The following is a 68,891-nucleotide window of genomic DNA, read 5'->3' as shown; positions in this document are numbered from 1 at the left end:
CGACTATATTACAGTGCATTTACAAAGTTCACACAGCTAATATAACCCTCAAATGGATCTTTACAAGATGTTCGTCATGCATGCTGTATGCATGCGTCGGATTATGTGAGTATTGTATACTGTTATATTGTTTACGTTTGATTCTGAATGAATTTGAGGCTGTGATCCATGGCTAACGGCTAATGCTACACTGTTGGAGAGATTTACAAAGAATGAAGTTGTGTTTATGAATTATACAGATTGCAAGTGTTTAAAAATGAAAATAGCGATGGCTCTCCTGTCTCCGTGAATACAGTAAGAAACGATGGTAACTTTAACCACATTTAACAGCACATTAGCAACATGCTAACGAAACATTTAGAAAGACAATTTACAAATATCACTAAAAATATCATGCTATCATGGATCATGTCAGTTATTATTGCTCCATCTGCCATTTTTCGCTGTTGTTCTTGCTTGCTTACCTTGTCTGTGCACAGATCCAGACGTTAATACTGCCTTACCTTGTCTAATGCCTTGAACATGGGCTGGCATATGCAAATATTGGGGGCGTACATATTAATGATCCCGACTGTTACGTAACAGTCGGTGTTATGTTGAGATCCGCGTGTTTTCCGGAAGTCTTTTAAACAAATGAGATTTACATAAGAAGGAGGAAGCAATGGGGTTTGAAACTCAATGTATGTCTTTTCCATGTACTGAACTCTTGTTATTTAACTATTCTGAGGTAAATTCAAATTTTGATTCTAGGGCACCTTTAAAACAACAAAAAATAGCACATTCATAGTTGCATCACATTTCATCACCTAAATTGACATGCATTTGTCACAGAATACCCATGTTTCCAAATTTGGTGTTTCCCCCAACCTCATTCTCTCTTTTAGTGAAATGAATAATAAGGTCAGCTGTATCTTTCACATATTTTTATAATGTATTTACCATAATTTTCTGGTCAATTTCATTGTGATCAAATCATGTATTTGAGATTAAGTTTGAACTGACACTAACCTTTTCTTTTGTTGTATTGCACAGTGAGTGTCTTCTCTTCTTCACTTGTTCTTCGTGACAGATGGCATGCATAAATCTTGGTCTTGTTAAGGTAAATCCTGGCATGATTTTTGATAATGAGTCGGCATACTCCAGACATAGCATCTAAGTATGAAACATCGCTCTTTACTTTTTCCCATTCTGAGCTGCCAATTAGCTTTCTTGTGTTTCCCTCAACATCATAAATGTTGCACTCAAAGGGTGTGGAGTCACAAGATGGGTAAAAACAATCCACCGTTAGGCTTTGGTTTTTGTTGACACATGCTGTGAGTGTTCCAAATTCTGTTTTCTTTTGAGAATAGACAGCTGAGGAAGAAAATAAACAGTATTATATATAAGTAAATTTAAATGTGCAGTGAAGTAAATTGTGCTCTCCAGATAGCAAAATAATAGTTCCTTGAATGTGTTTGGTAAAATGATCCAGAAATTGATTACATTTTTTTTTTTTTTTTTTTTTATTCACCCTTGATTTTTAGTACTGATGTGAACATTTTTAAAATTCAACTGTTCAACTGATACGTTTGCAGTCTGGGATTTTTAGGGGGCTTCTCTGTGATTCTTACCCGAGAACAGGAGGACAGCGATGATCATTTCAATATTCAAATGGCTCTCTGTGACAATAAAAGACAATAAAAACAAACATTTCTTTTTCTTATTTATTATTTTGTCTTCAAAGTCATAAATGACACACAGCTAAAACTTAACAATAAAGATAATAACATCAAAGTCACCCGTTGACAAACACAGGAAACTGATATGTATAAAGCTGAGCTATTTTCATTTTTAGTTACCTTTATCTGTTCACAATTTTTAATAAAAAGTTCAACAGGTTGAAGACTAAAAGATTCATAACAGAAAACAATTCTTAAACTCTTACCTTTGGACATTGTTGCTTGAATATATTTGCGTTTTGGGTGAATAATCCTTGTATATCAGCTATTTGAGATTGAGAGAAACATTAACAACAACGTTGTGAGCAGGGTTCAAATGAGAGAAATCGATAGTAATGTGATTTCATAGGGCTTTATAGCATTCATTTGTGTGTGTGCTGGGCGTGGAATGCATTTCCAGATGCAGTCGATTACTTATGTTACAAGGAAACTATTACTCAGAAAGGGTAGTAGTAGAAAAAAAGAATAAACATATATTATAATATAATATAACAATTATAAATACACCCCAATCTTTCTGATGGTTCTTATTATTATTACTATAGCACAATACAATATATCCCTTTACTTTTTAAATAATAATAAAAATAATAATAATAAAAAAAATAAAAGGGATCCACGTCCTGTCTTCATAAAAGAACTGCGGCTTTCACAGTCCATCAGCGTGCCTCTTTCACATGTGCTAAAACATCCTGCATTATAAATGTGATGCACCATTAGAAAAATGAATCTCAAAATACCACAAGAGCTGTTTTCACAGCTTCCAGATGTTAAGTTGATGAAACATTGTATATCTTGTTTGCCCTATTTGGATGCTTAAGTAGATTAAGTAAATTATGCACAAATGCACATTTCAGTTGCCGCTGCAATTTTCCGGCTTCAGACCAGTTTTCAGATTAAATATCTCAAATACTTTTTAGGTTAGTAATTGCAGGATTGCACTATGTCATCAAATAGTGTGTTTTCTTACCATTATTTCACAGTACATGGTACACAATCAATCATCAGATTGCATGTTCAAGACTCTGGTGAATTGTTTATTTTGCCATGGCACTGTAGATTCAGGAGGCGTGGAACGAAGCTCCTGAGTAAAGGGAGAGATAAGTGTGCAAAGTTTGCTTGTTTGGCACTCAAAAGACTGGTTTTCACACTTAATTGCCAAGACTTTCTTTTTATTTCTTTTCCAGATTTTATGAGAGTTGCTACAGTTCAAAGTTTTTGTAGTTCTATCAAAATGCAGGACATGGCTGGTCATGTGATCTTAACATGGCCTTATGGTACATTCACGCTATAAATTTGAAATATTGTAAATATCATAATTACTAGATTCCCACTTCACATCCAAAGCATTCACATCCACTGTGCCGCGTCACCCCCTGGGTGGTTTCTACCGCAACCTCGTAATAGTATCTTGGTCACGAGCCACTTCCTCTATTCATACTCAACTCCTGTAAAAGGTTTACCTTGAAAGAGCTGGCTCTTCGCCCTCAGAGGACAGCTATGCCTGCTAATGCACTCCCACGGCCCACTCTGTTACGGCTGGTTGGCAACATTGATTGACTTTGTAAAGTCCATCGGGATATCTTTATAAAAATCTATCTTTTTTCAGACAGTCACTTCTGATACCCAAAATGGATTCTCACTCTACAACAATAAACAGACTGAGACAATACTATCAGAGTTTGAGGGCAGTCCTTATTCTCATTTTATTACTTCTTGCAATGGCAAAAGCTAAATACACCACTTTATGCCAGCTAAGCTGGAAGTTCCATCGGCCAGATAAATAATTACATTTTTACAAGCTTACCCTCTTCTCTACTCAGTATATGTTCTCTCTAAGAAAATCAGGTATCTTCTTTGATCTTCTGAGGGTTGTGGTCTGGCGATGGCTTCCACTTGCTGCTTGCTTGTGTGCTCTATCTTTCTTCAGCAAAACTACACAGCTACTCAGAGAGCCTGTTTTTATATTATCTTTTGACGCACTTTATCTCTTCCTTTCCTTAACTTTTTTTTTTTTTTTTTACTTGCGTCAATTCATTTCCTATTTGCGTAATTGGCTTAAGCAATACACACAATTTTTTTATTATACATTTTTAGTCAGATTTCTACCTTGCTAGACATTTCTTGCTAGAAATATCTTTATCAAAATCTTTATCAAATTGTTTGGAAGAGAACGCTCCATTTCTCTTGACACCACGTAGAACTCGTAATTACGACTTGTACCACATGACCGCTGTACTACCATCTCACCTCTGCAGATTCATTTTGTCATTTCATAAAAAGGTTAATTACAACATCAAGTTAGTGTTTTTACGCAATTTTACATTTTTATTTGTGAACTAATGTTCAGCTTTTGTTTTTAATAGTCGATTTATTTTCAGCAGTCATCAAGCGGACTCCCCGCTGTAACTTCACCTGCGGGTGTCGTTGTTGGACAGTTTTTCTTTAGAAAAATTAGTGACTTTTGCACTTTTTAATATCAATATTGGTATATTTGCATTGTTTTATTTTTGTATTATCGATTATTTTCTCATCCAGCTTTTTTGAGGAGGCACTGCCTCCCTTGCCTCCTCGGAGGAATCGCCCCTTGTATAATTATACTACACCAAACACTGATCCCTAATCCTACCCGTCACTGTAACCTTAACAAATGAAATTAGCTGCATTAGCTGGAAATTAGCTGGATTTCTGGTTTGTGGTTGAAAATCGCACTTATCCATATTAACTTTAAATATTGAGAAGACTCAACCCACACCCAATTCTTTATCATATACTTATTATATTTGTTTTTTTGACAGACTACACTGAAAGCCACCTAAAACCTACCTTTACACCTGAAACACACCTAAAACCTACCTGAAACACTCAAAACATTACTATTACACTGAAAAACTCTTTCAATCGGAAACCTACAAATAGGGGTTTCCAGGGCGTCACGGGATGGGGAGTCATCATAGAATAGATATTTCATGTCACGGGATGACAGCTGCAGCGAGCCTAGTCTCAGCCTCAGACGTCACGTCCACGGACCGTTGCCTGAACGTCTGATGCATATGGCATATTTAACTGGAAAAACTTCAGGAGTTTCGAAGTCATCACCTGATTAGTTGAATTCTACAGGATGTCCGGAAGACACGCATGTCATGTTCTTTAACGGTCCACCTGGAAACAAATGCCGTGACGCCAAACCCCCTCGTGGAAGAAGAGCACCGTCATGTTTACAACTGTGAGAATGAGCGCTTACCAGGATCAACGAAATGCTGGATTTTCAAGTATGTGAAGTTCGCCATTCCATTGTTGTAGTAAAATGTTCTTGAATGAATAATTAATTAGATGCACATCGGTCTGTTATTGTAGGGACATTGACTTTTTTCATGCCCCTAAACATGACGCAGAACAAAATGAACTGTGACTGGTTGCGTTACATGTCAGTCAAACATCCTCTTGGGTGGTCCTTGGCCAATGAAAGCTTGGAGTCTGCTTTGGACAGTCACAGAAACGTAGTGCATTGTACATAAACGGTAAATTCAGCATTTGTGAGGAGAAATGTCAAATGCTGACAGAAAACGCGACAATTTGAGTGAAGAAGAGACCGTTCTCTTTCATCATCTTGTGTTCGAGATCCACCTATGGGAAGGGCATCCGTACCTGACCTCTGCAGAAGCATCCAGTTGCATCAAGTCTGGCTAGACAGACAGAAGTACACAGCCAATGCTAGGTAAGGCCCCACCCCCTTACCTGAGAAGCCTATTCTCCAGTTGACATTCGCTTCTCGCGATCTCTGCACTACACAGCTCGGGTTGGATTTATCACTGCTCACTTTTTGTGTCTTCAGGAGGACATATCATCAAGATCAGCCTCCCCCTGACGTCTTTTATTCAGCTCAGAATAAGCTGTTTTTGCATCCTGAGCTGCCCAAACTCTGTGGTTATTTTCACATTCTTCCCTTTTTCACTGCTCCCCGCCACGGATTTTACTCAGTTTTTCGCCGGTATGTCGCTCTCTAAACCTGCTTCTCCCAGGGGCTGCGCATCACGGGCCTGCCCTGATCGCCGCTAAGGATCTGCAGCCCGTCTGTGTGGTCTGCTTGGGCCTCAAGCACGCTGAACTGCAGCCATTGCCTCATGTTGCCTAAAAAGCTCATTCGGCGCTGTCTCAAAGTTGCCGCATCCCAGTGCGTCGAGCTTGGCCTTTCATACTCAGATGGGGGGACACGGTGATGATGACGTGCTACCGGGGGCCCCCCGGGCTGCAACGTCTCTGAGCTGAGCTGACCAGTCCTGCTTTTCCCGAAGAGAACATCTTCGTGGGTAATCGCCGCGGCTGGTTCTGGTGACGATGACGACACAGGCATTCTTGAGGCCATCCCGCCCTTTAGCATTCCCCTGGCTAATGCCCCCGCTGCTTTACCCCAGTCCATCCTCCTGGACGTGTGTGAACAAGCGGCTACTCGCCTCAACATTGAGTGGCTGGCTCCACACCACCGACCAGGAAAGGGACATTTATGACAGGAAACTGCTGGAACCGTCTCTCGGCCTGAGGAAACAACTCTTTCTCGTCCTCCCACTGTGCACTAAGCACATGAGACACAATTGGGGCGAGTCGCTTGATCTCAAACTCGGTCTCACAGCCCTTGAGGTGAAGGATATGGCAGCTCTCGGCATGGGTGATCCCCCTGCCATTGAGCCCTCTATGCACCTTAATCCTGTCTACAACAGGCTTCTCGCTCCCCCAAAGCCGGTTTTGCCCAATAAAATGGACTGTTTTTCTGTGTGTGTGTCAGGGTTGCCAGGTGCATGATTATGGGATGTGTCAGTCTTTCTCTGGCTTACAAAACCTCACTGTGAGTGTATTGGGCAATCAGGGAGCTGGCCATGTCTCTCCTATAGGTAAATCTCAAACACGAGATGATGAAAGAGAACAATAGGTTACTGTCGTAACCCTGGTTCTCTGAAACATCGAGGGGAGATATCCACCAGCTTTGCCCCACTTGCCGCACGAGAAGCGAATATACTTACTGGAGAATAGCGACGAGTGCAGGCCTTATATGCTCTCAGGTGAGGGGGTGGGGCCTTACCTGGCATTGGCTGCGTGCTTCTGTCTGTCTGGCCAGACTTGGTGCAATTGGATGGTTCTGCAGAGGTCAGGTACGGATGCCCTTCCCATAGGTGGATCTCTCCACTCAATGTTTCAGAGAACCGGGGTTATGACAGTAACCTATTGTTTCATTCTTACCTTGATAGTCCGAAATGCCCGTTATATATATAAACTCGATAGTACAGTCGGCAATACAAGGATGCGGAATGCCAGAGCTATGTAAACAGGTCACGTGCTGCGTTTATCCAATCAATGACACTGACATTGCAAATAAGAAAAATGAAAATGCTACCCCAGGGTTTAGGCATGTACAATGTGAAACATCAGCTTATGAATACCCACAAATACAGTGGGTATGGAATGTATTCAGACCCCCTTAAATTTTTCACTCTTTGTTATATTGCAGCCATTTGCTAAAATCATTTAAGTTCATTTTTTTCCTCATTAATGTACACACAGCACCCCATATTGACAGAAAAACACAGAATTGTTGACATTTTTGCCGATTTATTAAAAAAGAAAAACTGAAATATCACATGGTCCTATGTATTCAGACCCTTTGCTGTGACACTCATATATTTAACTCAGGTGCTGTCCATTTCTTCTGATCATCCTTAAGATGGTTCTACACCTTCATTTGAGTCCAGCTGTGTTTGATTATACTGATTGGACTTGATTAGGAAAGCCACACACCTGTCTATATAAGACCTTACAGCTCACAGTGCATGTCAGAGCAAATGAGAATCATGAGGTCAAAGGAACTGCCTGAAGAGCTCAGAGACAGAATTGTGGCAAGGCACAGATCTGGCCAAGGTTACAAAAATAATTCTGCTGCACTTAAGGTTCCTAAGAGCACAGTGGCCTCCATAATCCTTAAATGGAAGACGTTTGGGATGACCAGAACCCTTCCTAGAGCTGGCCGTCCGGCCAAACTGAGCAATCGGGGGAGAAGAGCCTTGGTTAGAGAGGTAAAGAAGAACCCAAAGATCACTGTGGCTGAGCTCCAGAGATGCAGTCGGGAGATGGGAGAAAGTTGTAGAAAGTCAACCATCACTGCAGCCCTCCACCAGTCGGGGCTTTATGGCAGAGTGGCCCGACGGAAGCCTCTCCTCAGTGCAAGACACATGAAAGCCTGCATGGAGTTTGCTAAAAATCACCTGAAGGACTCCAAGATGGTGAGAAATAAGATTCTCTGGTCTGATGAGACCAAGATAGAACTTTTTGGCCTTAATTCTAAGCAGTATGTGTGGAGAAAACCAGGCACTGCTCATCACCTGTCCAATACAGTCCCAACAGTGAAGCATGGTGGTGGCAGCATCATGCTGTGGGGGGGTTTCAGCTGCAGGGACAGGACGACTGGTTGCAATCGAGGGAAAGATGAATGCGGCCAAGTACAGGGATATCCTGGACGAAAACCTTCTCCAGAGTGCTCAGGACCTCAGACTGGGCCGAAGGTTTACCTTCCAACAAGACAATGACCCTAAGCACACAGCTAAAATAACGAAGGAGTGGCTTCACAACAACTCTGTTACTGTTTTTGAATGGCCCAGCCAGTGCCCTGACTTAAACCCAATTGAGCATCTCTGGAGAGACCTAAAAATGGCTGTGCACCAACGTTTACCATCCAACCTGACAGAACTGGAGAGGATCTGCAAGGAGGAATGGCAGAGGATCCCCAAATCCAGGTGTGAAAAACTTGTTGCATCTTTCCCAAAAAGACTCATGGCTGTATTAGATGAAAAGGGTGCTTCTACTAAATACTGAGCAGAGGGTCTGAATACTTAGGACCATGTGATATTTCAGTTTTTCTTTTTTAATAAATCTGCAAAAATGTCAACAATTCTGTGTTTTTCTGTCAATATGGGGTGCTGTGTGTACATTAATGAGGGAAAAAAATGAACTTAAATGATTTTAACAAATGGCTGCAATATAACAAAGAGTGAAAAATTTAAGGGGGTCTGAATACTTTCCGTACCCACTGTAATTGTTAACCCCAGGTAAATTATGAGCAGTGCGAAACGTGAAGCAAGATAACCCATTTTTGACTCCATTTTCCCTGGATTTAGAATGACCCTGGGTTAACTATTTCAAGTATGAAAAGTCCTACTGGGACCAGCTGAGCAGTGTTTATTCCATTGCATTATATAGACTCACAGAGAATGACTGGATGTTTTTGTTTATCTGAAGATAGAAAATCATATTCATCGGGGATGGCCTAAGAGTGAGTAAATGATGAGATAATTTCCATTTTTGGGTGAACTATCCCTTTAAGCTGTAAAATTGTTTTTCTGAAAATTGCTTAAAATGCAAATTAAGGATTGTGAGTAAACTTTTCCTGACATTGTCAGCGCAATTTGTAAACAGTTAAGAAACACTGTTTGATTTATAATACAGAATGACCAGTAGCCTCTCTCACACATAAAAGTGGGTGTAAGTTAGCTACTATGTAAACAGTGCCAACAGGTCAGTGACCATGGTTTTTCACTGATTACATGAGCACGATGATGAAACAATATCATTAAAAACTAAATACAGATGCAATCTAATCTTTCTATACTTATAAGCTATGCATTTTATATTGTTTATATTTCACAGTATAAACAAACATGTAGGTATCAGATTAGCATCTGAATCAATGAAAAGTTATTGTGGATGACAACTAGTAGGCTATTTACTACTTATTTTCTATCTTACAGAATTTAAACAATTTGTACTGTGAATGATATCAGGAGGAGGAGTTATGCAATGTCTTATTTAGGACCTTGGCACAATATCTCAAAGCACCAACAAATTTAACTAATGTTTATCAAAAACTTATTAATCATTAATTTTAACACAAATAATTTCTCAATAGCTTGTTTGAGGCAATTGCCCTTTAAATAAAGACACAGTCAAAGTTGTGTTCATAGAGTGTTCTGCATCAGCTTCATCATGGCATTCAATGAGCTTTGTGATTGGAAAGGGCTCCTTTTAGTTTCTTCCCTCTTCCTCTCTGTCCATGGACAAACCTCAGGGCCGTAAGTAACTTTGAATGGTAATCGATCATTGAGAATATAGTGAATGGATTGAGCCACACGTATACTGGTTGAATAAGATGTTTTGCCCTTGAAAAACAAAAGTTGCAGAGCTTTGATATTTCTCGACAGATATTTCATGGTGACGTTTCCTGCAGTGATCGAGTCGGGATCTGAGGCCAAACTCTGTGCAAGTCTTCTCAAGCCCAATGAAAGCCTTGTCATGGACATTTATCTTGTTCATGGTGACCAGAGCACTTTACTGCTGCAGGAGAAAGCTGAGGAAGAGTTTCATCGCTGCTTTAACTTCACGGTTCGTCATCAAGAAATGTGCATTCATGCATAATTGAACTTTCTTGCTTAAGGTTTGATATAACTTGTCTCCCAACAGACACCTCAGGTAGAAGCAGAATCAGTGCAGAAAATGAAGGTAGAACTTCGGGGGAAAAACTTCAAAATGACCGAAGAGAGAAACGTCTTGTTCAAGCGTTACTACCCTTTGACTTTTATCCAGACTGATAAACCCATCTATATTCCAGGACAAACAGGTGAGTTATGTATGTTTGAGATTTAAATGTCCGTGAATAAATACTACGGTTTAATTTGTTTCACACTGTTACTGACATAGTGGTTTTAGGGGATGTCATTAATGAAAGAACATTAGTAATGTCCAGGACACAACAGACAAACAGTTTGGCATTTCTCAGAGCCTCTAATGTTACACTGTAGCTCAGAAATGACAAGTGGAAAGTTTTATAATCTCATGTTATCTCACATTTCTCATTTCACAGTGAATTTCAGAGTTGTCACCCTGGATAAAAAATTCATACCCTTTGATCAGAAGGTTTGTATCCTAAACAAAAGCAACAATTTTTTGTGTAATTATTTTATGTGCACCATACTCCAAATACTTTAAACCATGTGCCCAGTCTTGCTCCTGGAGGGCCACTCTTCTGCAGAGTTTAACTCCAACCCCAATTAAACACACCTGAACCAGCTATAATCAAGATCTTAGGCATACTAGAAACTTCCAGGTAGGAGTGTTGAGGCAAGTTGGAGCTAAACTCTGCAGGACACAGTTTTTACACCTCTGCTTTGAACAATAAATATATTACTTGTACAATAGATTGCATGAATTTTTGTATTGCATTCTGTTACATTATTAATATTTATTCTATTGTTTTTAGTACAGTGCAGTCGTGCTGGAGGTAAGCACAACCCATCTTTTGCATGACATATGCAACATTTGCTTTTAAAATTTCTGTTGTATTTAAATCTATGATTACTGATTGCTTAAAGTCGGCATGAAATGTAAGTTGCGATAGTTTTTTCTCCCCTATTGTGTGGTATATCCATTGAAACACCTTCTCGAACAAGAAAACATGTAGGGCGGGACTTGATTTTGTCCACTGGGAATTGATTGGTCCATTTTGCTATTGCTGTGATCTCATGGTTCACTTGTTGTCCTGCCCTCACGGCAGTAAAGAAAAGAGATGTTTTTGCTGTAAGGTTTTCTGGAAGTAAGGACCCAAAAGCAGACAGATTCTTAAAGAACAATACTGGGTCGAGCCACCTGGCTCCAAGCCAACTGTACAGCAACCAAATACAGACAGCAAGGGAGAGAGGAAAGTCAGACAGGCATGATGGTCATAACCAGGGATGGACAAAATTAACCTTAGAGGTTAACAGTGATGCCAGAGGATAATCCACAAACCAGAACCAGAGACAAGATTAGAGTCAACACTGGGATAAGCAGTCCGAGATTGGTGTGTTCTGCTGAAAAAAAACACAGCACTAACTGGGCAGAGGAGAGAAGATGTGAGCAAAACAAAAAACTAGACTAATGAACTTGATTGACAGACATGACTGAGAAATGAGCACAAAAGTACAAAACATACAAATCGCAATCAGCTGTGGGCTGGAAAGAATGACTAAATTAAGGCTAGAGCGAAGAGAAGGAGAGAACAAACCTGAGTCTTGACAGTTGCAGTAGGAAGCAGAAGTTGTTTTGATTAAATATTACAAAGGCACATAAATGTATATAAAAAAAAGATGTGTATGGATTAGGGCTGTCAAAATAACGCGTTAATTTCGATTAATTAATCTGAGAAAAAATAACGCGTTAAAAAAAAATAACGCAGATTAATCCATTCCGTATTGACCTTTGAACCTGGAGCCGTTCTCGTGCGCGCAAGCTCTCTCTGTCTTCAAAGTAAGCACCGTCTTTGCACTCTCTCTACCTCACACATAATGATCTAAATCAACTGACACAATGCTAAAAGTTCGTAAGACCGAATCCATATTTCACGAGGCGCATTCGGAGAATGTTTTTCCTGAATAACCGCTGGGTGTGAATAGTGCTCAAAAGAACGTCACCTCATCTTCTCTGACAGGGCGCACGTGCAGCTGACATAAACCACACTTTCAGTAAACAAAAAGAAAATCCTATCCAGTGGTGAAGTGTTTTCTGTGTTGAGAAATCTTTTGCGATGTCCTTATAACAGTCACGATTCGCACACAACGCGTCAACGTCCGCTAATGTCCAATTCGCGACCTAAAGACTCATTTGAACAGATTCATTTTAATGAATCATGACAACAACTGATCTGTCCACACGGTCTATAATGAATCATTTACTTGAACAACTCTGAAATGAGAACATTTGCTTACCCCATTTAGCAAGAATGGTTAGTAAAATTAGCCTTAATAATCCACAATATTTTCAAGTTATTTAAATGTCAATGTGTAGTAAATTAGGCCTACCTATAAAATCAGTTAGTTTAGACTGGAGTGAGGTGAAACCAGAACAAAGCAAGTTGTTGTTAGCTAGGTGCATTCAATTGTATATGGTAGAAAATTATATTATTAGTTAATATAACTTCTAAATGCTACTTTTTAATACTTTTCAGGTTTAGCAAAAAAGCATCTTTTCTTACAAAGCTATAAAATCACTTTTTTTTTTCTTTTTCTTTTTTTTGCAAAGAGGGCAAGAAAGAATTACAGTGAGAGTGACGGGTATTTTATTGTCAGTATCAGGCTTGCAGATCACGTGGGTAGTAGGGCACTTTTTACTGTTTGTGTGGATAACCATGTCTGTCACCACCAAAGACCATTGTTGACCCTGGAAAAACCCTGCATTGATTCATTTGAATTGAAATATTTAATACTTTCACAGCAAAAATTACGTATGCGATTAATTTAGATTAATTAATCACAGAGTATGTAATTAATTAGATTAAAAATTTTAATCAATTGACAGCCCTAGTATGGATAAATCATTTAGAATAAATATGGTAATATTCCATAAAAAAATAAGAAATGTCAATTTTGATTTCATGGTGACTTAACATAATGTTCAGTATGTATGTAGTTGACTGTAACTAAACTGTCTGCACTGTGTGTTCTTTGGGATCAAACAGGACAGTCATTATAACAGGATTGGTCAGTGGACAAATATTTCCTCAACAAGGTGGATATTGCAACTCTCTCATGAGTTGAACCCAGAGGCTCGTGAAGGCGTGTACAAGCTGAAGGCTTATATTGGTGAAAGGGCGATCACACATAATTTTGAGGTGAAGAAGTATGGTAAGTTACAATATCACAGAACATTTTTGAGAGTGATTGCAGCATTAATTCTCATTTCAAAAATCTTTTTTAATCGATTCCCTGTATTTGATTTCTAGTTTTACCTAAGTTTGAAGCTACCATGAAAGCTCCAAAAAAAATAAGTTTTAGTGATAGCAAGGTGAATATAGTGCTTTGTGGGAAGTAAGTGAAGGTTTATTTTATTTTATTGCATATGTTAGTATTTTATTATAATATCCTATAATATTGCACTATTTCAAAAGTATAACTCACAGTATGTTCTTCATAGATACACATTTGGGCAACCAGTGGCTGGTAAAGCATGGGTGGAAGTATGCCGGGAACATTTGAAATATATTTCTCGACCTGACCTGATTTCACCATGTTTGGTTGAAACCACTGAGGTATGAGGCTGTGTTATATTGTGTTACTGTACGTTTGTGAACACATTTTCATCAGATACACTTTTTAATGGTTGTGTTTGTGTTCTACAAGCAGATAAGTGAGATGGGCTGTGCCAACTTTACCTTGGACACATCAGTCTTTTTTAACTCTAAAAATGAGAGATTTCTGAAAGAATCTCTTACTGTAAAAGGGAGAGTAACAGAAGAAGGAACAGGTGAGAGATCTAAGCAGAACATGGACAACCACTTGCTAATCCTTTAAAATATTGGTAACACTTATGAGTGTGCTAATATGCATTAACTAATGGACAGATAATCTTAAGGTAATGTATGAAGAACTAAACTAATGTAAACTCATTCATTAATTATTGCTGCATCATAAGCTAATAAAGAGCCTATTTGATTAATAGATTAAGTCATATGTGAATTGCTATTAATGAAATGTCTCTTCATGGATTCATTCCCTATCAATATCTAGTATTAGACTTTTTATTAGTTGCTGATGCAGCAGTCATTAATGAATGACTTAGTTCTTCATGAGTCATACATTAACTCAGGATTATTTGTGTATTAGTTAAAGGGTTAGTTCACCCAAAAATGAAATTTCTGTCATCAATTACTCTCCGTCATGTCGTTCCACACCCGTAAGACCTTATATCATCTTCGGAACACAAATTAAGATATTTTTGATGAAATCCGAGAAGTATATGACTCCTCTAGACAGCAATATAACCACCACTTTCAAGGTCCAAAAGGTACTAAAGACATCGTTAAAACAGTCAACGTGACTACAGTGGTTCAACCTTAATTTTATGAAGCGACGAGAATACTTTCTGTGCGCAAAAACAAAACAAAAATAATGACTTTATTTGACAATCTCTTCTCTTCCCTGTCATTATCCTTGCACAGTTAACGCAGTAAGCACAGTAAAGGCTTCCGTGTTTACGTTCGATTGCCAGCTTAGAGAAGACATTGTTGAATTAAATTGTTATTTTTGTTTTGTTTTTGCACACAAAAAGTATTCTCGTCACTTCATAAAATTAAGGTTGAACCACTGCAGACTGTCTTTAGTACCTTTCTGGACCTTGAAAGTGGTGATTATATTGTTGTCTATAGACGAGTCAGATACCTCTTGGATTTAATTAAAAATATCTTAATTTGTGTTCCGAAGATGAACGAAGGTCTTACGATGTGGAATGACATGAGGGTGAGTAATTAATGAAAGAATTTTAATTTTTGGGTGAACTAACCCTTTAAGCATGAATTAATGCAAATTAGTGCACTCATATTGTAAAGTATTACCATGTTATTAATTTGTTTGTATTTCCAGAAAACACAGTGGAGAAGTCTGAAACAATATCTCTGACATATGAAAGTGGTAAAGCAACGTTTACTGAGCTACCTGAATTTTATGAACATGGGTCAATTATAAAAGGACAGGTATGTTTGAATGCTGTCTATGTTAACTTTTATTAAAGGGATAGTCTGTCATCATTTACTCACCCTTAAGTTGTTCCAAACCTGTATACATTTCTTTGTTCTGCTAAACAATAAGGAAGATATTTTAAAGAAAGTTTGTAACCAGGCCTCTTTGGGGCACCATTCACTTCCATAGTAGGAAAAATACTATGGCAGTCAATGGTGCCTCAGAACTGTTCAGTTACCCACATTCTTCAAAATATCTTCTTTTGTGTTCAACAGAACAAAGAAATTCATACAGGTTTTGAACAACCTGAGGGTGAGTAAATGATGACAGAGTTTTCATTTTTGGGTGAACTATCCCTTTAAATATTAAAATTTAGTCTGATTTTCTGTCTTTTTTCCATTGAACAGATCAAACTTGCACATTTCAATGGAGCACCTCTTCAGAACACAGAAGTTTATCTTTTGGAGGGTAAAAGGTGGACTTCAAAACGGCTCCTAAATCTCACTACAGACAGTGATGGACTAGCCAGTTTCTCTCTTAATACATCTAATCTTTCTAAAAGTGATATTAACTTAATGGTATGATATTCAGTGCTCATCCATCCAGTGTTTGATAATTTAATATCTTTGTTACATGAAAAATAACTGTACATTCTTTGTTAAACAGGCTAGTGCATATCCAGAGTATCAGATTGAACACTTTAAAATAGCTTACATCTCTACTGAAGAAAAAAGGGTTCACCTCCTCCAGCCTGCCACTCCATACACCCCAACACTAAGTGAATTGATTATAGAGAATACTGAGCAACCATTAAAGTGTGACTCTGAGTTTACAGCCACCATCAAGTATTATTTTGTTGGAGAGACAATTGAAGACTTCAAAACGGACATTGTCTATGTGGTGAGAACAGTTTGTGTTCTTATTTCTCTTTCTTTCAGTTCTTGTTCACAGCAGGTGTTTGAATGATTGAAAGAATGTTTCAGGAACATCATACTAACCTTTAAATAACATTCTATTAACATTAAGGAAACTGGACATTTGTATGTTCTTGGAATGTTACAAATCAACGTTCCAAGAATGTTGAATTTTTAATCAAAATTAAGTTGAAAGAACATTTAAGAAGAATCATACCTTTTAAAACACGTTCCTCTAACATCAAGAAAACGAGACATTTTTTTACGTTCCCAGAACCAACACTGAATATTTGGAGAATGTTCTTATAACAAAATTCTGTCAGCTGGGTTATCGATGTTTGTCATCTGTCTGTTTCAGGTCTTGTCCAGAGGAGTGATCGTTCATCATGGATATGAGAAGGTTGAAGTGAAATCTTCTAATGGAGTAGCAAGTGACACAATGTCATTCAAACTGTCTATTAGTGCAGATCTGGCTCCAGTAGTGCAGATTCTGGTGTACTGTGTTCTGCCCAGTGAAAATGTTGTTGTTGGTAGCAAAAATTTCAACACTGAAAAGTGTTTCAAAAACAAGGTATGTATTTTAGCTTTAGAAATGAGCCTCTTTAAACTGTATTACTGACTCAATTCTAAAATAAACCCTATTGACTGTATGTCACAGGTGTCTCTGCAGTTTTCTCCTGCTAAAGCAGTTCCTGGTGAGAAAAACACTCTCCAGCTCTCAGCTCAGCCTGGTTCACTGTGCGGCCTCAGTGCTGTAGATCAGAGCGTCCTGATCCTGAAGTCAGGAGAACGCCTGGATACTGACAAGGTATAGATGTATAGCTCATCAAATGAAAAACTAACTTTAAAATCCATCCACAATACACTGAGACAATAACATTTTACCAACAAGTCTGTAGATTGTTTTTAATCTGAATATAAATGTTACCTTCATAGGTCTTTAAACTGCTGCCAGTACAATCATTATCAGGTTATCCTTATAACGCTGTGGATACACCAGAGTGCCTAGAATTTAGACCTCGCCGAGCTGTGTCACTAGACCATGTTTATGACAGCTTGAAGGTAACAAACTGCTTGTAAAATGGTTAAGTTATTTATAAAGAGGATGAAGGAGTACATAATGAAAATAATTAAAACAAAGATCAAGATTTTTGTAGTAGTATACCATACCCAAGGAATATGGATTTTTTTTATTTTTTTTATTTTAAACATTCAAGCCTCATATTACATTTTATGTGTCTGACAGAATGTGGGATTGAAGATGGCAACAAATTTGATTGTGAGACAACCCCTTTGTCTGAAATACCGAGGAGTTACTTATCACAGAGGCTATTCAAGTATGTTTTTTATTAAATGAGTAATATGATGCATGTTTTTTGTTTGTTTTTGTTACATACAATTGCAGAAAGTGTTTAAAGGCTGGAATACACTACACAACTTTTCAATTCTGAAAAGATTTTAAAACACTAAGCATCATGCACTTGGCGACTTTGTAAATGGGTACAGAGAAATACTGGGAATCATACACTAAACAACTGAGGATCACACACACAACCAGACTTTTGAGTTGTTCCAAACACAACAAACTCACATAAACATGCACCTTGTGGACTAGGAAACGCATGACAATTGACAATGTGTTTGATAGCATACAACTGAATGGAATGAAGCTATAATGAAATATAATGAAATATAATGTGCCCATTATTTGCTAAAAGGGTTTCTGTGAAATCTGTCAACTCAAATCTGCAGTCTGCAACTGAATTTTGGCAACGTGTGTAGAGTATTCCAGCCTTAAATGGAATGTGAAATCATGTGACTGGAAATCAACCTTGTTCTGTTGTTGTAAGTTAACAGTTGACATCTAAAATTGATTCAGATGCATAAACAAACAAAAGCGTTTTGGCCAAGTAAATGCATAAATATACTGATGGGTGAATTCAGTAGAAATCATTTTCACCTGCTGAGAGCACTGTTTATTTGCACAAATTCAGATGAAGGGAGGGACATGATAAAGTATGCAGAAAGAGGGCTTTCATCTCCTGTGGAAACAGTCCGTACCTTTTTCCCAGAAACATGGATCTGGCAACTCAGTGAAGTGGGGTACGTAAATGGCATTAGGACCGCTCATTCAAGGATGCCAAACAGAGTTTGAAAGATGAAACTGAACATTACTAAGATGCTTTCAACTACATTTTACTGTACTGTGTTGCACGACAGGGACTCTGGATCAGTTCAGGTTCCTGTCACGGTTCCTGACACCATCACCTCTTGGGAGACGGAGGCCTTCTGTCTGTCCTCTGAAGGTCTGGGTCTGGCTCCTCCTGCTCAGCTGACAGTTTTCCAGCCCTTCTTCCTGGAGCTCTCTCTGCCTTACTCCATCATCCGTGGGGAGATCTTTGAGCTGAAGGCCACTGTCTTCAACTATCTGTCCAAGTGCATCATGGTGAGATTTCACACTCAGTCTGATCAAATCATATCAAATATGCCACTAATCATGTGTGGTTGATTGACAGGTTAAAGTGACTCCAGCTCCTTCCTCAGACTACACTCTCAAAGCCTCCTCTGATGATCAGTATTCATCCTGTCTATGTGCTAATGGAAGAAAAACCTTTAAATGGATCCTCACTCCTTCTGTTCTTGGTGAGTTTTCCAGTCTGAATCATTGTTTCTCAGTGTTTGAGTCTGTTGTATCTTCACGTACATGTCTTGTGTTGTAGGAGTCTTGAATATTACAGTCAGTGCAGAGGCAGAGGCGTCCCAGACTGTGTGTGACAATGAGATTGTGAGCGTCCCAGAGAGAGGACGCATTGACACGGTCACACGAAGTCTGCTTGTACAGGTCAGCGCACGTCAAAAGTCTTCTAGACATCATTTACCCATGATTCTAATGCTGCTTATATCAGTATGATGAGTTGATGTGATTGTTTTATGCTGCAGGCTGAAGGAACTGAAAAGACAGAGACTCACAGCTGGTTACTGTGTCCAAATGGTTTGTCCACAGACTATATTTAGCATCATAGTGTTACTCAGCTGATCACTGATGTGTGTTTCTGTCTCTCTGGTTCATAGGTGACAGTCTCTCAGAGGAAGTGGCTCTGACTCTTCCTAAAGATGTGATAGAGGGATCAGCCAGATCCACTGTTTCAGTCATTGGTAACATTTACAAATACAAGCAGAAATTAGGAGATTGGGTTTGGATTATAAAATATATTTTAACTTGTGTATGGTTTATAGGAGACATATTGGGTCGGGCACTGAAGAATCTTCACAGATTATTACAGATGCCGTACGGCTGTGGGGAACAAAACATGGCTGTTCTTTCTCCCAATATTTACATTCTGCAGTATCTGGAGAACACGGAGCAGCTCACCTCAGCCATCCGAGAGAGAGCCACCGGCTTCCTGAAGAGCGGTGAGAAACATAAATCATGCCAAGAAAATACTGAGACGTTTAGTAGTTATTCAGACACATTTGGTCAACTCAAATGAATATCTTAATCATTGTCAAACTCAACAGGATACCAGAGACAACTGAACTACAGGCATAACAGTGGAGCATACAGCACATTTGGTTACGGACAAGGGAATACTTGGTAAAACTTTTTTATCAAAGAAAATATTAAAAGTTAATATACAAGAATAAACCTAGCCAGATTGTGCAAAATATTGGATATTATATCTATAAGAGAATATTAGAAAATTAATAGTTTGCCTGTTTTCTGCATTCTTTTTAATTCAGTTAATTTCTGGAGTTAAAGTACTGCTACAGCTAATGACATTGTGTTTATTACCACACCACCAGGTTGACTGCTTTTGTCCTGAGGTCTTTTGGCAGAGCACAGAAATACATATTTATTGATCCACAAATTATTCAGAGTGCAAAGAACTGGTTAATAAACAGACGGGATTCAGACGGCTGTTTTCTCCAACAGGGAAGACTGTTCAACAACAGAATGAAGGTATTTCGTTTGTTTCCAGTAGTCATCAGGGGCTGTATTCACAAAACATTTTGTCTTACCATTAAGAGTTCTCCTAAATACCAGTAAAAGTTCTTAGGTAAGAGTCAACTTTTGCTAAGGAATAGAGAGAAGAGAGTCATCTGCCTGGTTCAGACTACATGATTTTAGCCCTATTTTGCTATGCATGATGTCAACACACTTACAAACTATGCTCACAGTGATTGGCTGATAGAGGAGGGGTCTCTGTCAGTGATTTAGTCATAAAAATATTGTAGAACTAGGTATCATGTTGCCATATTCAAATAAAGGTTTTAAAATTAAGGTTAAGTGTCACTAATTAAACAATTATTATGTTCAGCTTATTGTCAGACTCTTACAAGTCTGTGTCTCAAGAGATTGCAGAATTCAAGCAACAAAAGATGTTTTATAAACAAAGTTCAGGAGGAGCATGTTCAAATGGTATATATATATATATATATATATATATATATATATATATATTTTTTTTTTTTTTTTCTTTTTTTTCTTATTTATTTATTTTTTTTTTTTTACTAAAGATTTATTTTCGCCATTTTTGCCTTTTTATTATGGTAGGGCAGTGAGGAGACCAAGTGGTAGCAGGAAAGAGGGAGACAAGATCAGGAAAGGTCCACAAACTTGAACTTGGGTCACCCTAGCTGCCCACAAGGCTATTAGCATAGATGATGGGACATTATTTTAAATTTGACTGCAGTGTTTTTTTCTCCATCATTCAGTGCATTTTTCCTGTACATAAATGAAACTTTATGTTATGTAATCGCATATTAAAATCTATAATATTTATTGCATTTATGAGGAGGAGGCTCAGCACCCAAGGCTCTGTCTTTTGGGGAATTGATGAGTCGGATTGCTGGAAACAGCCATTTTAGGATTGTTTGTGATTTGGTCTTAGTGACTTAGGAGTCATCTTGACTACCCCTTACTTTTCACAGATTTAGGAGCTAATTTTATCACTAAAATGATTTGTGAAATACTCTTAGAGCAAAAATTTAGGAGTCCTAAAATTAGGACTTAAAATTAGTTTTTCCTAAATCGACAAGTTAGAAGCTACTTTTAGCCTTAAGATGTTTTGTGACTACGACCCCCAGTCTGAGAATGAATTGAATATTTGTCTTTATTTCTGTTTCTCATATATTCCAGGGTGGAGTGAATGATAATGTGACCATGACTGCCTACATTACTGCATCATTGCTTGAACTGGAAACTCCAGTCACTGTAAGTTCATCTACAGGAAACACAATATAAACTCATAGAAAAATGACACTCACAGCGTCTGTTTCTCTGTTTTTGTCACAGGATCCTGTCGTCAGTAAAGGTTTGTCATGCTTGAGGTCTGTCATTGAGGATGTCAAAAACATTTACACCACTGCTCTGCTCACCTACACTTTCAGTCTGGCTAGAGACACGGACACTCGACAGCAGCTTTTCAAGAAACTGGAGGATGTTGTTATTTCAGACGGTAAGAGGTTTGTTTCTGATGACTTTCTGTCATCATTTATGACAGTACTATTGTTTTTTGTCATGCTCATTGAGTTACTCATGTGTCTTTTGTCATTAAGGGTCTCTTCTCCACTGGTCTCAGTCTGCATCTGCTGATGACTCTGATTCTCTGGCAGTGGAGATCAGCTCATATGTGCTGCTAGCTGTTCTCACTGCAGATTCAGTCACTTCAGCTGATCTGGGCTATGCTAACAGGATTGTCAGCTGGCTTGTGAAGCAGCAGAATGCCTATGGAGGATTCTCCTCCACACAGGTTACTCAAACTACTCTAATAAAACACACTATTGTTGAATGTGCTGGTGTGAATGAGTAAAAGTGACATTACTGAACTCATTTATTTCCCAGGACACAGTGGTGGCTCTTCAGGCTCTGTCTTTGTACGCCACCAAAGTGTTCAGCTCTGATGGCTCCAGCACAGTGACTGTACAGTCAGCAGGAGACTCTCACCACTTTGAGGTCAATCAGGACAACAAGTTACTGTACCAGGAGAAGCAGCTGCAGAACGTTCCAGCCAAATACAGCATTGAAGTGAAGGGCTCGACCTGTGTGTCTGTGCAGGTCTGTAGTGTGTTCAGCTTCATTTACTCACACTCACTTTCCTCTTGGCATTTTATGGTTATTCTGCTTTGAAACGGTTTATTAATTTATTTTTGTTTGTGTTGATTCTCTCAGATGGCTCAGTTCTACAACATTCCCACTCCTACTGGAGCTAAAACATTGAGTATTGAAGCTAAGATTGAGGGAGATTGTAAGAAAACCTCTGGACAATACCTATTGTTAAACTTCACTGTGAAGTAAGAACAATAACTTTATGCTATAAGACATGGTTTTGGTTATTGCTTTAGTTCAGTCAGTTCATATTTATTTTTTGTTTTCAGATATGATGGTCCACAGGCAAGAACTAACATGGTCATTGTGGATATTAAACTCTTGTCAGGATTCACAGCTGATACATCAATGGTGCGTTTGACTATGTGAAGTGATTCATTATTAGATTTACTGTACTGTCGCTGTGAATCTACTGTAAGATGGTGCAGCTATGGCCGATATTGTCCTGCTCACGTCTTGATGAACAGCATGATAGCTTACAGAGAATAGCTCTCCTGTTAGGGATGTAACAAATCATACATTTATTTCTAAAATAAATCACTTTTCCCACAGCTTAAACCTAAAAGCACTTCAAGCGAATCACTTGTGGAACGGGTCGATTCTAAAGATGATCATGTCATCATGTATTTGAAAGAGGTGGGAGAACAGCAACATTCATATGATAAGATGCAGTAATTCATTTACATTTTTTATTCACTGTTTATCCTCCTGCAGGTTCCAAAAAATATTGCAGTCAATCACCAGTTACAATTAAAACAGATTCTTCCAGTGAAGAATCTCAAGCCAGCTGTGATTAAAGTGTATGATTACTACCAAACAAGTAAGATTTGATGTGCCATTTTTCTTTGATTTTATTATGTGATTCAAAAGTATCAGTTGGCATTAAGCTAATTTCTTGGTATCAATATTTTCCTCAGGTGATCTGGTGGAGACTGAGTATTCATCTCACTGTGAATGAAGTGTCGTGCTTCAGTTCTGCAGCTTGGATAGATGTGTTTGAATGCTGACTAAATGTTTTTATTCAGTGTTTATATCTTTTCCTGGGCAAATTAGTCTTTGTTTTATTAAACCCAAACAACCTGAAAACACTTTGGTGAGCTTACTGTATTTTTGTTCTTGATTTGTAGTTGCTTACATACTATGGCAATATTTTAGTGTCAGATTAAATATTTTTTGCACTCAACTATCACAGCTTTCCTTGCTTAGCCAAAGGGGAAAGGATATCAGACTCCAATACTGGATGACAAATTGCCTTTTAAATCTCATACACTAGATGGTTGAGTACATGTTGCATAGTATATGTGCATAGTGTATAGTATGTCATTTGGGACACAGCTACTGACACGAGAATGATTTTCAATATGTTGTAATGCTGCAAAGAGAGGATGCATTTACAAGAACGCTTTTAAGATCCATGTATTCAACTAGGAACCTCTGGAAGTGAGTGAAGGTACTGCAGAAATCTGTTTAAAAGGATATATAAAACAGAAATGTCCTTTTTTTTTCACATGTCTAACTACTTGAAAGAACATGCATGATCTTAATGATTAAGCATTATATAATTAAATAATGTTAGTCAATGCTCTTAAAGATCCATTTATAGATTAACACTCAAAATATCCCTATTATCTGACATGCATACAGATACCACTGAATTAGGTTTCCTGAAATATAATAAATGTGAATCTTAGTTATTTTTGTATTCAAATATTTAATGCACTTAATGCTCTGTGTGGCAGTTGGAGTAAATGGGAGAAGTGAAAAAGGGCTAGAATCACTACCAGGGATTGCCCTTCATGGTAAAATACAGGCTCACAGGTTAGTTAAGGCCGAGTCAGATACAAGACAAGGTGGTGTCAATTTCAACAATGATCTTTATTTGAGATAATAGAAAAGAAAAAAAAAAATATCGAAGAAACCCAGCAGTCACATGTGTACACTCACACCACACTGTGAGCACTGCATTCAGGCTAAAGACCCACCACAGCAATGAGAGACGCTGGTCATATACAGCGGACCGCCCCAAAGCTGAAGGGGAAAAACAAAAACTGTTTTAAAAACACAGTAAAACACGCACAGTTTCAACCAGTATGCAAGTTCGCCAGGTCAATCCTACCAAACTAGTCAAGGGGCCGCGTCCGGTCACCAAAATAACCAATCGGTTGTCAGTTCGGAAACAGTAGCCAGCAGTATAGAGTGCCCCAGGGATGACGCGTTTTTGTAGGCCAACCCGGAAGTTAGCGGCGCACGGGTTCCCTCGGTTGAAAGCCTATGCATTTTCCCCATAGACTTTTGGAAAATCGCAGAAAATAAGCTCTGTGTTTAACAAAGGGTTATGACACTTACACGTTTTGTCTATCAAGATAATCTTTACAAGTTAACAACATTTATAGATTTTGAAGCCTAAATAAAGTAAGTCGTCAGATATAAAAGGCTAACAGTAGGCTATAAACGGACTACAGCACACCATGGTCGCGGATCAATGTCGTCACCACCAAGCTTCCTCAAACTTTATTTAGAAAACAACTTTATTTCAAAACATGCTCGCTGATTTTTTCCTCTCAGTGGACGTTGTCAATACACGATCCGTTCCACCTGCACGATCCGTTTCACGCATGCGCGTAATTACGTAGTAGAAAACGTCACGGTTTTCCTACACTATCGGTACCTTATGGAACGCGAACGGGGCCAAATGTCTTTAAACGAAACGCGTGACTTTTGACCGTGTCAACACCTATGGTCAACACGCACTGTTTGTTTGCGTTAACGCGGCAATTTTTTACGTGTTTCTTTTGTATGTGTAGACATGCACATTTTATGGCAAGCTGTTTTAACATTTAACAGCTAGACTGGATATGTGTTGCGGATATCTGTATTTCAGTTTTGCCTCGTCAAGAAGAACATTTCGGATATCCGCAACTACATTCTTCCTATCCATAATTGTCATTTCAGATATCCACAAAGACATTCTTCCTAGGACAAATGACATCACTTTTGCCATTCATTTGTATGGGGTTTATCATTACAGATATCTACAATTCAGTTGCAGATATCCACTATGTGAATTACGGATATCTGTAACTGAATTGTAGATCTGTAATTCCAGTTTGAGATATCTACAGTTTGATTCTGACTAGTCACAACTCCAGTTCAAGGTATCTTTAATTCAACTCAATTCAAGATATCTACATGTTCCTTTTCAGATATCTCAAATTAAGTTTTGACTAGGCGAAATGACGTTGTAGATATCTGTAACCGGAATTATGACTAGTCAAAATGGCGTTGTAGATATCTCAAACTGGAGTTAGGGATAGTCATAATTTAATTGTAGATATCTATTATCAAGTTATGGATATCTTGAAATGAATTTTGATTAGAGATATCTGAAATTTGAGATATCTGTAACTTCATTCCGCCTAGTCAAAATGTAATTGCAGATATCTCGAATTAGAGTTTTGACTAGGCGAAATGACGTTGCAGATATCTTTATGCAAATTAGGCCGGCACTTTTAGGCGGGAGCAGAGCGTGTTGTTGTTCTAATCATTCAAATCGCACCTGTTAACTCGTAATTAGCACTGATTGGCACCATGCCATCACTAGTCATAATGACGTTTGAGATATCTTTAACCTTCATTCTGCCTAGGCAAAACTGAATTACAGATATCTGCAATTGTCATTTAAGATGTGTGACGAGTTGAATGTCATTTTCAATGACCTCATTGCAGATATCTGTAATTCAGTTTTGCCTAGTCAAAACTATGGCAATCCGTTTTAACATTTAAAAGTTAAGTTCGACTATCCGGAATTAACGTTGTAGATATCACCGACGTCTTTCTGACTAGTCGTAATTACATTTTGGATAGTCGGAACTGTCATTCGAGATATCCGTAACGTAATTGTGACTAGTCGAAACGACAGATAGAGATATCTGCAATGCAGTTTTGACTAGGCAAAACTGAATTACAGATATCTGCAATGACGTCATTGAAAACGACATTCAACTCATCACACATCTTAAATGACAGTTGCAGATATCCGTAATTCAGTTTTGCCTAGGCAGAATGAAGGTTAAAGATATCTCAAACGTCATTATGACTAGTGATTATGGCATGGTGCCAATCAGTGCTAATTACGAGTTAACAGGCGCGATTTGAACGATTAGAACAACAACACGCTCTGCTCCCGCCTAAACGTGCCAGCCTCATTTGCATAAAGATATCTGCAACGTCATTTCGCCTAGTCAAAACTCTAATTCGAGATATCTGCAATTACATTTTGACTAGGCGGAACGAAAGTTACAGATATCTCAAATTTCAGATATCTCTAATCAAAATTCATTTCAAGATATCCATAACTTGATAATAGATATCTACAATTAAATTATGACTATCCCTAACTCCAGTTTGAGATATCTACAACTCCATTTTGACTAGTCGTAACTCCGGTTACAGATATCTACAACGTCATTTCGCCTAGTCAAAACTTAATTTGAGATATCTGAAAAGGAACATGTAGATATCTTGAATTGAGTTGAATTAAAGATATCTTGAACTGGAGTTGTGACTAGTCAGAATCAAATTGTAGATATCTCAAACTGGAATTACAGATATCTACAATTCAGTTACAGATATCCGTAATTCACATAGTGGATATCTGCAACTGAATTGTAGATATCTGTAATGATAAACCCCATACAAATGAATGGCAAAAGTGACGTCATTTGTCCTAGGAAGAATGTCTTTGTGGATATCTGAAATGACAATTACGGATAGGAAGAATGTAGTTGCGGACATCCGAAATGTTCTTTTCGACGAGGCAAAACTGAAATACAGATATCCGCAACGCATATCCAGTCTAGCTGTTAAATGTTAAAACGGCTTGCCATATAAAACTGCATTACAGATATCTCTATCTGTCGTTTCGACTAGTCACAATTATGTTACAGATATCTCGAATGACAATTCCAACTATCCAAAATGTAATTACGACTAGTCAGAAAGACGTCGGTGATATCTACAACGTTAATTCCGGATAGTCGAACTTAACTTTTAAATGTTAAAACGGCTTTCCATATGCGGCTGGATCCCAGCTAACACAGTTACGTTGTGACGACGTAACTGGACCGGACCATATTCGTTGTAGCGACGTACCAAATAACGTTCTAGGGACGTAACTTTGTGATTCCCATATTCGTCGTGGCGACGTTATAGTGGTACGTCTCTGTAACGTGAGGAGTACGTCTCAACGACCAAACTGGCACGTTGTAAAAACGTAACTGGATCGGCTCATATTAGTCGCAGCGACGTTCCAAATAACGTTCTAGGGACGTAACTTTGTGATTCCCATATTCGTCGTAGCGACGTTGTGGCGGTATGTCGCTGGAACGTGACAGTAACGTCTCAACGACCAAACTGGCACGTTGTGAAAACGTAACCGGATCGGCTCATATTAGTTGCAACGACGTCCCGAATAACGTTCCAGCGACGTAACTTTGTGATTCCCATATTTGTTGTGGCGACGTTTTAGTGGTACGTTGCTGGAACGTGACAGGTACGTCCTAAAGACCAAAATACCACCTCGACCTTTATCTTAAAATCTGCTTCTCACCTTTACTCCGGGGAATGTAAATGTGCACCGTCCATAACCTTGAAATCAATGCAGAACTGATAAACACTTCATTCTCTGCTATAAAACCTTATAAATTCTAATTGTTATAGGGAATTGTATTGCTTTGGTTAATACATTTGCAGATCAAAATATGCAGTGGAAACCAATAGAAACCCTCATTAAATTCTGATAGAAAATGGCTAGAAACACTCTGTATCCATGAAATCCTCAGCATTGTTATTTTGTACAATTACTAAGCCAATACATTTGAATATTACCATGTAACCATGTTTTAACCATGTAAAGTGTTAACACATGAATTCATAAATTGAACACATTCGTAGATCAAACAATACAATCAATAAATAAATGTAACCAGTGATTAATATGTTTTATTCTTTTAATTGACAAAGTGTTTTATCATTAGATGGGTATAGTTAAATAATGATTTTATCAATTATATTTATAGATACTCTTATGATTACTACTATCCATAATTTGGCACAAAAATGACAGATATGAAAAAGATTCAGCAGATATTTTATTACTTTATTTGCAAAAAATATATTTTAAACCATTTCCTAAGTGTCCTGTATGAGGCAGCTGCTACAAATATACTGAGGTAATGTGCTTTAATACTGCTTTACTGCCAGACAATATCACAGTTACCAAAGATATACAGTCCTTGAGCTTCTCAAAAGCTAAAAAAAATCCAGAAGATGACATTCATAAAGAGTAAGATATGTATAAAGAACAATATAGAGATTTTTAGCATTTCTTCAAATAATAGTTTGGCCCACCCAAAAATGCATGTACAGTTTTTGTTCAAGAAAATGAACATGTGGACTTTGAGGAAGAATTTGAGATCTCTCATTACTGTGTCCTCAGCTGTGTATAACACTCTTTCCAACAGTGTTGTAGAGGTAGATGATGGAGAGCTGTGAGAGAAGAGGAAGAGGGTCTTTCTCAGGTTCTTCTGAGGCAAGGATAGGAGGATGGTCTCTATATATTCACTTTGGATTTTTGCAAACTGGAAGCTAAAAAAAAATATATTATAGTAGTTATTGTAGTCAGGTTTATTGTTTGTTAGAAAGGTATGAGGAAAGCATGTTTAACTTACATGTTCCTCCTCTTCTTCATCCTGAGCTGCACTGTCACCTCGGTCACCACTGCCATCATCATCCTCCTCTGGCAGCTGAAAGGTTGAATTACATTGTTAGAAGTTGCATTTTTACTTTTGAAAGCAGTCTCTTCTACTTACCAAGGCAGCATTTGATGAAAAAATACAGTAAAATAATAATATTGTGAAGTAGTTTTACTTTAATATTCTAAAATAGTTTTACTATTAACTGTTTTCTATTTTAATCTATTTTTAAAAGTAAGTTATTCCTGTGATTAAAGTTAAATTTTCAGCACCATTACTCCAGTCTTCAGTGTCACATGATCCTTCAGAAATAATTCTAATATGATGATTTGATGCTCAAGAACACAAAAATATGAAGCAGCACATTTAAAAAGAAATGTCCGAACATCAATTCAGCATATTAGAATGATCAAAGATCAAGTGGCACTGAAGACTAGAAAAATGATGCCGAAAATTTTCCATCAAAGGAATAAATTTAATTTTGCAGCATCTTCCAAATCTCAATATCTTTGATTGGCAGTGTACATTATTAAATTTAGATAATAAACAGTGCACAAATTCTCAAAGAACTTACATTTTAACAATTACTTCAAGCTGGGGACACACTGAACGACTAGAAGAAACATTCTAAGACTGAAATCAACACACTTAAAAACTGTTTCCTTCGACTGAAGTGGATTTAAATACTTACATATTATAAACAGACTGAACGCAACTGGCTCTGACTCGACGTGTTTGGGCAAGATCAGTTAATTAGTTTATTTATAATCGGCCTTACAGTCGTTAAGTGTGTCCCTGGCTTTAGTCGTTGTTGCAGTCTCCTCAAAAATACATCTTTCTGTACACGAAAGTAAGAAAAGAAAAAAATATTTTAAGAAAAAATACAGTAAGGGCATATTTCATGTAGCCTAAATGAATTGTGATTATGACGGTTTTTTTTTTTTAATTTTTGATAGTATTTTGAAATCATTAAAATATCATGTATATATTGTGAGTTACAACATTATTTGGTTTTTATCATGACATGTCGTTCCAAACCTGTTAAGACTTTCGTTCATCTTCAAAACACAAATAAAGATAATTTAATGAAATCTGAAAGCTTTCTGTCCCTCCATTGACAGTCTACACAACTGCCACTTTGATGTTTAAAACAAAAGTTCATACAGATCGTAAATCTAATCTAATGAATATTGAGAGGTTTAGTCCAAATTTTCTGAATAAACTCGATCACTTTATATAATGAACAAATTTAATACACTAGTGAATATACAAACAAGTACAGTTGAGCTTCCATTTATGTTCGCTAATTAATGTTTATATGTGAATAAAAGTCTAAACTCAAACTGTATATTGCATTAAGCGAACAAGTCTCTTTGAAGTTCATGTTCAAACTTGGACTAAACTGCTCCATTCATATGGATCACTTTTACAATCTCTTTATGAACTTTTTGAAGTATCAAAGTGTTAGTTGCATGGTCTGTAAATTGAGGGAGATAACTCTCAGATTTCATTAAAATATCTTCACTTATGTTTCGAAGATGAACAACACATTCTTGCATGTTCGGAATGACATAAGGGTGAGTCATTTTTTTTTTTTTCATTTTTGTGTGAACTAACCCTTTAGGCAGGCGTACACTTTGTAAGTTCAAACACTCAGTAGTTTGTGAGCCCTTGCATACAAGTTAGTTAACCCGATAATCATGTCAAAGCAGTTGGTACACTGCACGACTGCACTACACAGCTTTTCTTTGTTTTAAAAACAGACTTAACATTTATCTATTATGGATCCTAAGGTAACGCTTTAGATTACAGCCCGGAAAGTACTGCGTAATTACAACGAATTTACAGCATAACTTTCAATAATTATAGTGTAACTATACAGTAGCCTAAGTATGTGTAAGTATAGGGGAACAATATGTAAAGTATCGGGAATAAAGGGGTAACAACCAGGAAAATAACAAATTATTTATACTGTAAATATTTTATAACTAAGGGGTACGTATGACATATAACTAAGGGGTAAGTATGACATCACGGGCCGTAAATTAAAGTGGAGCTTGTTACCCTCTTATTTCATGTAGTTACAGGGTAAATATGACATTACGGGCCGTAAATTAAAGTGGAGCTTGTTACCCTCTTATTTCATGTAGTTACAGGGTAAGTAATTAATAAAATGCAAACAATCTGATATCACTGACTCCGAAACCTTTATTTGAAAAACAACCGATGGGTTTGGAGTTGAGGATTCCTTCTATCTCTATGAAGACCGTTCTCAGCACTTCTTCTGTAACAGTCTGGACACCCATGGTGACATGCAGTGCAGCCTTTAAAGAACGAATTTCTCACTCCCAACATCCACCGAAATGAGGTGAACTGGGTGGATTAAAGATGAATCTGATCTGTTGGCTGGCGAGTTGGGATTGGAGCTCAGGGTGAAGGGCGCTAAATGACTCTTTTAGTTCCCTCTCTCCTCCTTTAAAGTTTGTACCTTGGTCTGCAAGCAGCTCAGAAACCTTTATTTGAAAAACAACTTCATTAAAAACAGGTCTACAACACTTATTATTAATTTTTTTAAATCAACTTTTCATGTCAAACTCTACTTTCCTGACAGAAAGTAACAAGTTTTGTCCGTTTTTTGGTTGTTGTTGTTTCTCGCTTGGCTTCCTCCTGCTCTTGTTTCTCACCTGATGAATCTTAAGAAGGAATCTCATTGCTGTTCTGTATTATAAGAAAATACAGTACACCCCGAAATTTCTCATGGTTTAGGCTATTCATCTTTTCGCTTCTGACCAACTGTCACCAGCGCCTGCATGAGAGTCGACTTTGCGTTTGATGAAGCATATTAATGAGCAACGTGAAGCTTTCATGACGTTCTCGCGGGAGATTCATGTGAAACCCGCGTGAGAACTGCCGTCTGTTATTCTGTCTTGTTTGTTTCTCATTCTCATTATCTGTTATTCTGTGTATTTTGTTGTGAGCATTACTAAAAAAAAAAAAAAAATAAAAAAAAAAAAAAAAAAAAAAATGACGGCATCCAACATCTGCGTGAGTTTCTCGGCACACTTACGTCACACTTCAAGTTACGTCAAGCATGAACTCTCAACCCTCGCATGCACGCGCAGGAGACAGCTGGTCGAATGTTTTAAAAATATTCAAATATTTGGTATTTTTCTTACAAATACATATCGTTTCACTTCAGAAGACATCGATTCATCCATTAGGGTCGTATGGATTACTGTAGTTATTGCTGTATGTGCTGTTTGATGCTTCGACTTTTAGGAACATGTGAGCTTGCATTATAAAGCATTCCCAGATGATTTATTTTTTGTCCTAAAATCCTTTTTGTGTTCATCTTAAGAAGGAAAGTCGTATACATCTCAGATGGCATAAGGATAAAAGATGAGTAAACGGTGAGCACATTTCCGGGTGTACTGTATTTTCTTATAATACAGAATAGCAAATGGGATTCCCTCTTAAGATTCATCAGTGGAAAGAAAGAAAAAGAGGAACAAGAGGAGGAGGAGGAAGCCAAGCAAGAGAAACAAATAAGAAGTGTTGCAACTTTAAATCTGTTTTGAAATAAGTTGTTTTTCAAATAAAGTTTTCCAAGTGATATGACTGTTTGAGTTTTATTTATTTATTTATTTATTTATTATTAATTACTTACCCTGTAACTACATGAAATAAGAGGGTAACAAGCTCCACTTTAATTTACGGCCCGTAATGTCGTACTTACCCTGTAACTACATGAAATAAGAGAGTAACAAGCTCCACTTTAATTTACGGCCCGTAATGTCGTATTTACCCTGTAACTACATGAAATAAGAGGGTAACAAGCTCCACTTTAATTTACGGCCCGTAATGTCGTACTTACCCTGTAACTACATGAAATAAGAGGGTAACAAGCTCCACTTTAATTTACGGCCCGTAATGTCGTACTTACCCTGTAACTACATGAAATAAGAGAGTAACAAGCTCCACTTTAATTTACGGCCTGTAATGTCATATTTACCCTGTAACTACATGAAACAAGAGGGTAACAAGCTCCACTTTAATTTACGGCCCGTAATGTCATACTTACCCCTTAGTTATATGTCATACATACCCCTTAGTTATAAAATATTTACAGTATAAATAATTTGTTATTTTCCTGGTTGTTACCCCTTTATTCCCAATACTTTACATATTGTTCCCCTATACTTACACATACTTACTGTATAGTTACACTATAATTATTGAAAGTTACGCTGTAAATTTCGTGTAATTACGCAGTACTTTCCGGGCTGTAATCTAAAGCGTTACCGATCCTAATTAGGAGACGATGAGCACATTAAGCTTTGTGCCATGCTGTTTATATTTATCAAGCAGTAAAAATGCCCCTTTCAACGCCCAAAACAAGAAGCTTGCGGTTGAGATGATGAGAGGAAGGAGATTTTGGATTGTATTTGATAGTCGAATTGATTCGAACAGTTTTAATCAAACAGATTTTAAAAAAGCTTTAATCATGCCCTTTCAATCCGAATGAAATGTCAATTGGACCCGGCCAATTCATTTCAACTAAAGTGGTTACATGTGACTTTTTATTCCATCTGTGCTACTAGTCTGATTAAAGTCTGATTATTAGAGCCCATGTAAACACAGCTAATGTTGCTGCTATAGCTTCAGATTTAAAAAAGTTATAGGGTTGCCAAGCAGCCTATGTGATGTGATTGTGTATCATTTGGGACTATACAATAGCTGCATTTACATGGACCCTAATAATTAATTTGTAATCGGACTAGTTGCACAGTCGAATTAAAGGGATAGTTCACCAAAAAAATGAAAATTCTATCATCATTTACTCACACTCAGCTTGTTCCAAAGCTGTATACATTTCTTCTGTTAAAAACCACCATTGACTTCCATAGTTTTTTTTTTTTCTACTATAGAAGTCAATGTTGGCCCAAAGCAGCCTGGTAACAAACTTTCTTTAAAATATTTTATATAGCTTTGGAACAAGCTGAGTGTGAGTAAATGATGATAGAATTTTCATCTGTGCTCCGATGTAATAAATTTGCCAAATCAGATTTTAAAATTTCATTCTGATTGTAAGGGGTGATTTAAACCTTTTCTAATCTGTTCGATAGGACATGTAAACACTTGATCAGATTAAAAACTGAAATTTGAAAGTGTAAAGCATGTGTAACCATTGTTGTTGAATGAATGCAGTGTAATAAATGACGGTTGTCATAAAATTTCAAAATGCTTCTGTTTAGTTTTGAGCATTTTTACTGCTTGATAAATATAAGCAGCACGGCACATAGCTTCATGTTCTCTGCGTCTCCTTATCAGGACCTGGAATGATAAATATAAAGTCTGCTTTTTGAAACAGAAAAGAAGCAATAACAGGATGATGGTTAATATGCACCAACAGTGGGAAAGTCTGTAATTTTGGACAGACTGAAAAATCTTGTGATTCTTTATCTAATTGCTAGTCCGGGTTCGGTTGAAGGCTACAGTTTGTCCGGTCAGAACAAGGATGTCTCACTCAGATTATAATCCGAATCTTGGTTTATTACATGTGCATAGATGTGTGGTTCTGTGAATACAAAATACAAATATAAATATGGATATAAACATATATAAAACAAACACAATATTAATAAAGCTTACTTAATAAAATACTGATCAATAATGGAAAAAATATAACACTATTACAATATCTATTATGAAATACTTGAATAAATGGAGTTTGTGTTCAATACAATCCAAACTATGTGTGTGCGCTAACACTGGGCATGAGCTGTGCACGTGAACATGGCTGCTGCTGCCCGTGCAAACTAAGATGTAAACAAAATTAATAAACAAATTAGGAGTGCATGCGCGCTACCTGAAATGCGACCGTGCATATGCATTTATAAGTTACAAATATAACTAATACTGACAGCAAATGGCATACATAAATATGGAATGTCAGTAACGTCATAGCAGTAGAACATAATCAAGTAATCAGACAATTTAAACACCTATACAGGCTAAACAGCGTTTATCTTAACATGCGCTGAGAATGCTCCGTAATGATTACTTACAGTGTGATGCACGCACACGCACAATCAATAAAAACCTCCTCCGATTTGGATTATAACTATTTACTTTAAACTACAACTATATACAATATTCAGCCGAACTCCTTTTCCCATTATCAACCACCTGATCTCTTCTCCGTCACTTCGCGAACTCTGGTGGAAAGTTTTGGAATAGTCCATTTCGCGCTGAATGACAGGGTGACTGGGAGAGTCCATTTATCAAAGGGGGACACTTTCTACAGCCGCCCCCAAATTCACAGTGTGAATTTGCCAACCTAAAGTGTCTTTGTTAGTCAGGGAGAGGGGGCAGACAAATAATCTTGGTTACAGGCCGGGTGTAAGTTCTGTCTTTAACTTCTACTTCCACAGATCTGACTCTCTTGTCTAACCCAGGAAAAACCTCAACAATTCTCCCTACAGGCCAAAGAGCACGGGGCAGTTGCTGGTCCATGATCATGACTTTGTCACCGACCTGCAGGTCAGCTTCTTCCGTCTTCCATTTCTGTCTAATCTGTAGGTTGGGTAGGTAGTGCCGAATAAAGTGCCTCCAGAAATGGTCAGCCAAGACTTGGCTATGTCTCCATCTCTTACGGCTCAGGAGTTCAGAGTCTTGGTATATCACCTGCGGTAATGAGGCATCTCGCCGCCCCATCAACAAGATGTTAGGAGTCACTGGATCTGGATCTGCAATGTCCGAAGAGGTGTAGCCGATGGGTTTGGAGTTGAGGATTCCTTCTATCTCTATGAAGACCGTTCTCAGCACTTCTTCTGTAACAGTCTGGACACCAATGGTGACATGCAGTACAGCCTTTAAAGAACGAATTTCTCTCTCCCAACATCCACCGAAATGAGGTGAACTGGGTGGATTAAAGATGAATCTGATCTGTTGGCTGGCGAGTTGGGATTGGAGCTCAGGGTGAAGGGCGCTAAATGACTCTTTTAGTTCCCTCTCTCCTCCTTTAAAGTTTGTACCTTGGTCTGCAAGCAGCTCAAAGGGTTTACCACGTCTGGAGATGAATCGTCTTAAAGCCATCAAGAAGGAATCTGTGTCCATGCTGGTGAGTATATCAATGTGGACGGCACGGGAAGTCATGCATTTGAAGATGATCCCCCATCTTTTTTCATTCCTGCGTCCCACCTTTATGGTGTAGGGTCCAAAACAATCTACACCTGTTGAGTAGAAAACAGGTTTATGGATCCTCAGTCTGGCAGGTGGAAGGTCTGCCATTCTGGGGAGATGTGGTTGTCCCCGCCATCTCTGACACTCTGGACACTGTCGTTGGTGGTTTCGTACTGCAGCACGTCTCCGTATCATCCAGTATTTCCTCCGAAGTTCAGCAAACACCCTATCTGGTCCTGGGTGATGCAACTGATTGTCATAGTCCTTGATTATCAATTTGGTGATCGGATGACGCGAGTCAAGGACAATAGGATGTATAGTATCTTCCTCTAGCTGGCTGGTCTGACGGAGGCGACCGGCAACTCGTATGAGTTCGATGTCCTCATCAAATTCAGGGGCTAAGCACAGCAAACGACTATTTTTTGGCAAAGGTTTACCTGCTCTGAGGTAGGATAGTTCCTCTGGAAATGACTCAGTCTGGCTTTGACGAAGGACTGCGAGTTCTGCCTTTCTGTAGTCATCTGCTGTTGGGATATGAGTGGCCGTCCCGTTGACATGGTGGATGTAAGCCTTAAGTAACTCTGGAAGTGTCTGGTACTTCTGTGGATCGGGAGTAGGTGGGGAGGAGATTGATAGACCAGTTTTTCTTAGTTCACCATCTTGGTCAAGGGTCGTTAACAGCGGCGTCTCTGGCCAGTGGTCAGTTGTTTGTCTAAGAAATTTTGGCCCTTTGTTCCATCTGCTTTCCTGGCCTATGTCACAGAGAGATTTTCCCTTGGTGATGTCATCTGCAGGATTCTCCTTTGATGGCACATACCTCCAATTATCAGACTCTGTGAGTTCCTGGATTTCTGCCACTCTGGTGCCTACGAACACTTTAAAACGACAGGATTGTGATAGCAGCCAGGTAAGAACAGTTGTGGAGTCAGACCACAGAGTGACACTGTGGATGGGCAAAGTCAGCTCTGTCTTCAGGACTTTCGCGAGTTGTGCACCTTTGAGTGCTGCACATAACTCCAACCGTGGAATGGTTTGCTGTTTTTTCGGGGCTACCCGAGATCTAGCGGCAACAAAGGCTACTTCCACTTTACCTTCAGAGTTTTCAGTTCGTAAATAAGCCACAGAACCGTAGGCTCGTTCTGAAGCATCGCAGAAAATGTGGATCTGCCTTATGCTGGTAGGGTAATCCAGTTCTTTACTGCAGTAACACCTTGGCCAAGCAATGTGCTGTAGATCATCCAGCTCACTCTCCCAAGCTTTCCACAAGTTCAACAGTTCCTCAGGCAGTTGAGGATCATCCCACTCTCTTTTCTTGTCCCATAACCTCTGTACAATTACTTTGGCTCGTGTTGTGAATGGCACAATATAGCTAATGGGGTCATATTGGCTAGCGAGAATATGGTATATGCTCCGCATAGTTGGAAGTGGGTGGTCTGTCTGACGTTGCTTATAGGAGAGAGTGTCTGATGAGCAATGCCAATGTAACCCAAGAGTTGACTCCTGTGCATCTTGATGACCTTCGCTTAGCCATTGGACACTACTTTGAGATCGAGCATCAGCTGGCAGGTGGCTGATGACTGATGGATCATTGCTCGCCCACTGTCTTAAGTCAAAGCCTCCTGAACTTAAGAGGCTGCGGAGTCTGTCAACAAGATCTTTTGCTATTTCACTTGAGGTGAAGCTCTGAAGGCAGTTGTCAACATAGAAAGATCTCTCTACTGAAAACCGTGTGTCTTCAGACTCGCTGTGATCCAAGACGTGCTTCTGTAAAGCAAATGTTGCACAGCAAGGACTACACGTTGTTCCGAAGGGTAGAACTTGCCATTCATACACGTCTGGTGCCTGGTCTCTCTGAAGATCTCTCCTAATGAATCTCAGTAGCGGTTTGTCTTCAGGCAAAAGGTGTACCTGGTGAAACATTCCACGAATGTCACTACTAATAGCAATGGAATGTTCTCGGAAACGCAGAAGTACTGCCAGTAGAGAAGGACTGAGTGGTGGACCTGGGAGCAAGTACTCATTCAGGTTGTGGCCTTGGTAAGTGAACGAGCAGTTGAAGACGACCCTTTTCTTTCCATTGTGCTCTACCAGATGATGTGGAATGTACCAGCTCTCTCTGGAATGGTCCACTTGTTCAGGAGAGAGTTTTGTGATGTAGCCAGCTTGCTGTAACCTGACTATCTCCTCTTGGTAGGCTGCTGCTTGATCAGGATTCTTGTTCAGCCGATTCTCTATTCCCCTTAATTGTGGCAGAACAGCTTCTTTTGGTGCATGCAGACATGGCATACCTTTGGCACGTAAAAGAGGGGTAGCATAGCGCTGGATTCCTTTAACATCCACTCTCACGGTTTTGTTCTGGAGAATTTGGATGGACTCTTGGTCTTGCCTTGACCTTGTCAGTACTTTCTCGTTCCGATAGGGAAGAATGTCCATTTTCCACAGTTTCTCCACATCTGCATAGAGGTTGTTACTGGACCGTAAGCTGGTGAAGAGACATTGCTGTGAGGAAAGCCTGCTGGTTAGTTCTTGTGCTGGGCCCTGTAGTGTCCATCCTAGGCGTGTTCTCACAGCAGCAGGGCCACCAGGTGGACCCAGTCTGACTGGTTCTATGGGTGTGATGAGGTGAGGGCAGTCAGAGCCAATGAGGACTACTGGTTTCACTTTGTGAAGATGCTGCAGTGGCAGGCCTGCAAGGTGCTTGTACTTCTTCTGGAGTACCCGGACAGGATGCGTGTGCTCTGCTAAACTCAGGCCGTTGGCTGTGAAGGCACTCCGTATCCTAAAAGCCTTACAAGGGTTAGTCACTGAAGACACAGTGAAGGTCACGGCCACCCCGTGAATGGTCTGTGTGTCTTGCCTGACTGTACGAAGCACAAAGTCCTTTGGCTGTCCCTTTAGATTCAACTTCTGCACTGCCTCGTGTAGGATAATGGTCCGTTCTGACCCATCATCTAGAATTGCGTATGCTTCCATGGATTTGTTGCCATTTTGGAGCAGAACTTTAGTCACCTTCAGCAGGATTTTGTTGTCACTAGTTGGACGATCCACATACAAGACTGCACTGGCTGGAACTGCTTCTTCTGTGGATCTACTTTGGTCGTTTACCTCATGTAGTGCCTGGAGATGCTTCCTGTTACAGGATGGACAAAGGGCTTTCAGTGTGCAGTTGGCTGCAATTAAAAACAAGATGGCGCCGCGCATGGCAGCCTCAGTGCTTAGCTCTTCAGTGTTTGTACTGTTTTTGTTAGTTTTTCCTGTTTTTTGTTGTTCAAACACCATCAGTTTTACCAGGGATGAACTGCTGAACATTCGGCAGTACACACCACAAAATCTTTTACCGGATTTCGATTATTCAGACGTTTTGTTGAATGTTGTAGTCGGCGGAGCGGCAGCGCTGTTTAGACGCTTCAGGACGCGCAGACGGGGAAAGCGCGCCGGCGCCCTCGTGAAGCTCAGACAGCGCGGATTAAGAACGCCGCTGCCTAGCATCCATCTGGCGAATCTCCGCTCTCTGCCCAACAAAACGGACGAACTCCTTCTGCTCTCCCGGACAAATAAGGATTTTTCGAACTCGGCTGCTCTGTGCTTCACGGAAACCTGGCTGAACGACGCCATTCCGGACAGCGTGTTAAGTCTGCCGGGCTTTCAGCTGTTTAGATCAGATCGCAACGCAGAATCAACGGGGAAATCGTGCGGCGGCGGGACGTGCTTTTACATCAATGAAAGGTGGTGTTCAGATGTAACAGTGTTAAAGAAGATGTGCTGTCCCGATCTTGAAATACTCTTCATTAACTGCAAGCCGTTCTATTCGCCGCGGGAGTTTTGCTCGTTCATTCTGGTGAGCGTCTACATTCCTCCGCAAGCGCACGTGAGCTTGGCTTTACAGATACTCGCTGATATGATCACAGAAAGCGAGCAACAACACCCGGACTCTGTTTTAATCATTCTCGGGGACTTTAATAAAGCGTTTCTCTCACGTGAACTGCCTAAATACAGACAGCATGTTACTTGTCCCACCAGAGACAGTAATATACTCGACCATTGTTACACAGCAATAAAGGATGCATATCACTCTGTCCCACGAGCTGCTTTGGGGCTCTCTGATCACTGTTTAGTTCATCTCATACCGACCTACAGGCAGAAACTGAAATCAGCTAAACCTGTAGCAAAGACTGTAAAGAGATGGTCCACCGAAACAGAGCGGGCTTTACAAGCCTGTTTCGAATGGACTGATTGGAGTGTTTTTGAAGCTGCTGCCACCGATCTGGACGAGCTCACAGAGACTGTAACTTCATATATCAGTTTCTGTGAGGATTTGTGCATTCCTACAAAGACTCATTTAACTTACAATAACGACAAACCCTGGTTCACTGCAAAATTCAGCCAGCTCCGTCAGGCCAAAGAAGATGCTCGCAGAAATGGGGACAGAGTCTTGTACAAACAGGCCAAATACACACTGGAAAAGGAGATCAGAGTGGCAAAGAGGAATTATTCTGATAAACTTCAGAATCAGTTCTCTTCTAATGACACAGCTTCAGTGTGGAAAGGTCTGAAAGTTATCACCAACTACAAGACACCATCCCCCAGCTCTGTGGAGAATCAACGACTGGCAGACGATCTGAATGGGTTTTATTGCAGGTTTGAAAAAACACCATTCACACCTCCAACATCCCCCCTCTCCCTCACACCTGCAATTCAGTTCAGTGAAGATGACATGCGCCAGGTCTTCAGAAAGAACAAGAGAAGAAAGGCACCAGGCCCAGACAGCGTTTCACCAGCCTGTCTGAAAACCTGCGCTGACCAGCTGGCCCTCATCTTCACACAGATCTTCAACAGATCACTGGAGCTGTGCGAAGTCCCCTCATGCTTCAAACGCTCCACCATCATGCCCGTCCCAAAGAAACCCAAAATTACTGGTCTTAATGACTACAGACCTGTGGCTCTAACGTCTGTGGCCATGAAGTCATTTAAAAGACTGGTTCTGGCTTATCTGAAGGACATCACTGGACCCTTACTGGACCCCCTGCAGTTTGCTTACCGAGCAAACAGGTCTGTGGACGATGCAGTCAATATGGGACTGCATTATGTTCTCCAGCATCTAGACAGACCAGGGTCTTATGTGAGGATCCTGTTTGTGGACTTCAGCTCTGCTTTTAACACCATCATCCCATCACTCCTCCAGCCCAAACTAACCCAGCTCTCCGTGCCCACCTCTGTCTGTCAGTGGATCACCAGCTTCCTGACAGACAGGCAGCAGCTAGTGAGGCTGGGAAAATTCTCATCCAGCACCTGCACCATCAGCACTGGCGCCCCTCAGGGCTGTGTCCTCTCCCCACTGCTCTTCTCCCTGTACACCAACGACTGCACCTCCATAGTCCCCTCTGTCAAGCTCCTGAAGTTTGCGGACGACACCACACTGATCGGCCTCATCCAGGACGGTGATGAGTCTGCTTACAGACTGGAGGTTGAACAGCTGGCTGTCTGGTGCAGTCTTAACAACCTGGAGCTCAACACGCTCAAGACAGTGGAGATGATCGTGGACTTCAGGAGAAACCCCCCTGCTCTCCCCCCACTCACCATCATGAACAGCACTGTGACTGCAGTGGAGTCATTCAGGTTCCTGGGCACCACCATCTCCCAGGACCTGAAGTGGGACAACCACATCGAATCCATTGTGAAAAAGGCCCAGCAGAGGTTGTACTTCCTTTGCCAGCTGAGGAAGCTCAACCTGCCACAGGAGCTGCTGAAACAGTTCTACTCTGCCATCATCGAATCCATCCTCTGCACTTCAATTACCGTCTGGTTCAGCTCAGCTACCAAATCTGACCTCAGAAGACTACAGAGGGTAGTCCGGTCTGCTGAGCGAATCATTGGCACAACCCTCCCCACTCTGCAAGAACTGTACCTAGCCAGAGTGAGAAAAAGAGCAAAGAAGATCACTCTGGACCCCTCACATCCAGCATACTCCCTCTTTGAACTGTTGCCATCTGGTCGACGCTACAGAGCCCTGAGCACCAGAACGACCAGACACAGGAACAGTTTCTTCCCTCAAGCAATTCATCTCATGAACACTTGACAAACACGGAACACAAAACACTATTACACATTATTACTTAAAACACTTATTTATATTTCAATTTGCACACATAACTGTACATTCAATTGTCTATATTATATATTGTTTTTTGCTTTTTTTGCACTTTATCTATCTTGTAAATTTGTATATTATTATTTTATTCTTTTATTATGTGTCTTGTCTTGTCGCTGTTACTCTGTTGCACTGTGGAGCTTCTGTCACTAAAACAAATTCCTAGTATGTGTAAACAACATACCTGGCAATAAAGCTCTTTCTGATTCTGCATGATGACCACGCCCACAGCGCCAGCATCTGTTTTGGCCTTTAATCCAAGTCACCTTCTGCTCCTTGCTGAGTAACTTGAAATTTTCACAGCCATTCAGGAAATGTCTGTTGTTGTCGCAGTATGGACAGTAAGCGTTCACCCCTTCTCTCTTAGCAGCAGCTGGTTTGGGTGGATGACCTGGTGATGCTGGGCTGGCCTGTGGTTTCTCTGTACCAAGGAGGATGGTAGTGGGTTTGCGGGGTTGCCTGGAGTCTCTCCTCATCTCCCTTCTCTGCAGTTATGACACTTTGGACTGACTGGTATATTCTGTATGGTCCTCCTGAACTTGAAGCTCTTACTCAAGCCAGTCTGCAAAGTCTAGCAATGTGAGGATGAGTGTACCTCTTGAAACTGGACCTGAGGTCATGTGGCAGTTTGCTCATCAGTCTGGATACATGTGACCCGCATTCCAGCTCGACATTGCCTTTCTGGCCCAGTTGTTCCAACATACTAACCAGGGAACGCACTTGGAGTCCAAACATGCGAAAAGCTTTCACATCTCCACTGCGGATGTTTGGTCCATCCATCAGTTCTGCAATGCGTTGTAAGGCTAACTGATGGGGCTGGCCATACATCTTATCGAGGGCTCTCATAGTGTTTGAGAAAGGGAAGCGTGAGTTGCTGTACGAGTCCGCCACAAGTAATGCTTCCTCCAACTTAAGATGGTCAGTGAGGATCTGGTACTTGAATCGCTCGGTTGCATCTGTAGGGAAAACACCCTAGGAAGTAAAATTAGCTCAAATGAATAAAGAGTTGTTTAGATTACGACCGAGCAACTGATTCGTCCAGCGTTCATTTGCTCGAGCCGTAATAAGCTCTTGTAACGGATATAAATATCCAACAATCGTGAAAACACTGATTAGAGCACGGTAACTTGAAATCGACAGTTTAAGACATTAAATCATAAAGCACATAATACAAGACACTTTCTTTTTAAAATCTACAAGAGATTTTATTTATTCTAACACAAACTAATCTAACACAAAGGCACGCACATACACACACACACACGCACATACATTCATACGCGTTGCAGTAAGAAGGAAATGAGAGAGAAAGAGTTTTGAAAGAGAGAGAGAGAGAGAGAGAGAGAGAGAGAGGTGATCTGATTAACCGAATTCCTATCAATGCATTTCAAAGACCAGAACGAACCATGAATCATTCATTTAAATGCACCAGTTCAGTTTTCATCTGGAGGTACTTGCTTGCGTTGGCTTAAAGGTGAATTTCCCTCGTCGTGCAGAGAGGGGTTTCCCAAGTCGATGATTGGTCCAGATCAGGTCCGTGTGGAACAATGAAGGAAGTCTCTTTGTCGCTGGAGTTGAAGCGGCAAAAGTCGTTGGTTGAACTTTGCGGCGGAAATTAGAACACGAGACTTTCAGCGGTAAAGGAGAATTAAGTAAAAGAAAAGAAAAGTGAGTGAAGGTTGAATGGCTTGAATGAGCTGCTTGTCTGTTCTTTCTTGTTACTCCATTGTTCTTGGTACTTGTCTTGGCTTCTTTTCCCAGAACAGAACCAACTCCCTGTTCGTTTACTAACCAACTTCTCCCCCGTTTAGTGACCAACCTCTCCCCCCAACTTCTCCGTTTACTATCTTGCAATATGATCATTTAAACTTAGTTGTTTGTCACACCTCTGAGGAGTCCTGGCCAATCAGACATTGTCCTGTTTCAAGAGGGCCTTCCTCTGACCCCAATAAAACATAAGTGTTACATCCTGTTTCTGCTTCAGCAGAGAGTGCCATTTTAACATAATTTCTATTAAATGGAATACAATACATTTTAAACAGATTTCATTCAAGCCATGATTTAAGAAAGATGAAAAGAAATAGATCAAGTCCAAATAAGGCATACTTTCAGTCATTCAGTCAAGAGTTAACACATTTACATGAATTGTGAGTGTTCTAAAGCCTAACTGTTTACAGGTAGTACTTGTGGACACATAATGCAAAATGTATGTAGTTAAAAGATGTTTGATAAGTCCGTTAAAATTGTTGGAACAATTTTGAAGCAGATTTATTTGTTCAACAGTCTCTTTGGCTTTCCTGTGAAGTAAAGAAACAAAAGGGTCTGGATTGTCTCTCTGTCTTCTTGGGTGACCCTTTGGTATGTCGCTTCTGCTATCAGGAAGCATGTGTCGTAAAAGTAATCAGCCTGGCTTTATCTGCAGACGGGCCGGAGCCGGAACCCCAATTCTGAATTAGAATTATGTTTTGAAAGAATCATCTGAATGATTCATTTGTCTGGTTCGTCCACAGTTGCTACATATCCCCCCTTTGTTCGGCGATGTGTTGAGATGAAGACATCGGCGGACACTGTGGAAAAATGGACAGAAGCAGACACACACAAAGCAACAACAAAACAACACCTCCATGATTGACCACTATACTGGTGCAGGGAATTCGATTATCTGAGTACTAATGGATTAAGTTTGAATTTTAGGAGTGTTATTCTACATTGTCTCAGTATGTTAATGCTTGGATCAAATTGTGTGATTTAAATTGTTTGTTTCCTTCTCTTCTAAATTGTTCTAGGTTGTTCTGGTGACATCATTTGTGGTAAAAATGATGTGACCCATCATGGAGCTCTCTCGGGCTCACATTTGAATTTTCAAATGGCTTTCAGACCTTAGGCGTGGTGCGTCAATCCTAATGTCATGACCTTGACCCTTATGGGGCAGTCAGGTATTTTACCTTATAAAGAAGAAGGGAAAGAGAGGAAGAGGAAAACAAAACAAAATAAAACAGTTAAGTGTTTCCTGGTATGGCTAACACTACTGCGTGCATCTAAGGTGTCATGTATCAGCTTAATGAAAGGTGTTCTACTTGTTGTGCAGATGGTTGTATGGTTCTTATGGTGAATGTAGCTAAGTCGATGTTGAGCTAGGTTCTGAAACTAATATCTGTCTGTAGGAAGAGCATGTTGGTGAGTATGTTAATGTAGTGTAGTGTAAAATGTAATGTAGTGCAGTGTATGTATGGTCAGATCTGGTTCAGTCTGTCTTGCTCCCCCCTTTTCTTGAAGGGCTTAGATGAAGATTGGCTCTTTGCATCTTGGGCTTGGGACGAGGGATCATCCCTAATTTGATGGGAGTCAGTCCAGTGAGGCAGGAAGTTCTTTGGCAGAAGGTGGGAGGAAGTTTGACATGGCTGTGTTGAGCTGTGGTGCAAAACTTTGTCTCCTACGTTGCCTTCCTTTTGTAATGCCTTCTGGTTGTGACAGACTGTCTGACCTGTGCTTACTGTGCTTACTGTTGTTACTGTTGCACAAGCATGGTTCTTGAGATGGGAACTCGTTGGGTTTATTGGTGGGTGATGAGTAACCAGAACTGTGTTCTCTGGTACTACTGAGTTTTCAGCGGTGTTTGGCTGCAAGAGACCGCTTCGTTCTGTGCTGTTGTAGAACAGGTGGCAGTCATCTCCATTTGGAAGGTGGATCAGATGATCACTGACCTTCCGTTCCGTCTCTAGTCATAACAAGGGTGACTCATCCTTGTGATCGTCGCTGTTTATGTTGTTTGCAAAGAACGCTGTAATTTGCCTCATCAGTTGTTCCATGTCTTCTGAGGTGGAACTGTCTTGTTCTTGGGCGTTCTTGTTCTCAGTGCTGTGTTTAACTGAGTGATGCAGAGGTGGGTTCCGCCGTCGTTTACCCACAGTGGATGCATTTGAATGTGTTGGTTGGTGGACTTTAGCTGTCCAGTTTGGATCCCAGATGTTTCTTTCTGGTGGGTTTCTTGAGAAGTGTGGCTGGTCCCATGACATTTTCCAGCTGTCGGTGTGGAAGCTGTCAGTGGCATGGGGGTCACGTTCTCCGTGTCCTTTATGACAGGCTGTGGCATTGTCATGCCACTGGCCGTCTTGCAGTGCACGGCTTGGGTCTTGGCTGCCAGGAGTTTGAAATTGTGACTTTTTTCAAACCTTTCTTTGAGTTCATCTTCTGTTTGATGTAGGCCTTGTGTGTCAAGTCACGTAGCTGTTGGATTGACATTGTGCTTGGGCAGGCCATGACGCCAAGATGGTGACTTAGTCCAGGGTGCAGGTTTCTCAGGAAGAGGGTTTTGAAGTTCACATCCTCTTCAAGTTCCGGTTCGTGATGTGCACCTAAGTAGGCTTGTCGGAAACGGTTGTAGTAAGCTTGGGGAGTCTCTTGTCGACCTTGTTTGGTTTCCAAGGCGACTAGCAGTCCATGTTCAGACTCTGGGCCTGTAAATTCTTTGATCAGTGACTCACGTAATAGCTGGTAGTTGTGCTTAACGTGAACAGGTTGTCGATCTAAGAAGCTTCGTACCTCGGGGCTGGATGTGGACCTGAGGAGATACAACCTGTCTCCGTCAGTCACATTGGGTCTCACCTCTAGGTAGAAGTCAATATCTCGGAGATAAGTCTGGATGTTGTGGTTCTCCATGGAGTTCGGGTTGAACTGTGTGATGTTCTTAGCCAGCTTGTCAAGGTCTTTAAGGGTCATCTCGTGCGCAACTTTGGGGTCTGCATGGATGAGCTCTCTTTGGTTGACAGGGAAGAATCCTGTAGTGAAGGCCGGTGATGTTGTGGGTTTTGGCCATTCATTCCTTCCGTTGCATGGCGGTTCTTGGATGGGGGGCTCTGTTCTGCTCAGCAGTGGTGATGCTGAGGGAGGCCCCTCCCTTCTTGACTCTGGTTTCTGGGTGTGAACATGTTTAAGTTCATTTCTGACCACGTAGAGCTTGCCGTTGGCATCGTCTAATTGTTGGTTTAGATGGTCCATCTCAGTGCTGTACCATTTCAAATGGTCTTCCAGAGCATTGATTTTAAAGTTCTTATCTTTAATGTCAGAATTGGCATTTTCTAGTTGGTTTACCAGGTGACATTGGACGGTCTTTAATTCCTGCTTGTCACGTTCCGCAACTGCAAGGGCTTCTTGGAGCTTGTCAACTTGTTCCTTTGTTTCTTGCTCCACAAGTTTGTCTTGAGCTTTCACCTTGAGCTGGTCTGTGCAGCGTTGGATGTGCATCAGCTCTCTCAGGAACTCAGTGGTCTGACGCTTGAAGTCGTCCTGGACTTTCACTTCCAGCTTGTCTATGCGGCTCTGGGCACGTGTCAGCTCCTCCTGTAGGTGGGTGATGTGCTTGTCGCTTAGTTTCAGCTGGGCTGTGAAGGCAATGCTTAGAGAATTGGTTATCTTGCCTAGTTCAGTGTGGTCTTGGTTCTGGCTTGAATCATGTGTCGGGAATCTTCTCAGAATTATGATTATTATTAAAAATAATAACAGTTCAATTGTCTTTGGCATGAGGCAGTTTGTAATGCCGCTGAGCCAGGCGTCCACATCTTGGGCAGTGGGGTTTTCCGTCTGCGACATGTTGGCACGCTGGGGAGAAGAGACTGACACAGATCTGTGTGGGGTGCAAGCCTATATGTGGTGGAACAGCTAAGTGTCGTTCAGTGAATGTACACCAATAGTGAAGTGTGGCTACGTGTTGGTCTCAGTGTGTATACAGGAAGGCTAGTGAGGAGAAGGCTTTGTCACTCAACTGAGTAAGGGAAAGAGAAAGAGAAAAAGTTAAAACAAATTTCAATAGACAAAATATTTCCTATAAATATTTTCTATCAATGAAAAACTGTTTTCAACTCGTGATGTGAGGACTTTGTCACTCAACTGAGTAAGGGAAAAGAGAGGAAATGTTAAAACAAATTGTAAGTTTTTTTTTCAATTTAGAGAAATATTTATTTCCAATAAATATTTTCTATTAATGAAAAGCTGTTTCTAAAATAAAAGAAAAGAAAATATATATTATTGTTTATGTTCGCAAGGACAATAATACAATAATAATGCTGATACCTCTTTTCTTAGTTTGACAGGATTGACACCACACACCTTCAGTTGAACTGCTTACCAGGGATGCTGTGAAGGCAACGGTTGCTCAACACTTGTCTCTGTTAAATGTTCTTGGAGGAAATGTCAAAATTTAAATTGCGTTTACAAATGCAGGGAGTATGGAGAACCCAAAAGGGTTTGATTAAAATCAAATACCTAATGAATTGTTTCTTTGGAAAGATTGTGTTTCTCTTTCTTTAGAATTGATTGATGGTTCGTCCAAGCTTGATCCCTACAAAAGTGAAGAATAGGATGGAAGAAAGCAGGAGAGCACAGGAAAGATGTGAGGAAAAGGAAAGGAGAAGAAAGGAGACCAGATCCACAAATGGCTCTGAAGCCTTTGTCTAATTACGAGTTTAGAATTGGTAGTTGATGAACAACTAACACATGAGAATAAAATTTTAGTAAGAGAGGGTTGTCTCTGATTGGTTTGAAACTCGTAATAAGTTATCAATGTCTCCAAAAAAGGCTCAGGTGTGTCGTTCCTAAGCTAGAATACAAAGAGGAAAGGAAAAAGGTAAGAAAATTACGTCAATGAAAATAACAGGATGAAATAAGGAAAAGGGAATTAAACAGCGGTGAATGAATAAATAAAATAGAGTGGCTAAGTGAATAACCAAGAAAGAAAAGAAAGATAACGCAATAAAACAATGAGCAAATGTGAGTCAAAATTAGGAAAAACTTTGGTGGAATAAGTTTGCTTAAACTTCTAAAGTTCAAGGCTTATTCATACCTAAAGTAATTCGATCTAAAATAGAATTCTAGATTTATGAAAATTATGAAATTAGAAATAATGGAAATTTGGAAATGTAGAGATCATTTAGAATTACTTTCTAGGAAAACGTAGGATTTCAATTTCGATTTAATTGGTTTTATTAAATTCAAATTTGACAATTAAAAATTGTAAACCAGTATTTCTTTTTCAAGTCAAATGCAGGTAAAGCAATTAGTAACTGTAAATCAATATTTTCCTTTTCAAGTAAAATATAGGTAAAGTAATAAGTGAGAAAGTTAAAAGGGAAAGTATGAAGGAAAGACCAACAAGTGTACATAAAGTTGAAGTGTTTTAAGTGGTTAAATCACTTTATAGTTGCTAAAACAGACACTGTGTTCACACAATGATGTTAACTAGATTAGCTTTGAGGCTAAAGGCTTTAGCATACGAACTTCGGTGTAAAAAAACTACAGAGGTTAGCTTAGCAACACCGTGCGGTTTGTTTACAATGACGTTCTTCCGGAAGCGTTGGTTAAGACTTCCGTGCCACGACTGTAACTATGGCGACCAAACAAAATGATAGTGGCGAACATGTGAATTACATCAAATACATGTAACTGTACAAATGAAAGACACATGCACGTACAATCAAGCATTACGTGAAATGTCGCCGCATTTCAACTCTATAAATAAGAGACACCACTCGTAGCTGTTTTACGACGTGGGGCTTAAACTTAAAGCGATAGCTTCTGCTGTAATAGATGAAAAATCGCGACCTCGGCGGGTCTCTATGTGCACGCAAAATATAACAGGTTCAAAAGCTTCACTTGGTCAGTTTCAAATCACTTCCCATTAAATTGCGCTCGTACACCCGTAGTGTTGTACGAGCTCAAACAAGCAAGCGTATAGCGTTTAGCAAAAAGGGAGAATATAGCAGCTTGAGTACAGTGGAACACGCACTATAATCAGTTTAGCTATGAATATAAAACAAGCAAGCGTATAGCGTTACTGTTTAACAGAGGGAGAATATAGCAGCTTGAGTACAGTGGAACACGCACTATAATCAGTTTAGCTATGAATATAAAACAAGCAAGCGTATAGCTTTACTGTTTAACAGAGGGGGAATATAGCAGATTGAGTACAGTGGAACACGCACTGACACTTTAGCTATAACTATATAGTTTTAGAAACAGATCGAGGAACACGCTCAATCTTGCCGTTCTGTGAGGAGAGTATTCGTCCTACACATAGGTATTTTAACTATTGCAGTTTAGTTTCAATTCAGCTCTCTGATACACAATAACGTTATTATAGCTATTTGAATGACGCTGGAACACGCAGACATCAGGATAGCTATAAACAAGGCATTCTAGAATTTAAGGAACACGCTTAATTCTTACCTTATTGTGATATCATAGATCTGAAATTTACTGCAGACTGGAGTTTAGAGACAAGACAGCAGACTGGGGTTACAGCTCTTACTCATTCAGGCACTCGTTCAAACGTGCGCGCTGCATACGTCACACGAACACTGAGGGGTTTAATAATTTGCGTTGATAAAAAGAAAAATGACTTGATATGTGCTCCAAATTTAGATTAAACTGCCCGAATTATCCTCCACCATTACTGTAGGGAAAACACCCTAGGAAGTAAAATTAGCTCAAATGAATAAAGAGTTGTTTAGATTACGACCGAGCAACTGATTCGTCCAGCGTTCATTTGCTCGAGCCGTAATAAGCTCTTGTAACGGATATAAATATCCAACAATCGTGAAAACACTGATTAGAGCACGGTAACTTGAAATCGACAGTTTAAGACATTAAATCATAAAGCACATAATACAAGACACTTTCTTTTTAAAATCTACAAGAGATTTTATTTATTCTAACACAAACTAATCTAACACAAAGGCACGCACATACACACACACACACGCACATACATTCATACGCGTTGCAGTAAGAAGGAAATGAGAGAGAAAGAGTTTTGAAAGAGAGAGAGAGAGAGAGAGAGAGAGAGAGAGGGGTGATCTGATTAACCGAATTCCTATCAATGCATTTCAAAGACCAGAACGAACCATGAATCATTCATTTAAATGCACCAGTTCAGTTTTCATCTGGAGGTACTTGCTTGCGTTGGCTTAAAGGTGAATTTCCCTCGTCGTGCAGAGAGGGGTTTCCCAAGTCGATGATTGGTCCAGATCAGGTCCGTGTGGAACAATGAAGGAAGTCTCTTTGTCGCTGGAGTTGAAGCGGCAAAAGTCGTTGGTTGAACTTTGCGGCGAAACTTAGGACACGAGACTTTCAGCGGTAAAGGAGAATTAAGTAAAAGAAAAGAAAAGTGAGTGAAGGTTGAATGGCTTGAATGAGCTGCTTGTCTGTTCTTTCTTGTTACTCCATTGTTCTTGGTACTTGTCTTGGCTTCTTTTCCCAGAACAGAACCAACTCCCTGTTCGTTTACTAACCAACTTCTCCCCCGTTTAGTGACCAACCTCTCCCCCCAACTTCTCCGTTTACTATCTTGCAATATGATCATTTAAACTTAGTTGTTTGTCACACCTCTGAGGAGTCCTGGCCAATCAGACATTGTCCTGTTTCAAGAGGGCCTTCCTCTGACCCCAATAAAACATAAGTGTTACATCCTGTTTCTGCTTCAGCAGAGAGTGCCATTTTAACATAATTTCTATTAAATGGAATACAATACATTTTAAACAGATTTCATTCAAGCCATGATTTAAGAAAGATGAAAAGAAATAGATCAAGTCCAAATAAGGCATACTTTCAGTCATTCAGTCAAGAGTTAACACATTTACATGAATTGTGAGTGTTCTAAAGCCTAACTGTTTACAGGTAGTACTTGTGGACACATAATGCAAAATGTATGTAGTTAAAAGATGTTTGATAAGTCCGTTAAAATTGTTGGAACAATTTTGAAGCAGATTTATTTGTTCAACAGTCTCTTTGGCTTTCCTGTGAAGTAAAGAAACAAAAGGGTCTGGATTGTCTCTCTGTCTTCTTGGGTGACCCTTTGGTATGTCGCTTCTGCTATCAGGAAGCATGTGTCGTAAAAGTAATCAGCCTGGCTTTATCTGCAGACGGGCCGGAGCCGGAACCCCAATTCTGAATTAGAATTATGTTTTGAAAGAATCATCTGAATGATTCATTTGTCTGGTTCGTCCACAGTTGCTACACATCCTCAGGCAGAATGTTCTCCAATGCTATTCTCAGTCTAGAGAACTCTCTAGGATCAGAGGATGTTAGGAAGGGAATGGTTGGCGCAGGGCCTCTATACATTTTTTCTTGTGTTGATGGAGGTTGGTAATAAGCTCGTCTGTTGTCTAGATGAGGAGGTGCCATCCGCTCATATGCTGGGGTCTCGAATTGAGGATATGGAATGTACTGGGAGGAACGAGAGTACCTGGGCTGAGGTGGGTCACTGTAATGCACTTGTGGTGACACTTTCTCACGCATTGAACCAGAAATGTCCATATTTCTGAAATCCTCATTTAATCCATAGGCCTCATCCATCGTAGCTGGGTGCAGTTCTCTCATTGAAGTAGGTGGCGTTGGTGGCTTTGTCCGGGGGGCTGGAATGGGACGGAACCTTTGTGGAGTCTCAGGGCTCGCCAATGGAGTAAAGTGACTTGGAGATGGCACTTGTGAAGTCACTGGCCTGTAGTGGGCTTCTCTTTCTGACTTAAGACTTTGAAGCTCCTGATGTAACTTGGCATTCTGTTGTTGCATCTCCTGCAACGCCAAAATAACCTCTGGAAGCTGACTGGTTTGTCGCCGCAAGTCTGCATTCTCTTGTTTCATCAACTGCAGCATGGCTGTAAGCTCTACTTCCTCTTCTCCTCGCCCATCAGATGCACTTTGCCATTCATCTCTCAATGTCCACTTATCATGATCAAACTCTTGACTGACAGGAGAAGTCGATCTGGTGTGTGCTACCATACTTGGTGACTGGACTCTGCTTTGGCTGCGGTCTGGGAGTGGCTGTCGATGTGGCAATGGCTCACCAAGCTCGTAATCCACTAAATGAGTTGGTGGGTTGATCCGTCTTCGTGGACGCACAACAGGCGCTTCTCTCTCGGGTTGAGACATCTCTGTAGCAATTCACTGCATCCGGCTCGAAGGACCATGAAAAATCTTGTGATTCTTTATCTAATTGCTAGTCCGGGTTCGGTTGAAGGCTACAGTTTGTCCGGTCAGAACAAGGATGTCTCACTCAGATTATAATCCGAATCTTGGTTTATTACATGTGCATAGATGTGTGGTTCTGTGAATACAAAATACAAATATAAATATGGATATAAACATATATAAAACAAACACAATATTAATAAAGCTTACTTAATAAAATACTGATCAATAATGGAAAAAATATAACACTATTACAATATCTATTATTAAATACTTGAATAAATGGAGTTTGTGTTCAATACAATCCAAACTATGTGTGTGCGCTAACACTGGGCATGAGCTGTGCACGTGAACATGGCTGCTGCTGCCCGTGCAAACTAAGATGTAAACAAATTAGGAGTGCATGCGCGCTACCCGAAATGCGACCGTGCATATGCATTTATAAGTTACAAATATAACTAATACTGACAGCAAATGGCATACATAAATATGGAATGTCAGTAACGTCATAGCAGCAGAACATAATCAAGTAATCAGACAATTTAAACACCTATACAGGCTAAACAGCGTTTATCTTAACATGCGCTGAGAATGCTCCGTAATGATTACTTACAGTGTGATGCACGCACACGCACAATCAATAAAAACCTCCTCCGATTTGGATTATAACTATTTACTTTAAACTACAACTATATACAATATTCAGCCGAACTCCTTTTCCCATTATCAACCACCTGATCTCTTCTCCGTCACTTTGCGAACTCTGGTGGAAAGTTTTGGAATAGTCCATTTCGCGCTGAATGACAGGGTGACTGGGAGAGTCCATTTATCAAAGGGGGACACTTTCTACACAGATAGTACATTTTAAAATATCAAATCCGATTTCTAAATAAATGTACACATCACCTATATTCAGATTCATCAATCACAATGATTTCATTCTGAATTTAATAAAAAGTGTAAATGTATCAAATAGTAAAATTGCTGACCCCTCAAATTCAGAATTATTAACATCTCCTTGTCTCTGTGAGTAATTGAATTGTGAAATTCAACCCTGTGAATTACCTGTTTGTCCTCCTGAGCCTTTTAAAGGGTTAGTTCACCCAAAAATGAAAATTCTGTCATTTATTACTTACCCTCATGCCGTTTCACACCCGTAAGACCTTCGTTAATCTTCAGAACACAAATTAAGGTATTTTAGTTGAAATCCGATGGCTCAGTGAGGCCTCTTAAATCAGTTCATGTGAGTACAGTGGTTCAATATTAATATTATAAAGTGACAAGAATATTTTTGGAGCGCCAAAAAACAAAAACAAAATAACGACTTATTTAGTGATGGCCAATTTCAAAACACTGCTTCATGAAGCATCGGAGTATAAATGAATCAGTGTGTCGAATCATGATTCAGATCGCATGTCAAACTGCCAACGGCTGACATCACATGACTTTGGCGCTCCGTACAGCAGATTCGACACACTGATTCATCTGTGCTCCGATGCTTCCTGAAGCTTTGTAAATCTGAAGTGAAATCGGCCATCACTAAATAAGTCGTTATTTAGTTTTTTTGGCGCTCCAAAAATATTCTTGTCACTTTATAATATTAATATTGAACCACTGTACTCACATGAACCGATTTAAATATGTTTTTAGTACCTTTATGGATCTTGAGAGAGGAAGTGTCCATTGCTCCCTATGGAGGCCTCACTGAGCCATCGGATTTCAACTAAAATATCTTAATTTGTGTTCTGAAGATTAACGAAGGTCTTATGGGTGTGGAACGACATGAGGGTAAGTAATAAATGACAGAATTTTCATTTTTGGGTGAACTAACCCTTTAACGAGAAGGCTGCTTTTATGGCTGGATGCTGATTGACACACCTTTTGACCATGTTCTCACATCCAGGACAACAAAATGATCAAGCAGACCTGAAACAAATGACCATGATTGAAATCACTTTAAATCCATTTAGTCATAAGTTATATCATACACTCAAAAAAATATTTCAGGCTAAACATAAGTTTTATGTAATTGAATTACATATAAAATTTCCATCCATTTGGATTACATAGTTTTTACATAAACAAAATAATAAACTTAATGTGATTCATATTTGTAAGTCATATGTAAATGAAATAGGTAAGATTTATCTAATAGTATGCCCAGTCTATATAACACTGCTTAGTGTTCACGTGTTTGCGCACTACTGAGTTAAAGTACCATTGACGCATGTGTCAGAGTTAATGAGTTAATTAAGTGATAAATTGAGTGATGATTGAGCATTATTGAAAACACCTGATGATAACAAGCAGAATCGCCAAAGGAGAAAATCACAATTTTTAAGCCACCATCGTGGAGATGAGGGTTTGCTTTAGTTGGGCTCTTGACCCTTCACTCTTTAATGTTAGTTTTTGTTTGGGCTGTTGTAACAGCTAGTCAAGCAAAGAGAAAAGATGATCAGGTGGTGTTGGTTATGTTATCACATAATCATTATTTGGTCTGAATCATTGAACTCATTTAGAGATCAATCTCTGAATTAGATTTACATTATTGATTACAGCAGCACTGGTATTCTACAGTAGAAAACCAGCTTTATACAACAACATAATCTGAAAAATCTCTCAAAAGTTCTGATCAAAAAAAAAAAGTTACGTGTTTAGAGACACAGACATCAAGAATCAGTCTGTGAATCTCAACAGTGGTGAGAATAATTAAGCAATGTTGCAGTGCATTCTGGGTGCCACCAATCAAAACTCATCCACAGCTCCCATCATGCATTGCTGCATGAATAAATTATGAGCTGAATTGTCTTAGTAATTTCCTTTATTGTCACTATTTTTTTTTCTGTTTTTCTGTGACTTTTTAGTAGCTTGTTTTCTAATGTTCAGAATTGATCTGTTGATCAGAATATGTTGCTTGTCACCGTTGTTGAGATTCACAGGCTGATTCTTGATGTCTGTGTGTGCCTAAAAGACAGACTTTTCTTTTTTTTTATTCTGAACAACTTTTGAGAATAACTTTGGATATATTGAATCACAGTGCTGCTGCAATCAATCATGCTAATTTATCTCAGAGATTGAGCTCTAAATTAGTTCAGTTATTCACACAAATAATGATTATGTGATAACATAACCAACACCACCTGATCATCTTTTCTCTTTGCTTGATTAGCTGTTACAACAGTCCAAACAAAAACTAATATTAAATGGTCAAAGGTCAAGAGCCCAACTAAAGCAAACCCTCATCTCCACGATGGTGGCTTAAAAATTGTGATTTTCTCCTTTGGTGATTCTGCTTGTTATCATCAGGTGTCTTCAATAATGCTCAATCATCACTCAATTAATCACTTAATTAACTCATTAACTCTGACACATGCTTCAATGGTACTTTAACTCAGTAGTGCGCAAACACGTGAACACTAAGCAGTGTTATATAGACTGGGCATACTATTAGATAAATCTTACCTATTTCATTTACATATGACTTACAAATATGAATCACATTAAGTTTATTATTTTGTTTATGTAAAAACTATGTAATCCAAATGGATGGAAATTTTATATGTAATTCAATTACATAAAACTTATGTTTAGCCTGAAATATTTTTTTGAGTGTAAGTGATATTGGAAAAATGAGGCATAGTTGTTCACCCAGTATACGCTGCTTCTCCTGGAACATGGTCTGCATGATGAATGATCTCTTGATCCTGGACCCGTGCAGTCCACCTGGAGATTATCTGAATGATATGTGGTTGTATATAAAGGGCAATTAATGACTGAACGTTACATACATACCGATAGCAGCACCATTAGTCAAGGACCTTATAAATATCTACTGGTACTGAACAAGTCAGAAACTAATTTAATACCCACCCCTGCTTATAATCATTGTTGTCTTGTTGTTGCTGCACAGGCTGTCTCTCCTCCAGCTGCTGAAAATAAAAAGTATGTTAGATTTATTAGAATGAATAGACCTTACACATAACGTTCACGTTAAACCAGTAAGTGGCGACAAACGAGAATATTTTGTTATAAACAACTCTAAATCATTGATTTGACTGCTTCACTGGCTGTCATTACAAAGAATTTAAGTAAACAAATCGTGAAGTAATTAACCGTCCTGATTAACCGTTTTATACAGATTTTATTGAATTTTCAATATGGTTCATATGAGCTTCAGGGAGGCCAGGCAGGGTCTAAAATAAAAAAAAAAAAAACACTTTACTACAGTTGCCGTTTAACGAATATAAGTGATTATTCTGCTGTTTATAGCATTAAACAGTGAACGTTACACTTAAAATAACTAAAATAAAAATATAAAACTGCGTCTCAGATCATTTTAACGTTAACGCTACCTCAGACCGCCTCACGGGGACAGCTCTCGTGCGCACATTAACCAAACATAATTTATTTATGAAACACATTTAGAAAACCAAAAACACTGCACTAACATTACTCATCACAAGTGATATTTAGTGTCACTTGGGCAAAAACGATGAATAAAAGCAGATTTGTAGGGCTCACCTTTTACTCCGTGTCCGTCTGCTGGAAGTCGACCTTACAGAACAAAACGATGCGCATGCGCAGTACTCAAGACTCTCCGAAAGTCCGTTAGTGCTCATTTAAAATTTCGAATTTGTCTCGCGCGTGCCCCATCCAATAAATCTCCTTCATTCACAAACACAACATATAATATATCCATGGGTTTCATGTGACGTCACTGTATTCTATCGCCGCCATATTTGTGACCGGTCACAGCTGCGCGCTCTGTTTAAGTCTATGGTGACAGCAGCTACAACTAGCAGAGGAAGGCCAACGAAACTCTCTCAGAAGGTTCACAACAAATTTACAATATGTCTGGGATATGTGGTGCTGTTAGCCGTTTCAACAGTCGTCAGAACTACACATTTATTTGATCCCAAAGGAGTTAGATCGGCAGAATTATTGGCTTCGTTCAGAAAGGACCATACCACTGGCAGCCAAACAGCAATGCACAACATTAATAACTGCTGGGACTGTCATTTACATAAGATTATAATTGTATACAATATTGTATTAAAATATTGTGAATTCTAGTTGCTGTGTTTCGGCGTGTTATTACAGGATGAACAAATTCACGACACGAGATGACTACATTAGCCTACTTAGTTCAAGTAGCTACATGTGCATGATTTTGTGCAAATATAAGTTGTAATTATATGTCTATCTTGTATAAATATATATGAATTACCCTATATAGGATGTGTTCCTTTGAGTTAATTAACTTAAAGCGCTTCATTTTACGGATGTTCATTCAGCGCGCGCAGCTCAAATAATACTATCAAAATGAGATGATTTGAGAAAAAAATATGTTATTGTTAATGATCCTTATTAATCAAACCATGTGTTGCTGAATATAATACAAGAACAATATAAGAGCTAGTTATTAAAAATAATGCATTCATTTTTTAAAAAAAAATATGAAAGTTTTAATATTACTGTAAAAATTTTAATGACTTAATCATTGCTGTTTGGGCTGCGCACGCTGAAGCTGAAGAGAATAAAAACCCGTAAACAAAGTTAATTAACTCAACGGAACACATCCTATATAGGGTAATTCATATATATTTATACAAGATAGACATAAAATTACAACTTATATTTGCACAAAATCATGCACGCAAGTACTTGAACTAAGTAATGTAGTCAGCTTCGTTCATCCTGTAATGACACGCCGAAACACAGCAACTAGAATTCACAATATTTTAATACAATATTGTATACAATTATAATCTTATGTAAATGACAGTCCCAGCAGTTATTAATGTTGTGCATTGCTGTTTTGCTGCCAGTGGTATGGTCCTTTCTGAATGAAGCCAATAATTCTGCCGATCTAACTCCTTTGGGATCAAATAAATGTGTAGTTCTGACGACTGTTGAAACGGCTAACAGCACCACATATCCCAGACATATTGTAAATTTGTTGTGAACCTTCTGAGAGAGTTTCGTTGGCCTTCCTCTGCTAGTTGTAGCTGCTGTCACCATAGACTTAAACAGAGCGCGCAGCTGTGACCGGTGTTGTGCCGAAAAACGCACCCCTGCCGTGAAAAGCACCCTCGTCGCGTGAACGCGCATTTGAAGATAGCCGCCTTAAATGAACGACAAACGACATCAATCATTAGCGTTCTCATTCTATACCACATTTTGTTCTCATTAAAGTCATTATATATATATATATATATATATATATATATATATATATATATATATATATATATATATATATATGTTAGCTTATATTTATAAAGCTTTTTCCGAAATGTATAGAAGAAATGTATAATTACGACTTTTTAACTCTCAATTCTGACGTTTTTTCTCGGAATTGCGAGATACGAAATGAAATTTGCTATAAAATCGCATAATAAAAGGTATGATATATATGTATGTATGTGTGTAATATATATATATATATATATATATATATATATATATATATATATATATACATACATATCCGGCACTGAATTAAAAGAAGTATAATTGCGACATCTTATCTCGCAATTCTGACATTATAACTCCCAATTGCCATATATAATATAGATATACACTGATATATATATATATATAATATATATATATATGTATGTGTGTAACTTGCACTTGTGGCATGTTGCTAAATTGTAACAATGTATATGCATAATATATCACATTTGTGTCTTACATTTATGTAAAATGTAAAATAAAATGTACATTTCACATTTAAATAGAACCAATGTAATGGAACCAACTACTTAATCCTATAACCTGCAATGCAATATGTCCCAATAGGAAAATGTCACATCCATGAAATTCACCCCATTTAATTGCAGCAGTCATATTACTATACTCATGAAATGATGTGAAGCTGGAACCAACAGAGACCATTTTTGGAGGGGGTGCTTTTCACGGCAAGCCAGTCCGCCAGGAAATGCACCCCCTCATATGTCCCAATAGGAAAATGTCACATCCATGAAATTCACCCCATTTAATTGCAGCAGTCATATTACTATACTCATGAAATGATGTGAAGCTGGAACCAACAGAGACCATTTTTGGAGGGGGTGCTTTTCACGGCAAGCCAGTCCGCCAGGAAATGCACCCCCTCATATGTCCCAATAGGAAAATGTCACATCCATGAAATTCACCCCATTTAATTGCAGCAGTCATATTACTATACTCATGAAATGATGTGAAGCTGGAACCAACAGAGACCATTTTTGGAGGGGGTGCTTTTCACGGCAAGCCAGTCCGCCAGGAAATGCACCCCCTCATATGTCACAAATATGGCGGCGGGCATAGCGGAAGTGACGTCTTTGAAACCCATGGATAAACATGTCCATAACTTTTGGCGCTCTAACGGTTAAACAGAACTGCATGCATCTTGCGGAAGAACATTGTAGCTGGAGCTACTTCTCTCTGTTTATGACTATGACGAATCACGCAGGTATTTGTACTACTCCACAGCGGTTCCTACCAGACTGGTCTAAAATAGTCAGAATATAAACACTTATTCTAGGTGTACCATAATGATTCAGGGTACAACAAAAACACGGTTTGGAAAATATATTAATGTTGTACATTCCCATTGTATATTTTTTGTAAATTTTGAACACAAAAAGTTACACATCTGGAAAGTTATCAGGAGACCAATGGACCACGTCGTTACAACGTTCTCCGTGGGATTAACCAGCGACGTCTTTTGAGGACGTGCCCGCGACGTTTCTGGAACGTTAGCCAAGATTCTTAAAAAAAAAAAATGGAACTTTACCACGACGTCCTCACAACGTTGTCATTCAGTAAACCTCTTGTTCACAAACATATGAATAATCACAATTTATTAAGTAAAATGTTAGGTAGTTTTGCTGGCAAATATTTTATGAATATGTAGGCTATTAGGTATATCTCAAATATAAATAAAAATGGACGCTTTTACATTTCGATTTGAAACCAAAACTTCCACCGTAGTCTTGTCAGTCAAGAGTGAGGCGAAGTGAGGTGAAATCTGACTGACTGTTGCGGATTTGTGCTACGACTCTTGTTCGGCTCGCGCTGAATTGAGTAGACACATTTATATTTTAATTGTAGTGTCTGTTCTCTTACTGAACTAAATGATTTTTATTACTATTAAAAAAAAAAAAATCAAAACGACGATGGGTGGCGGTGCCGCCACTTCGGTAAAGGTGGTTTTATATTCGCACATTCGGACTTCCGCGTTTAAGATTTGTCTAATTATATGTGCTTTGAAGTGAATATTTGCAAATACAAAGCATGACATGCTATTCACAGCTAATTATTATAAATCTGTACATTTTCCAGAATCGAACAAGACGGCCATATATTGTTTAATCGCTTACTTACTTGCTGAATGTCTGCTGAATGTCCAATGTTGTGCGGAAAACCACATAGGGAGCGTCTCAAAAGTTCGATATTGTTTTATTTTGTGCAAACAGACAACTACATTTTATCCCACTATGTACAATATAGAATATATATATTTTTCTGTTTCTGTTTCTATATCTACAGAACATACAGCCCATGTATTGCTGTTTTATTCACCTCTGTTTCTCTGGTTTGAAGTGGTAATAAAAGCAGTGTTCTCCACGTGTTAAATAAAATAAATGGCTAAACTTCTAAACTATCTTTTATATTTTCCTGTTGTATGACACCTTCGTTTAACAATAAACTCTCACAACATCACAAATCATGTGCATTGAAGGATGTTTACAGTCCTGCAGAATTATCACTGTCCATGGTACTGAATCAATCAGATTATTGACAAGCATTCACAAAGTATAACAGCAAACAGGGTGAACACTTCAAAAAGTAGTGTAAAAACATTTTTTCAAGATGGTTTACTGGACATTAATGAGAAAGGTAGGGTACCACAATGTTTATTCACCCAATTTGTAGGCTACTGCATTTAAAAAAGTAATAGGCTATGTGATCATAAAGATGTTACTACTTTTACAAATCATATTTGTATATCCTTTTTTTTATGAACACATCTATATTGAAATATTACAAAATCTGAACATATTACAAAATTATTTTTTATGTGTCTACTTCACAAAAACGGAGATTTGCGTTTGTGGCTACGTGATGATGTCATCACGCAATGAAATCACAACGTAATTTAGCAACTTTTAGCAACAAATCGACCAGCCTGAAATCAACTGAAGACAAAATACATTAAATCTCTTAATATCTCAGCAGAGGAGGATTAAAGAACTCCACAAACAGCATTACCAGATTCACTTATTACTAACTTCACTGACATTTATTTCTGTCAGACGTCTGCAGCAGTTCTTATTGATAATTAACACAACTTTTATATTTCTTTTATTTAAGGTTACCGTGATGGTGATTGATGTTTCCATTTATTGGTCTCTAAAGTTTTGTTATAAGTAGTGGCCTTCTTTGATTGCTGAGACAGTTTGTTTAACAAACATATTTGCAGTATATCAATAATTGTAATGTTATGAAAAGATAAAAGATCGGAAATTATGGTTTTTAATAATTATTATATTTCAAACTCATTGATAAAACAAGATATAATTAATGACATCTACAAAAGAACTACCCATAATTCTACTCATATATTTCCACTTCAGTTAATTGCTTCAATTGTGTTTTAACACACACCGATTCAGCAGCCAAACATAAACCATACGTTTAAACGATTAGTGGCCAACTACTGGAACCACCAATCACCATCATGGTAACCCATATTTATCAAGCCTCTGACAATTACTCACAAGAACACTGCTGAAACAAATCTTGCCTCAAATCTGCGCTTAAAAGTTACTTATTAAGCATCTCAGTCATAATTTAAGTAAACTACATCTTAAGTGTCAGAGCGTCAGCGTCTTAGAGATGATTCACGACACTTTGCTGTGCCACAAATGGTATTTTGGATGACGACATAGGCATGGACCAATCACTGAATAGATTTCCTTATTTAAGAATATTCTCAGATAAATTCACACTGAATGGTGTAATTCCTCAGAGGACTTTACATTCAACACATTTGACAATAAATATTTTTCAAGGTAATACATTACGATATACACATTGGAAATGAAAGATACACATGTTTTCCACCACGTTTTAATAGTAATTTTTTAAACGGTATTTTGTTAACTGACCTGCCTAGCCTAGATTTTATGATCATTCCAGATGTGACAGATACCTTTATATAGCCCACGTTCGTGATTTTTTTTTCCAGCGGTGAAGGGGGGTGGTGTGGAATCCTGCACAGAAATCACCAACATTGTATTACAGTGAGGTTCTTGACTGTTTCAAGTAAAGTATTTGGAGTTTCGTAGGACTTTGCAGACGGTTCCTTTCATTCTGTCTCTTAGCCGTGTGCGTATAGAGATCAGTGCGTGTTTTCCACTGCGGATGAAAGCTGGTTTTGAGGAAAATAAGGCTGTTGCTGCTTGTCTATGTTACTACGATTAAAAAGAGGAGTTATTTGTGCAGTAACAGCGTTTAGCGCGCACACGTTATTGATCCGGGAAATTGGAATCTGTGAATATGCGGCCAAGTTTACTTTACTCTGAAACCCTGTATTAAGTAGCTTGATTAACCAGTCGTTTATGTTTTGTTTGTGTGTGTCATTTATGTTTTAAACTTCTTCAGTTAAAATTATCATTAAACACTTTTCATTTGTTCTTTACATTAATATAAATATTTTACAACTTCTTTTGAAAGGCTGTGAGTGTGTTTTCAAAAGCTATTGAACTGGAACTGTCTGTGTCCATCAAAACAGCCTTAGACCTTTAATACTGAACTTTTTCAGATAAAATTACTTCATTAAACACTTTTCATTTGTTCTTTACATTAATATAAATATTTTACAACTTCTTTTGAAATTCTGTGAGTGTGTTTTCAAAAGCTATTGAACTGGAACTATGTGTATCCATCAAAACAGCCTTAGACCTTTGATACTGAACTTCTTCAGTTAATATGACTTCATTAAACACTTTTCATTTGTTCTTTACATTAATATAAATATTTTACAACTTCTTTTGAAAGGCTGTGAGTGTGTTTTCAAAAGCTATTGAACTGGAACTGTCTGTGTGCATCAAAACAGCCTTAGACCTTTAATACTGAACTTTTTCAGATAAAATTACTTCATTAAACACTTTTCATTTGTTCTTTACATTAATATAAATATTTTACAACTTCTTTTGAAAGGTTGTGAGTGTGTTTTCAAAAGCTATTGAACTGGAACTGTGTGTGTCCATCAAAAAAGCCTTAGACCTTTGATACTGAACTTCTTCAGTTAATATGACTTCATTAAACACTTTTCATTTGTTCTTTACATTAATATAAATATTTTACAACTTCTTTTGAAAGGTTGTGAGTGTGTTTTCAAAAGCTATTGAACTGGAACTGTGTGTGTCCATCAAAACAGCCTTAGACCTTTGATACTGAACTTCTTCAGTTAATATGACTTCATTAAACACTTTTCATTTGTTCTTTACATTAATATAAATATTTTACAACTTCTTTTGAAAGGCTGTGAGTGTGTTATCAAAAGCTATTGAACTGGAACTGTCTGTGTGCATCAAAACAGCCTTAGACCTTTGATACTGAACTTCTTCAGTTAATATGACTTCATTAAACACTTTTCATTTGTTCTTTACATTAATATAAATATTTTACAACTTCTTTTGAAAGGCTGTGAGTGTGTTATCAAAAGCTATTGAACTGGAACTGTCTGTGTGCATCAAAACAGCCTTAGACCTTTAATACTGAACTTTTTCAGATAAAATTACTTCATTAAACACTTTTCATTTGTTCTTTACATTAATATAAATATTTTACAACTTCTTTTGAAAGGCTGTGAGTGTGTTTTCAAAAGCTATTGAACTGGAACTGTGTGTGTCCATCAAAAAAGCCTTAGACCTTTGATACTGAACTTCTTCAGTTAATATGACTTCATTAAACACTTTTCATTTGTTCTTTACATTAATATAAATATTTTACAACTTCTTTTGAAAGGCTGTGAGTGTGTTTTCAAAAGCTATTGAACTGGAACTATGTGTATCCATCAAAACAGCCTTAGACCTTTGATACTGAACTTTTTCAGTTAATATGACTTCATTAAACACTTTTCAACTGTTCTTTACATTAAGATAACTATTTTTCAACTTCTTTTAGACTGATATGAGGCTTTTTTTCAAAAGATATTAATTTTAGAAGTGTGTCAATACAAAATAGCTTTATTAGACATTAAGGGTACAAACTACACTTTTACAGTAAATATTACTATATTAAACACTATAAGTGTGTTCTTTACATTGAGATAAATATTTTGCAACTTAGATTGATATGAGGCTTTTTTCCAAAGATATTAATTTTAGAAATGTGTCAATACAAAATAGCTTTATTACAGTTTAAGGGTAAAAAGTATCCTTTTCCAGGCAATATTTGTACATTAAACACCATGACTATATTCTTTACATTGAGATAAATATTTTGCAACTTCTTTTACACTGATATGATAATTTTTTCCAAAGATATTAATTTTAGAAATGTGTCAATACAAAATAGCTTTATTACAGTTTAAGGGTAAAAAGTATCCTTTTCCAGGCAATATTTGTACATTAAACACCATGACTATATTCTTTACATTGAGATAAATATTTTGCAACTTCTTTTACACTGATATGATAATTTTTTCCAAAGATATTAATTTTAGAAACGTGTCAATACAAAATAGCTTTATTACAGTTTAAGGGTACAAAGTATCCTTTTCCAGGCAATATTTGTACATTAAACACCATGACTATATTCTTTACATTGAGATAAATATTTGTAAATGTCTTTTACACTGATATGATGCTTTTTTCCAAAGATATTAATTTTAATAGTGTGTCAATACAAAATAGCTTTACTACACATTAAGGGTACAAACTACACTTTTACAGTCAATATTACTATATTAAACACTATGAGTATGTTTGAGTATGTTTGATTAACCAGTCATTTATGTTTTGTTTCTGTGAATTATTTATGTTTTAAAGTACTACCATAATAATGATAAATCAATGACAACTACATACATGACTATAAATGATTATGAATTTTTTTATAAAAACAAACAAAATAATGTTCAAAATAATAAGAAAGTAAAACACTAATGTATAGTTGCCTTTGAAGAAGATTTTATTATAGTAAAATTGATTATAATGAAGTTTATTTATTAAGATTATTTAATGAAGTCATATTAACTGAAGAAGTTCAGTATCAAAGGTCTAAGGCTGTTTTGATGGACACACACAGTTCCAGTTCAATAGCTTTTGAAAACACACTCACAACCTTTCAAAAGAAGTTGTAAAATATTTATATGAATGTAAAGAACAGTTGAAAAGTGTTTAATGAAGTCATTTTAACTGAAGAAGTTCAGTATCAAAGGTCTAAGGCTGTTTTGATGGACACAGACAGTTCCAGTTCAATAGCTTTTGAAAACACACTCACAACCTTTCAAAAGAAGTTGTAAAATATTTATATGAATGTAAAGAACAGTTGAAAAATGTTTAATGAAGTCATATTAACTGAAGAAGTTCAGTATCAAAGGTCTAAGGCTGTTTTGATGGACACACACAGTTCCAGTTCAATAGCTTTTGAAAACACACTCACAACCTTTCAAAAGAAGTTGTAAAATATTTATATGAATGTAAAGAACAGTTGAAAAGTGTTTAATGAAGTCATATTAACTGAAGAAGTTCAGTATCAAAGGTCTAAGGCTGTTTTGATGGACACACACAGTTCCAGTTCAATAGCTTTTGATAACACACTCACAGCCTTTCAAAAGAAGTTGTAAAATATTTATATGAATGTAAAGAACAGTTGAAAAGTGTTTAATGAAGTCATATTAACTGAAGAAGTTCAGTATCAAAGGTCTAAGTCTGTTTTGTTGCACACAGACAGTTCCAGTTCAATAGCTTTTGAAAACACACTCACATCCTTTCAAAAGAAGTTGTAAAATATTTATATTAATGTAAAGAACAAATGAAAAGTGTTTAATGAAGTCATATTAACTGAAGAAGTTCAGTATCAAAGGTCTAAGTCTGTTTTGTTGCACACAGACAGTTCCAGTTCAATAGCTTTTGAAAACACACTCACATCCTTTCAAAAGAAGTTGTAAAATATTTATATTAATGTAAAGAACAAATGAAAAGTGTTTAATGAAGTCATATTAACTGAAGAAGTTCAGTATCTAAGGCTGTTTTGATGCACACAGACAGTTCCAGTTCCACATAGTGCGCATTAGCGACATCTGGTGGTCAAACTTGTTTCTCCACCATATCTAAATCATCTAAATCACAGATCTACGGTTTGAAAAAGCACTTGACCAAAGCTTCGGAAGTCCGTGACATACGGAATCACTCTTGTCTTGAATCAGTTATATCTAATATAAACTAATCTCATCTAAATTAATTAATTTGTGCCTCGAAGCCTCGGTATCAACCGTCCCATCACTAGACTTAAGTACCATGGACAGTGAGTCTTTATCACGCTGTCAATCGAAACTTGCACTTTGTAGATGGTGCCTCAGATTAACGATGACGTCACAGCACTCCATAGAGGTAAGTGTGTTTGTTTGCTGTCGAGCTCTACAGAAAATTGTGTTGTACTTTGTGCTCATAACAGTCAGTAACGATAATAAAATCAAATGAGCCTTTTTAAATGCAGATTCACAAAGTTATTGAAAGCGGAAGTCCGAATGTGCGAATATAAAACCAACTTTACCGAAGTAGCGCAGTGGTGGGCAAGTGATGATACCGGTGTTGTGGCTGAACACCGCCTATCGCAGAAAGCCTATCTCAAGCCATAATGATTTTTGGCTGCCTAAACACGTAATAACATATTGTGAACAGATTGAATGACGGCACTTATGTTAAAATTAAGTTTAATGTGTCTGTTCTATGTCGCACAAGTCTAGTGTGCGTGTGAGGCAATGTCTGAGCTGATTGACAGCTTTTAGGTGCGCTATTGGCAGCGTGCGCCACCCTCTGGTTACAAGTCACCACCGCATCAAATGGGGAATTTTATTAAGACGATCACACAACCTATTCGATATTCTATAATTAAATCAACTAATCGAATATTCGAAAATCGTGACACATCCCTAAACGCTTTCATGAACAAAAAGTATTTTTTTTTTTTATGTTTTGAAATGGACATTTTACCCAAGTGCAACGGATTGGACTCATCTCGCGATCTCTATTTCATTAAAGGTATTAAGTCCCAGTTGATTTTTTTGTGTTATTTGCACACCCCACACAAATTAATTAGCCTACTGGTGTTAGAGCATCTATAACGTTATCTTAAAAAACTAGATTGACAGTAACCTTTAGTACTTTCTAGTGATATTGTTATCTTTATTAATATTTTAGATAGTATCTAAGATAGATATGCTAGGCGGGCATGGTTTCAGCAACAAGTCGCATGGGTTCCAACTACATCCCGCCTCTTTGCCCATTTTCAGTTATCCGGGAGTGACGTGTGGTGACGCGCAGCTAGATGGCCGCGGCCTCATTTACGCGTC

General features: G+C 38.5%; 2 protein-coding genes across 7 annotated transcripts; one reads left to right on the top strand and one right to left on the bottom strand.

Annotated features, from left to right (window-relative positions):
* The first annotated feature begins 9,676 nt into the window (after window positions 1-9,676).
* LOC125249332 (alpha-2-macroglobulin-like) lies at window positions 9,677-23,355 on the top strand. Its single transcript, XM_048161603.1, has 34 exons — window positions 9,677-9,832; window positions 9,962-10,142; window positions 10,221-10,377; window positions 10,621-10,673; window positions 11,017-11,037; window positions 13,249-13,414; window positions 13,513-13,597; window positions 13,704-13,818; window positions 13,913-14,033; window positions 15,149-15,258; window positions 15,652-15,822; window positions 15,911-16,144; window positions 16,517-16,729; window positions 16,817-16,966; window positions 17,095-17,220; window positions 17,405-17,495; window positions 18,153-18,261; window positions 18,379-18,604; window positions 18,675-18,801; window positions 18,879-19,000; window positions 19,099-19,150; window positions 19,231-19,314; window positions 19,396-19,572; window positions 19,678-19,753; window positions 19,963-20,119; window positions 21,299-21,373; window positions 21,455-21,617; window positions 21,718-21,911; window positions 22,004-22,216; window positions 22,331-22,452; window positions 22,537-22,618; window positions 22,820-22,903; window positions 22,982-23,087; window positions 23,185-23,355. Exons 1-34 carry the CDS (start codon window positions 9,747-9,749, stop codon window positions 23,223-23,225), a joined length of 4,290 nt encoding a protein of 1,429 aa, XP_048017560.1. The 5' UTR covers window positions 9,677-9,746; the 3' UTR covers window positions 23,226-23,355.
* Window positions 23,356-44,569: 21,214 nt separating this feature from the next.
* Window positions 44,570-58,015, bottom strand: LOC125249339. Of its 6 annotated transcripts, XM_048161621.1 has the most exons (7): window positions 57,836-58,011; window positions 57,185-57,243; window positions 56,963-57,048; window positions 55,146-55,240; window positions 53,928-54,397; window positions 52,323-53,450; window positions 44,570-44,830 (listed from the first exon to the last, which is right to left on the bottom strand). In XM_048161621.1, the coding sequence occupies exon 6, from the start codon at window positions 53,273-53,275 to the stop codon at window positions 52,358-52,360; it is 918 nt and encodes a 305-aa protein (XP_048017578.1). In that variant the 5' UTR covers window positions 53,276-53,450; window positions 53,928-54,397; window positions 55,146-55,240; window positions 56,963-57,048; window positions 57,185-57,243; window positions 57,836-58,011; the 3' UTR covers window positions 44,570-44,830; window positions 52,323-52,357. The 6 variants fall into 6 exon arrangements, with proteins under 6 accessions (XP_048017578.1, XP_048017579.1, XP_048017577.1 ...); XM_048161622.1 differs by lacking the exon at window positions 44,570-44,830 and having other exon boundaries at window positions 52,063-53,450; window positions 57,185-57,240; window positions 57,836-58,015; XM_048161620.1 differs by lacking the exon at window positions 44,570-44,830 and having other exon boundaries at window positions 52,063-53,450; window positions 57,836-58,010.
* Window positions 58,016-68,891: the final 10,876 nt, after the last annotated feature.

This window comes from Megalobrama amblycephala, linkage group LG16 (assembly GCF_018812025.1).
Source record: "Megalobrama amblycephala isolate DHTTF-2021 linkage group LG16, ASM1881202v1, whole genome shotgun sequence".
Lineage (NCBI taxonomy): Eukaryota > Metazoa > Chordata > Actinopteri > Cypriniformes > Xenocyprididae > Megalobrama > Megalobrama amblycephala.
The sequence above is the reverse complement of the archived record's forward strand: the minus strand, read 5'-3'. Positions and strand labels throughout refer to the sequence as shown.

Excerpts from the sequence above, each read along its gene's own strand:
- LOC125249339 (XM_048161622.1), bottom strand. The coding sequence starts at position 53,275 with ATGTCTCAACCCGAGAGAGAAGCGCCTGTTGTGCGTCCACGAAGACGG.
- LOC125249332 (XM_048161603.1), top strand. The coding sequence starts at position 9,747 with ATGGCATTCAATGAGCTTTGTGATTGGAAAGGGCTCCTTTTAGTTTCT. Across the intron at positions 19,151-19,230 it reads CTGGTTACTGTGTCCAAATG|GTGACAGTCTCTCAGAGGAA; the intron begins GTTTGTCCACAG and ends TCTGGTTCATAG. Across the intron at positions 19,573-19,677 it reads CACCGGCTTCCTGAAGAGCG|GATACCAGAGACAACTGAAC; the intron begins GTGAGAAACATA and ends CAAACTCAACAG.